Source organism: Camelus dromedarius, chromosome X, assembly GCF_036321535.1.
Source record: "Camelus dromedarius isolate mCamDro1 chromosome X, mCamDro1.pat, whole genome shotgun sequence".
NCBI lineage: Eukaryota > Metazoa > Chordata > Mammalia > Artiodactyla > Camelidae > Camelus > Camelus dromedarius.
Genome location: NC_087472.1, coordinates 113,543,325 through 113,614,217, shown reverse-complemented (window position 1 = coordinate 113,614,217; position 70,893 = coordinate 113,543,325). Strand labels below are relative to the sequence as shown.

The 70,893-nt window shown below is 49.8% G+C and overlaps 1 protein-coding gene and 2 long non-coding RNA genes across 6 annotated transcripts in view; 1 reads left to right on the top strand and 2 right to left on the bottom strand.

Moving 5' to 3' along the window:
* Positions 1-23,961: 23,961 nt before the first annotated feature.
* On the bottom strand, positions 23,962-43,676 carry LOC105103095 (cytokine receptor like factor 2). Of its 2 annotated transcripts, XM_031446049.2 has the most exons (9): positions 43,541-43,676; positions 36,493-36,595; positions 34,808-34,968; positions 33,259-33,392; positions 31,524-31,686; positions 30,492-30,597; positions 27,649-27,733; positions 25,053-25,181; positions 23,962-24,018 (listed from the first exon to the last, which is right to left on the bottom strand). In XM_031446049.2, exons 1-9 carry the CDS (start codon positions 43,623-43,625, stop codon positions 23,971-23,973), a joined length of 1,014 nt encoding a protein of 337 aa, XP_031301909.1. In that variant the 5' UTR covers positions 43,626-43,676; the 3' UTR covers positions 23,962-23,970. The 2 variants fall into 2 exon arrangements, with proteins under 2 accessions (XP_031301909.1, XP_031301908.1); XM_031446048.2 differs by lacking the exon at positions 23,962-24,018 and having other exon boundaries at positions 24,201-25,181.
* Positions 43,677-64,082: 20,406 nt separating this feature from the next.
* LOC105103094 (uncharacterized) overlaps positions 64,083-70,893 on the top strand; it is a 31,643-nt gene continuing 24,832 nt past the window's right edge. Inside the window, exons 1-4 of one of the 3 annotated variants that reach the window (XR_010379299.1) lie at positions 64,087-64,467; positions 65,240-65,351; positions 65,627-65,950; positions 66,332-69,408. This is a non-coding gene — a long non-coding RNA (uncharacterized LOC105103094). Of the gene's footprint in view, positions 64,468-65,239; positions 65,352-65,626; positions 66,131-66,331; positions 69,409-70,893 lie in introns of those variants that run through there. The other 2 variants (XR_010379300.1, XR_010379298.1) reach the window with 2 other exon arrangements.
* LOC135320105 (uncharacterized) overlaps positions 69,558-70,893 on the bottom strand; it is a 1,877-nt gene continuing 541 nt past the window's right edge. The window contains exons 2-3 of the long non-coding RNA XR_010379301.1: positions 69,835-69,988; positions 69,558-69,706 (exon numbers count right to left, since the gene is read on the bottom strand). This is a non-coding gene — a long non-coding RNA (uncharacterized LOC135320105). The remainder of the gene's footprint in view (positions 69,707-69,834; positions 69,989-70,893) is intronic.

Below are 70,893 nucleotides of genomic sequence, written 5' to 3'. Positions count from 1 at the left end.
GTTTGTTCCCCTACGACTGGGTCAGTTTCATGAGAAGGACATCTTGGTTCTGTTGACCCAAAACCGCCCGGGCCCGTGATGAGGACCCAACGCACGTCCACGGAACGGACTGAGCGGGGCTTTCGACGCTCCCGGGCACCCTCTTTGGAGCTGGGAGAAGGTGGCGACCTCTCCCGCCTCCCATGGGGCCCGTGCAGGCGGGGCTCAGGCTCACGCCATAAACAGGCTTTTCCAAGCTGCCTTTGTTTTCGGCGAGGGTGATGTATTAGCCCCGTCCCGGGCCTTGCCTCTTTCAACCTATTAAATTGCATTTGTCCCTAATGGGAGACAGAGCGTCCCCCGGACGGGCGGCGGGGCCCTCTCCGATCTTGTTAGCATCTGCTGGCGGATCGCCGCCTGATGAGGTGCTAATAAGATACAGTGGGGGCAGAAGAGGCCTCTGCCGTTCCTGCATCACGTCTGTGTAATATACGGCCCTAATCTGCGGGACTTTCATGTGGCGCTGTAGAGGAATGCGTGTCGGCCCCCCCAGCCCCCACCGTACCCCGGCCTCTGCCCCCCGCTCCCCCCGGGCCGGAGCCTTTGAACGTCTGCGGCTGATTTCCTGAACACGGAGCACGTCGGGATGGTCCACGCCGCCTTCCCCAGGAAAGGAGGGCCGCCTGGCTGTTTTCGTTTGAAGTTCTTAATACTCTCCCATGTTCCTGATTTTCCTGTCCTTTCTCCCAAGCTTGGATTTAAAGAGAAGCTAGGGAAACTTTCCGACAAGCTCGGGGTTGCGTCTGGGTGCACCAGGGACAGCCACCCCCACCCACATCCCCCAGTGTAGATGGCCATCTCCTCCCTGTGTCCTCAGGTGGGCGTCCCTCTGTGAGTGTCTGGGTCCTCATCTCCTCTTCTTATAAGGACCCCAGTCCTGTGGGATCAGGACCCAACCCTAGTGACCTCATTTTACCTCCATCACCTCCTTAAAGACCCCATCTGCAAACACAGCCCCATTCCGAGGTCCTGGTGGCCAGGACTTCAACATAGGAATTTGCAAGGGGGAGACATAATTCAGCCTAATTGTAAACCACCGTGTATGTAGATAGATGGACAAATGGACGGATAGACAGGTACATAGATGACTGCAAGATAGATACATACACAGAAAATACACAGATAGATGATACAAGAGAAAGATGATAAATAGATAGGCACATAGATACATAGACAGGCAGAAAAATGGATGGATGGATGGATGGAAAGATAGATAAGCAGATAGATAGTCTCTCGTGATTTGACCGGACGTTCTCAGCTTCAGCGCTGCTGACACCGGGGCTGGGTGACCCTCTGACGGGAGGCGCCCTGTACACTGTGGCTGTGAAGCAGTGTCCCTGGTCTCCACCCACCTCTTGACAGGAGCCCCCTTCCTCCACCAGGCATGACAACTGAAAATGTCTTCAGACTCTGCCAAGTGTCCCTGGGAGGGGAGCCCCCCGATCTCAGGACCCCCGTTGTAGAGGAGTTTGTGCTGTGGGTGCGCAAGGCACCCACCCCTGACATCTGCCTGGTGCTGCAAAGCACTTCACCCACAGGCAATGCTTCACAGCCCTGAATGCCCTGCAGCATTTCCAGCCGGAGAAAGGGAAGGACTGGGGTCGTTGTCTCCTCTTCCGGGTCCAAAATGAAGTTCCTGCACCATAAAAACACAACATGGTGGTTGGCCTGTTACCCACAGGGAGACTCAGCCCATCTCTGCTTCCCGATCTCCATCTGGCAAATAGCTCTGCTCTCCCCAACACGATCCGTATGCCCAGGGCGAATTTCCCACTTAACAGATCACCAACCGCCAGGATTTGTAGAAAAGTCGAGTCTGACCATAACCCCATGAAAGAAAGCTTCCTTTTACTAATCACCTTCAACTTCTCTTTTTTTTTTTTTTTAAGGAGAAAAAAAGCTAACCATAGAACACTTTCTTTATTTATTTTCTCCCCTAAACAATAAACTATTTAGCCAATGCAGTCCCTGGCTTCTCACCTTGGTGGTCAAGTCATTAATTACGCAGCCTGGCCAGCTGCTAAAGACTTCTGCTGGCTGGCCTGGCCGGGCGCAAAGCGCAGTAACAGTGCGGGCTTGTCTGGCCTCGGGGAGGGCGGGGGGGGGACCCTAAAAGGGCTACTGTGGCTGCAGGGCGGTGGGAGGGAGGACCGGCGGCCAGCCGTGCATGACTGTGCGCCTTTCTACGCCTCTGGAGGAGGGAGCTGGTGGGGCTCACGGACAGCACGGATTTTGTGCAAACTCATGCTGAGTACGCTCAGCGCCCCGCTGTGACTTCTCCCGGGTGCGGGACTTGGAGCTTCAGGCGCTGGGGCAGGAGGGCCCAGAGCATCCGCGTCACAGGTGCCCGATTGATGCACAGCGGAAATCAGTTAACAGGACTTGCTGCCTCTCCCCCAACTTCGCCTGCCGCCCCCACAATCCATTGGCACGTTTTGGATCTCTCCAGCTGATTGCAACCTACAACCTGGATTCAGAGCAGCCCCCCCAACTGAGGGGGTCAGAGTTTCTTCTTTCTCCCCCATCTCTGGTCTCCCCGAGTGCTCCCACCCAGGACTTTCCATCCTGCAAAACGGGAGTGAGGCCTGCACACACTCCACGCCTGAGAGCTGGCCGCGGGGAGCGCCCCCCACGCCCCTCCCGGTCTGCAACGTAGAACACCAGGCAGCTCCCTGGAGAATGAGGGGAGCACTGCGTTTCTTGAGGGGGCATCAGGTCACCCTCAGTGGCTCAGCAGGGCCTTCGGTCCTAAGGAATAAGGCTCACAGGCTCCCAGAGGCGCATGAATTAGAGCCACTATCATCCTGGGTGAGCCTCGGCGGCCACGCCAGGGACACGGCAGAACGTGGCTGGAGGCTGTGCTTCGTGGCGGAGTTAAAATTCTGGAGCGCCCAGCTTGTGGACTGCGCCCGTCTTTCTTCTCTGCCCCTCCCCCACAGTCACGTGTCCGCCTTGACGTCCCCGAGTTACAAGTTACGTGTCCCTTCAGCCACTGCCACACCTGCCGGAGCATTTGTTGTTTTCGGCTTGACATCGTGTGTGACGGTGCCCGACCCGTGAGAATCTAAGGGCCTCCCTGCGCGGCTTTGCAGACGGGCTATACCGTACCAGAAGGAAGAAAATGTGAGTGTTTTTGACCGTATTCTGAAAGGTAGTTCTATTGACATGAGCGCATTCTTCCCAGGGAAGCATTTAATTTGCTGAAGACTTATCTGTCCCTGAATGCCTCTTCCGTCCCCTCCAAGAATCCTTCGTGACTGCACATTGGACCTATTTTAAACTACACCAGCCACTAAGATCCCATGGAAATTTTTCCTTCCTGGATATAGTTTCTCACGATTTAACAAAAAGAAAAAAAAAAGAAGATTAGAAACAATTGTTTAATGGGGACAGAGTGTCAGTTTGGGGTGACGAAAATGTTCTGGAGATACACGGAGAGGGACGGTTACACAACGAAATGAACGTCCCTGAAGCCGGAGAACTGTGCACTGGGGAGCGAGTAGGAGGCTAAGTTTTATGCTGTATATATTCCACCACAACAAAAGCAGAACGTTACATGCAAAAATTCATTGGGTTCTTTTGCTTTCCATTGACTTTCATGGTGTAGCCCTGGCTATAAAAATGAACAACCCCCCCCCCCCCAATAACGTCTTGCCCTCAGGATGTAATAAAATCCTACTTAAGAATAATATAAACCATCCTTTTTCCTGTGAGAATTTGGCCTGGTGAGGAATTTAGACGGGAGTCGTCAACGCAAGCATTGTTTAGATTGAAAACCTTGACGTCTGTAGCCAACTTTTAGGAATTCAGTGCGTTCTGTTTCGAGTTTTCACAAAGCCCTATTATCTAGAGGTGGGGTAGGGGGGAAGGTCCGGACTCCAGCCCTGGGATCGCCCCCTATGCAAACGCCCACCCAGACCCTGCCCCGGCCCCGCACCTGCTCCCCGCATCACCTTGGTGTGTTTTGGAGACCCCTGGACTGGCTCGGATGCTGTTTCTTCCTTTGCTCAGAAAACAGGAAACTTTCAGAAACACACGGGCTTAAAGGGGGGAAGAAAATAAAACCGTGGAGATTTTAAAATGGCCATCCCGTCATTTTCAGCATACCCATCAACCAGAGAACTCAGAAGTACCAGGAGAGAATCTGCAGCATCGTAACTGGAAATACTTCGGGCGTTAGGAAATTATATACTCGTAAATGCCACCTCTAGAGTTCGACCATTAATGAGTTTCACCTGCATTAGGTAAATCACCGCAGACCTCGCGTTTCAGAGCGTGGGCAACGAAACCTAGAGCCCACCCTCGACTGTTTGGTTAAGCAACACAGAATCACGGGGAGGGGAGGGGAAAAAGGAGGAGATTTTAAATTATCTAAGTACGCAGAAATGAGACTTTGAATTATTTTAAGTGTGCAGAAAGGGCGACGTTTCATTTCACATGGTTTTTAACAGTATTTTTTTTATGAGGCTTAATCCGATTGTAAGTGTCCTGCCCCTTGGAAAACTTCGCCAGTACCTTTTCGCTCGGATTATCGAAAGCCCAAAAGTGCACAGTCAGCAACAGACCCCACTGTGTGCTCCACGTGTGGCCTCCCACGGGCGCCCGGGCCCGTGTGTAGTGACAGCTGTCAATTCTGGTTTTACTTAAACCTGGAAGGAAGACGTCGGGGGTGGCCTGGACGGACCCCCTGCTGAACTTTCTAGACTCTTAGGGAGCTCTTCTTAGCTCTGAGCAGACTGCGGTCCCGATCGGAGGTGCCCGGTTTGAATGACGCTAACAAACCATTTTACACGCTACGGTGTGCCTGCGGCCAGTGGGACCCACCGCCCTGCAAAATCAAACCTCGCCTGACTGCTGCACCCACCTGCCCATCGGAGCTGGTGCTGCTTTTGCCTGGAAGCTCTCCTGGCCAGGGCCGCTGAGGACAGAGGGGAGAGGTCGGTGGGGCACAGGGCACAGTAAGAAGTGTCCGTGTGCTCGGATGCACACGGCCGTGGTCCACATTCTGGGACTGTCTGCAGGACTGGGGGGGTCTTTCCATGTCCTGGGACTGTCTGTGGGAGTGGGGACCCCTCTGAGTCCTCTGGGACTCTCAGCAGGATTGGGGACCCCTCCATGCTCTGGGCCCGCCTATGGGATTGGGGATCCCTCCAGACTGTGGGACTGTCTGCAGGACTGGGAACCTCTCCAATCCTCTGGAACTGTCTGCAGGATTGGGGGGGGGGCCTCCATGCCCTGGGGGGTGTCTGTGGGATCAAGGACCCTTCCACGGTGTGCAGGATTGAGGACCCCTCCACACTGTGGGGCCGCCTGCGGGACTGAGGGCAGGATGACATGCCTCCACCTCTCAAAACTTCATCCCCTTTGAAGCGGAATCCAAGGCTGCACCATTGAGACTTGGACGCTCCCTCCCCGCAGAGCAAAGCGGGTGAGTGAGCTGGAAACTCCCTGCAGCCCTTCCCGGCTGGGGAAGGCTCCCCGAGCCCCGACCCTTTTGTCTCCTCCAGACTCTTTTGAGCAACTTGCCAAATTCCAGCTGCCTGGGATCCGGGGAGAAACCTCCGTCTTCCCTTCATTGAGACTGAGCCGAACCGGGAATGCTCGGCTTGGACGTCTCTGGTCCTGTCCAGGGTCCCCGGACTGTCAGCCACGACAACACTCACGCCCTAACGGGGCTCGGTCTCCAGGGACAGACTGGGTTCATTCGCGGTGATCTGATCACTCTGTGGGGGTCCATCTTTCAACAGACCTTACACTTTTCTTGGAAATTTTTTTTAACCCAAAGAAGGTGGCTTTGAGGAGCCGCAGGGATCTGCTGCCCCCCAGTGGCACTTGCAGAGTGCGGTCCAAGGAAGTGGTCTGACTGGGTAACTCCTCACCTGCATCACCCCGTGGGGATGACCCTGAAAGTCCCTGGGGAAAAAAAGGGGGAGGCATTTCTAGCGGGGTCCAGACGGGTATTCCAGACAAGTCCAAGGACACTCCCGGAGTGTCTGCACGTCTGCAGGTTCTTCCCACGTTGCCGCCTCCCACTAAAGGGTCGCACCTCTTCTAGTCCCTTCACTCGGAGCTTCTGCATCACAGATGAAAAGCAAAGGACCCCTTCCTGCCCCCACCCAAGCCAGCCTTCGGGGATTCACAAGGCTTGTCAGGAGGAAGTTACATTTCCCTGACATCCTGAGGAAGAGCTTCTCGTCTGCAGAGATGACAGCTGTGTGGGTGGGCGGAGGCGAGCGCCCCCTCCGAGAAAGGCTTACAGGGACCCCCGCCCCCTCTGAGAGGGTCGTTTTGTAGATACAGGTCCCCGCTGACCCATCCCGTGTGGGCTCATCTCTGCCTCCGGAGGGAGACACGGCCAGCGTGACCCTCATCCTTGGTAACTTGGGAGAAATCTGTAGGCAGGCTACCTGCCCAGACCGCAGGGGGGTAAACCGTAGACGGGGATGCCTTCGCGCGCGCGTGTGTGTGTGTGTGTGTGTGTCTGTGTCTGTGTCTGTGTCTGTGTCTGTGTCTGTGTCTGTCTGTCTGTGTGTGTGTGGCATCAGTGCTGATGTGAGCGGAAGCTGCAGGCTGACATCCAGGGACCCAGGATGCTTCCTGTCTAGGTGATCAGGCCACGTGGGAAACACTGAAGCCGCAGCTGGAAAAACCAGACTGGCTCTCAGCAACCCTGCCTTTTCCAGAAAGGACGTGGGGAAGTGAATTTACCTGTAAAGGTGGGCAGCGTCTGGCTCCACCCCCACCTCCAACGCCACCACCCATCACAAACAGGCACACCCTGGAAGATTTCCAGGGAGAATGGAAATTGACGGGTGGCCAGTGGGGCTGGGTGGTGGTTTCCAGAGCGGGGAGGGTACAGCTCAGGGGCACAGTGCCTCATGAGCATTCGTGAGGTCCTGAGTTCAATCCCCAGTGCCCCCATTAAAAGTTAAAAAAAAAAAAAGTAAGAATAAATAAACTCAATTACCTCCCCCTACCCAAAAAGAGAAAAAAGAAAAAACAGTTCGCATTTTTTACCCAATGTTGCAAAACCCACCCTGAGTATCTTGCATTCTAAGCATCCTGCAAGTTTCGCGTCTGAAGCTGTCCTCAGGGTTCCACGGGCGTGACCGTGCTTAGGGACTCATAGCGACGCTGGTCCTGGGTCACCTATCGGGGCAGGGGTGTTTGTCAGACCTGCGACTGCCGGACAGCGGGGTGTCCTCGTGGCTATTAGCTGGCCCCCCCTGGGCCTGACCAGCACATCCATGACCCCCGGCAGCATCCAAGTCAAGACCCCCCCGGGGCTGAAAACAGGACCCATTGTCTTGGCACATCGTCTTAAGAAGGCACATTGTCTTAAGAACTCCAGTTCATTGCTTTTTTTTTCCTCTTCTCATAGTCTTTTCTATTATAGGTTATTACGAGGTATTGAATAGAGTTCCCTGTGCTGGACAGTAGGACCCTGCTGTTTATGTGTTTTATATTTAGTGGTGTATATCTGCTAACCCCAAAACTCCCAATGTACCCCTCGGCCTGGGCCCCCTTGTAGCCATAAGTTTATTCCCTGTGTCCGTTCCCCCAGTGCTCGTTCTCTTCAACGACACAAAAGAATGAGTAATGACTGAGCAGGAAAGGGGTTGGGGACACGTGACCCTAAAATGTGTCCCTTTGGCATGGGGACTATTGTGAGCGGACATCACTGGAAAACCGGCGGATGCAAAGAGAGGCTTTCCCTGAACGCACCTGCCCAACGTTCTTCCAAAAGGAAGCCAGCTTTCATCAGTCCCCTCCAGGGAGTGTCACCCACTCTCCTCAGGAGAAGAGGCTAAGTGTCAACGTCACGCCCGGAGGGAAAAAGTCACACAGTCACACCTGCTGTCTGTTCTAAGGGCTGAGTCATTTTACCTAAAAACCACTTAGTCTCCCCTGCAAGGCCCACGCCCCCTCCCCACCCCCATTCCTACCCCGATGAAGATGGTCTGTAAGCTCTCAGATCTGAGTTTTTTGGGTATCACTTTTTTTCCCTCTGATACTCTTGTGCCCCTAATATGAAACTTTCCTAAGTCTGCCTATCTTTAATCTGCCTGTGGTCACTTTATTTCATAGACCCAGCGATCGACCCTAGGAGGGCAGAGGGAAAGTCTTTCCTCCCTGACCACCACAGACCGAGTCTCAAAGTGAACGTCGGCAAGCGTAAAAAATTAAAGCTGCAACCGAATAAAGTGTATTCTCTGAAAACCATAGCATTGTGCCAGAAACCAAAAGCAAAAAGAAAACCCAGAAGCTAGGAAGGAAAAAAAAAAAACAGTCAAATAGATTTAAGGAAAATATTGCAAAGGAGATGATAAAACTTTTAAGAAATAGGGGGGATGCAACCAAAGGTAATGTGTGCTTTTTCAATGCAGCTGGCAAAGTTCATAAACTCTCGGTGAGGCCGACGGAGAGAAAGACGGAGAACACACAGCAAGTATGAGAAACGTCAGTCAGGGGAGACATGGGAATCGCGGTGTACGCATCAGAACGGAAGAAATGAGATTGCCATCGGGAGATAAATTGTTATGTGCCTAGAAAAATGCAGAACAACCCAAAGATGAATGAGTGACTCAGAGTTTATCCAGCAAGTGCCAGACACGGAATCAACATACAAAAGGCACTTGTTTTATCCGCTAACAAGGGGGAGGGGGATTTAAAGCATTAAAGAAAATCTCCTCTTGATGGTGTCACACACTCCAGGACCTCAGGGAAAACTTCCAACTAAAGACGCACAGGAGCAGTTTCCACACTTTCCTGAAAACAGAGCCACCGTCCTTACAGGGTCAGACGCTCTGCGTTTGGAAGAGACCGAAGCTCTGCAATTCCGTCTGGGGACCCCACCCAATCCCAGTTAGCATTTCAATACGTTTTTGTTTTGCTTTGCTTTGTTTTCCCCTGCGGCTGACAAACTCTTTCCAAAGCTGCAGGGAATCCCAAAGGGCTCAGAGTAGCCAGAGGCGGTGGAGGCAGAGGGGCAGGCGGACGGACAGACAAGCAAGGAACGCAGTCTATCAGACGGTCAGATGCCACGTTCGTTATAAAGCTGTGAAATTAAGTTGACGGGCAGGGTCTGGACTGAAACCAGCAGGCCCCAGGGGGTCCGGGACGGGCCCACGGGCACAGGCACTGTGTGGCAGCAGGGGGCGCTGGAAACTCGCTGGCGGCCTGGGAGTAACCAAAGGCGCCCTTCCTCCCGTCACACGCACAGCATGGCCTCCAGGTGGATTGTAAACCTCAGTGTGGGTGCTTGCCGCTCAGGGAAGGGGGGCTTTTCATGCAAGAATGTCAAAGGACAAAACCTCAGGGAAAGACTGCTGCTTGGAGCTCAGCCAGCCGGGCGGTCCCAGGCATCCCGGGGAAGTGGGGAGGAAGCTCATTTCCTGCTGGGATTTTACCCCCAAACCCTTCCAGACGTTCCCATGGTCTTTCTAACGTTTTTTCTTGCTTCCACTTTGAATTGTACCCTCTTAAAATTCTCGGGGGGGGGTGTGTTTATTTTTTGTTTTGTGTGTGTTTACGTTTAATCCTTATTTTTCTAACGTTGTCCTGTCATTGTATTATTGGCACAATTATTTTTGCTTGCCTGGGGGGATTCCCCGACAGAGTTTTAGTGTTCACAGAAATGCACTGATTTAACCCAGCCACCCCCCCCATCGCCACCCCACGCACAGGAGGCAGGAAGCCCGCCACCCTGCACCCCTCCTCAGGCGCAAACGGTCGGTCCATCGACCCCGCCTTCCTTTGGAGGAGAAAACCCGATTCCACAGAAAGGCTTGTTTCTTCCCAAAAGAAACCCACGGTGCATGCGGCCAAACCTACAGTAAAGACCCCTCCACACACGCTTTGCTAAATCGTTGCCTCCTTTGTTTTTCACTCCATGGGGACCCCCTCAGAAGCCAGCGTTGGCAGGAAGATTATTTTAAGCTGAAGTCATTTGAGACTCAACAGATGCTGACGGTGAGGGGGAAGGCAGGGGGCTTCTGGGAGGGTCCCTTATCTGACCCAAAGTGATAACTCTAGAACTAAGTTTGCATAAAGGTTCTCCCAGAACTCAGAACGCCATAAAACCTCCCCCATCCTCAAAAATAAATAAATATTTAAAAATTTTTGAAAACTCCCCCCAGATCCCTTTTCCAGGGAAGTTTCAGCCCCTGGCTTGAAACACCACTCACCCCTGTACAGACAAGCATCGTCACCAACTTTCTTATCTTGTGTCTGTGCTCAGAAAAACCCGCTTATCTTTCCAAAAAGTCTCTTGTTTTCCCCTCAGCGTCTTTCTCTGCAGCCTCCCTTTCACTCAGTAGGACGGTATAGAAACCCCAAAAGTCTAACCACCCTTTCCGCTTACTCAGCAGGGAACCAGAACCCCCAACACCAAGCACGTTGGAGCTGAAGGCCACAGAGAACCAGGGGTCTGTGGACGGGCCCCAAGCTTTCCTTCTGTCAAGTGTCTCTCCTCCTCTGTCTCTTCTAAGGACGCTGTCCTTGGATGTAGGGCCACCTCCTCCAGGAGGACCTCCTCTCAGAATCTTCACGTCATCATGCCTGCAGAGATCCTCCTTTCCAAATAAAGTCTAGTTCCCAGGCTCCTAGTGGATGTGAATTTTGGGAGGATAGATAGACAAGATGGATGTAGTTAGGTAATTAGATACATAGACCGGTAGCTAAATAGACATGGATGACAGACAAGACATATCAGATTGAGGAAAGGCACGCAAATATAGAGATGGAGGTATTCGTATAGATAAACAGTAGATCAATTGATACACATGGTAGATTAGATGAGACACACAAATGACAGATACATAGATGTAGATGGATGGATGGATGGATAGAAGGATGGATGGATGCTTAGATGGATGGAAGGATGGACGGATTGATGGAAGGATGGATGTATGGATGGATGGTTAGATGGATAGAAGGATGGACGGATGATTAGATGGATGGATGGATGGATGGAAGGATGGAAGGATGGATTGATAGAAGATAGACAGACAGATATATAAATAGAGATAAAGATATGTAAATGAAGAGTAGGTTTGCCCTCTTTTAACCATGAAATCTGACCAATACATGCAGCTATTAAAATTATGTTTATGCAAAGAGGGTACAGCTCAGGGGTGGAGCGCATGCCTAGCACGCACAAGGTCCTGGGCTGCACCCTCAGTCCCTCCATTAAAACAAACAAGTAAATAAATAAATTTTTTAAATTACGCTTATGAAGAACACTTCTTAAAATACGGAGAAATGTGTTTTCCATCATGTTTAAAAAAAGGCAGTCTTTTTTTTTCATTTCTCAGTTTTATTAGGTAGAATTGTTACGATCTGACTGCACATATGTAATATATTGCATGTAAATACATATACACAGTATACTGCACATTTTTTTAAAATTTTACATATATGTACTGTTCATTGTTTCTAAGAATGTTTAGAGCTTTAGGTTTTCAAACTTACATCGTTATCAAAGGGAAAAAGCCAACCACAAAATAAGAATTAATTCAAAAAGATACGTACACCACGCTGCTAACAGCAACATTCTTTATAAGTGCCAAGATACAGAAGCATCCTGTGTGCACATCGATAGACGAATGCATAAAGGAGGTGCAGCTTATATGTATGTAATGCAACACAACTCTCCCATAAGAAAGAAGGGTATTTTGCCATTTACGGCCCTTCATTCATTAAAAAGAAAAAAAAAAGCAGATGTGAAAACCATGGCCACAATATCATCTAAAGCATGTGAAAATAATAGTAACATTTTTTAAAACATAGGTAAGAGATTGTTTTCTGACATTTTTCTGAATTTAAACAAGCATATGGTGTTTCTACCATCATCAAAGGAAAAGGTGAAAAAAAAAGGGGGTGGGGAGGGGGGAGATAGAGATTTACTCTACTGGATATCGATATAGAACGCGAGAATGATTTTAAACAGGAAGGATTCGGGGCATGAATAGGCTAAAAACACCAACAGAGCAGAAACATGTTCCTATGTAAACAGGAACTCTGCGTGTGGCAGAGTCAAATTGCTACACAGCAGGGGAAAGGATGGATCCAATCCGTAGAAGGTGGTGGACAATGGGCCATCCATAAAGAAAAAAATAAATAAAAATAAGTCTCTGCAGTAGGCATGATTTTGTCCCCAAGGTCCTTGTGGTTTTGGTGCCACAGCCAGGAACGAGGTTCGCTTGGCAGAATGAGGTTCCTACTATATTGTGTTTACCGTAGAGAGAGGATCCCACCCTCCAGAGTCACTCCAGCCCTGCAGAGCAGAAGAGGCGGGCAGAGCGATTCAAAGCATGAGAAGGACCTCGATTCCACCAGGACCCTGAAAGTCCCTAGAAGTGGATTCTAACCCACCCACCTCTGGAGAGACACACAGCTCTGCCAAAGCCTTGATCTCAGCCGGGTAAACAGATCCTCAGTGGAGAACCCAGCTCAGAAATGAGCTTGTGAGCACCCAGAGATGTGAGATACAAAATGTGTGTTCTCAGTGTTGCCATGTTTGTCATAGTGTGTTATGCAGCATAGCTAACTAAAATAATCCCTAAGTTAGAATTTCCATGCAAACCTATCTAGATGGAATAAACACAGACTTACAAATAAGAAATGATTTAACTTCTAGGGGTTGGGATTGGGGATTGGAAGCTCTATTTAAGCCATCAGGTTAGGGAACGATTTTTTTTGTATTTTTTTAAATTGAACTATAGTCAGTTTACAATGTTGTTTCAATTTCTGGTGTACAGCACAATGCTTGTCATACATGAATATACATATATTCATTTTCATATTTTTTAGCTACTACAAGATATTGAATATATTTCCCTGTGCTGTACAGTATAAACTTGTTTATCTATTTTGTATATACCAGTCAGTATCTGCAAATCTCGAACTCTCAATTTATTCCTTCCCACCCCCTTCCCCCCGGTAACCATAATTTTCTTTTCTATGTCTGTGAGTCTGTTTCTGTTTTGTAAATAAGTTCATTTGTCTTTTTTTTTTAATTCCACATATAAGTGATATCATATGATATTTTTCTTTCTCTTTCTGGATTACTTCACTTAGAACGACCATCTCCAGATCCATCCATGCTGCTGCAAATGGCATTACTTTATTCTTTTTCATGGCCGAGTAGTATTCCTTTGTATAAATATACCACCTCTTCTTTATCCAGTCATCTGTTGATGGACATTTAGGGTGTTTCCATGTCTTGGCTGTTGTAAATAGTGCTTCTGTGAACATTGGGGTGCATGTGTCTTTTTGAAATCAAGGAGAATGATTGTTTAAATGAGACAGCAGACATGCACTCCAGAAACCAACAGTCTTCTACGAACCCAAGTGAGTGAGCTGGTAAAAATACTCTCTTACACGTGAACAAGAAACCAGCCAAGGTAGGGGACCAGTCATCGCCGTTTGAATTTTATGTTTGAAGGAATCCAGAGACGTCTGTGACCAGCCAGAATTCCTAAGACAGGGGGCGAACGCGAGATAGCTAATGACCATAGGTGTATGAGAAACAGGATCTCCGGGGGAGACGTTTACGACCCTTTTCCTCTGAGGGGCTGGGGACGCAAACCCAGGCTCGCAAAGGATGCAGACATTAAAACCCTCGTTCACTTCTGCTCAGACAAGCGTCCCAAATCCCGTGTTTCCAGCAGGATGGGTGGTGACCACCCAGATGTGAGATGCGGGTGGGCAGGGAACGGAGGACCAGTGAAAAAATTCAGTCTGGAGCAAGCCCTCGATCTCGCCGCCCCGGGACGGTAAACAGAGGCCCGGAGGAGGCCGGGTCCGCAGGTAACGCGCTAGGAAATCGCCCGCTTGCTTGTTGTAAAATTTAACTGTTTGCCAGAGTGCGTGCACAATGACCCGGGGCTTTCAGAACGTGAATATGTAAGTGTGTGTGTGTGTGTGTGTGTGTGTGTAACTTGATTTTGCATCGAAGGACTTGGTGAAAAATGTAATTTTGACTTAAGACGGGGAGCCCCTGAATTCGCGGAGCTCAGCACCTCTTAAATTCTCAGTTTTCTTTGGCCGGCACAGAGAGGCACAATGTGCAGCCTTCAAATATGCCTCTTAGGGGATTTTTTTTTAATTGAAGAAAATGTGAAAATGTAGTAGGCAGTGCTGCTAACAAAACACAGACATTTTTACGACGTATTTTTCCAAAATAACCAGAGGCCCCTTGCTGGGTCTGGCAAATGTCTGGATTTTTTTTTTCTTTTCTTTTCTTTTCTTTTTTTTTTTTTTTTTTTTCTTGTTGGCTATTAAAAACCTAATTGTTTGGCCTGTGTCACCGAAGCCCGCCGCACAGACAGCATCACACAGCCCTCGCCCCGTGAGTGATGGCATCGGCCGGATCCCGCCTCCAAAAAGAACATTCCATTAAAACGAGGACCGACTCGTGTTGGGGGATCTCAGGGGGTGTGTGTGTGTTTTTGCAGATTCTGAGCACACAGACATGCCACACAAGGACAGCCCAAGCCGATGACGCAGCCTTTCGGAAACCGCTTTCTGTGGACTCTGGGCTTAAGCTAGTGAATGGATTTAATGAGGAGCTGCTTTCTCGCTGTTGGAGGAACATTTACGCACATGGAGAGAGGGGACCCAGCATGGCCGTGGGGTGTTATCAGCGGGTGAGTGTCCTGGGATGGCTGTAGCGAAAAACCCCAAACTGAGGGGCTTAAACCACAGGCATCCACCCTCCCCCCGTCCTGGAGGCCAGATGTCTGAAGTCAAGGTGCCCCAGGGCCGCACTCCCTCCGGAGGCCCCAGGGGAGGGTCCCTCCTGCCTCTTCCAGCTTCTGGGGGCTCCAGGCGTCCATCCCTGGGCTGGTGGCCGCCTCCCTCCCGTCTCTGCCTCCGTCTCCACGTGGCGTCTCCTCTGTGTCTGCGTCTCTCCTCTTCTGTCTCTTCCAAGAACACTGTCCTTGGATGCTGGGCCACCTCCTCCAGGAGGACCTCCTCTCAGGCCCTTCACTTCATCCCGTCTGCAGAGACCGAGTTTCCAAATGCGGCCCTGTGCTTAGATACTGGGTGGACATGCCCTGTGGGATGGTCTCTCCAAGCACACTACACACTCACCTTGGGGAAAAGCAAGGTTCTTCACATGTTTCTTCGTGGGAGTGCAGGGATCCGTGGCCCGGAGGCTGGCCGTGACCACCAGCATCACCTGGCACCGCCGTCTGGGGCGCTGAGAGGGCAGGTGTCTGCCCGACTTCCTGGCTGGGACCCCAGGGACCGCACAGGGCAGCGCTTCTCCGAGCCTCTACGGGGTGCGGCAGGAAGGAATGTCTGCAGACAGCGGGGGGCAGACAGAGCCCAGAGCAGCCTCCTCAGGCAGCCCAGGAGGCAAGGGGAAGTGGTTGCTGTTCCTTCGACCCCTAGGAGGGCGCAGACCGCAGCCGAGGGACAGGAGTCAGAGGGCAGGGACGCCCAGTGCCCAGGGCAGGGGCGCGGCGTCTGCGGGAACACCAGGTGTGCCCGGCGGCAGGACCGGGGCATGGCCACAGCCGCAGGTGTCCCTGCAGAAGGCGGCCACAGACAGACCCGGACGCGCCCACAGATCCCAGTGTGGACAGGTGCAGAGGAGCCAGGCTCCTCCCTGCTGGACCCAGAGACCCCAAACCCCCGCCGGAGGGCTTTGCCACCTGCTCTGAGCAAAGGGACGGGAAAGAAACGCTCGTGAGATCTTCCCAAATCACCCCCGCACCCCCGAAACCGCGCCCGCTCAGAACTGAAGGGGAGGCGCTGCTGCACCTCTGCCGTCACGCAAAGACCAGCAAGATGAACTTGTGCCCCCGAGAAGCGAACGCCTGAGACTGTGTGCACCCAGAGCGTGGGCTGGGTTATTCGCATCCGCTGTCAGCCGAGGGTGGAGGTGTCGGTTCTCTGAGCCTCCCCCAAAGAAACCGCTGCTCACGAGGCTTCTGGCGCCAAGGGCTGTGGTGTCCACCCCGGCATTTCTCTGGTTGCACGGGGACACCCGGAGCTGCCCCAGCATCAGTGCTCACACTACCGCAGAGCCCGCAGGACATGACTGGCTCAGTTCCCCAGCCTGTCCCCTCTCCTCTCCCCGGAGGCTGGGACGGGGCTGGCTGGGGAGGGGCTGAAAAGTCCCAAGCTTCTAACCACAGGGCTGGCTCCCCTGGCAACCAGCCCCCATCCTGAAGACATCTCCGGGGCCCCCGTAAGTTTGAAAGGGACTTACTATGAATCACAACAGACGCTCCTGCCTTCAACTCCATCCATCAAGACATGCCAAGGGTTTAGGAGCTATGTCCCAGCAACAAGGGACCAAGAATGAACATACATATATAATTTCTCATTCACACACTTCCCACGCCTGCCTCTGGCAGTCAACCATCTGTTCTCTGTAGCTGGTGTTTGGTGGGTGTTTTTTTTTTTTTTTTGCTTGTTTGTTTGTTTGTTTTAGATTCTGCAGTTAAGTGAGCTCATACATTTATTTGTCTTTCTCTGTCTGACTTATTTCGCTGAGCATGATGCCCTCCGAGGTCCATCCGTGTTGCTGCAAATGGCACGATTTCCTTCTCTTTATGGCTGAGTGATAGAACGGAATGTTTTGCATGGACCACGTTCTCTGTATCCGTCGGTGTGTTGGCAGACACTCAGGTTGCCTCCGTGTCTTGGCTACTGTGAATAGTCCTGGACGGAACGTGGGGTGCGTGTGTTTTCTGAGGTCCTGGTTATTCATTCTTTGCATAAATGCCAGAAGAGGGAGATTACTGGATCAGCCGGTGTATTTCTTATTACGTCACAACAGCACACCAGCTTCCACGCCAAGGAGGAGCCAGGCTTGGTCTCAGACTTCCAGCCCCTGGAACTGGGAGAGGATAAACCTTTGCTGTGGAAGCCCGTCTCCCTGCCCCCCGGCCTGGGGTGCTTCCTGCCGCGGCCCCGAGCAGACTCATGCACCAGCTCTTCATCTCACTGATGATTCTGGGGCCCGCCTGTTTCTTGAATCACCCGCCTCTTCTCCAATAAAATCCACACGCAGGCAACTCCCAGGGGAAGGCTTACCCCGTTGATGGGACGAGATTCTGGAAATCTCCATTTACTCCCACCTTTAAAAGCCTCATCTGAAGCAGACAGAAAAGCTGTACTCACCTGGGACACTCAGGCAGGGGAGTCCAGCTGACACCTCCTTTGCTCTGTAACCTCAGGGGTAGGTCACCTGTGGCCTCAGGTCCCCGGGACTCGGAGGGCTGTGTCCCCGGTCAGTGCCAGCCACTTGCTCTGGAGAAGGAGACTTAAGCAGGCAGGTGGCCCAGACTAGCCCTCCTCTGGTTTCCAGGATTCACGAGGCATCTTGCTTTACAGCCGTGGGTTTGCAGAGTGTGTGTGGTGCACACATCGCATCCCCACCACCCACCCGGCCGGGAACTTGTGGGAACACAGGTGCTCAGGCCAGAGCAGCACCTGCCGCGTCGGAACTCGTGGGCGGGTGGACACAAGCCTTCAGGGGGGCTCCAGAGCATGAGATCCCCAATTGGCACCGTAGCAAGTAATGAGAAGAGAAACACCACGTGGCTCCCAACGCCAGAACGCTGTCTGGAGAAAAGGGACGTGGATCAGGTCACTAAGTATTCACTGATGGACACGGCATCCAGGGAGCTGCCTCCCACGGAGCCCTGGCAGGTCTTTTACGTGGTTTCTATGGGCTTTTTGAGGCTTTGCCAGTCCACGTTATGGTAGGAGGAGCTACGTTAATAATGCTTAAGTAAATGATGGCAAAATTTGCTGTGGCTTGCGATGATTCTGTCTGAGTTCCTGAGGTCTTACAAAGTCTAAGTTATGGCAGAAGGTTTCCACACTGTATCGTTCACAGATCCCAGAAAATACGTAGTAATATATGTGATCCCGCTCAGAGAGCTGGAGGGAACTTTAATTCAAAATGATACATGTGCCCCAATGTTCACAGCAGCACTATTTACAACAGTCAAGACATGGAAACAGCCTAAACGCCCATCGACGGATGACTGGATAAAGAAGATGTGGTATATTTATACAGCGGAATACTACTCAGCCATAAAAAAGAATGAAATCATACCATTTGCAGCAACATGGATGGACCTGGAGATCATCATTCTAAGTGAAGTCAGACAGAAAGAGAAATAAAAATACCATGTGGTATCACTTATATGTGGAATCTTAAAAAAAAAAAAAAAGACAAATAGAAACAGACTCACAGACACAGAAAATAAACTCATGGTTACCAAAGGGGAAGGAGGTGGGGAGGGATAAATTGGGAGTTCAGGATTTACAGATACTAACTAATATATATAAAACATATAACCAACAAGGACCTACTGAATAGCATAGGGAACTATATTCAATGCCTTGTAATAACCTATAATGAAAAAGAACCTGAAAAGGAATATATGTATGTATATGTATGACTGAAACATAATGCTGTGCACCAGAAATGGATGCAACATTGCTAACTGACTAGACTTCAAATTTAAAAAGATTTTATATATATATATATATATATATATATATATATATATATAAAACATATTACATAATAGACAGAACGAGTAACAATGCCCAGAAGTATATGTGTTCTGTTGAATGGTTCCATGCAATGGACTGGTTCTTCAAAACATCAGTCAGTTGGATTTATTATTAACTCCACACCCTCCCCAGGACGTAGAGAAATACTTTATTTTATAAGCCTGAAGTCTGTTCATCTGAAACTAGATTTTCCCCTTGGGAATTCTATAGACAAACGATACCCAGGCGGTGACTTCCGCCCACAGGACTTGGAGACAGCTGGTAGCCAGGCTGAATGTGGGTCTGACTCCACTCAGTTTAAAATATTTTGCCAACCCATGCTCCCATCTACCCCATGAGACAGTCCTGTGCCTGTGGACCTCCCTTCTGTTTCATTTATACAGACACCCGGCAAGGGGCTGCAGGTTTTCAGAATAGACAGGGGACGGGGCACAGAGACGTCCCTACACTGCCTGAAGTCACACAGCACAGCACAGCACAGAACACACCGAGCTGCTGAGTCAGTTTCTCCAAAGGTCGGGCCACGCTCAGAGCTGCTGTCCTGTCCTGTGCAGAGACGAGACATCTCCCCTGCGGCCTTCCCCCCAGGAACTTGTGAAAGTTCCACCTGCCTTTCCAGTGGCTCAGGACAGCCGGGCACCTATCAGTGTTCAGCCTGGGTTTTCAGGGGGGTTTGCAGCTAAGCCGGCGACAGTCATTTCCAACGTTGATCATGAGCGATAACCGTGCTGAGGGGAGACGGGGCAGGCGAGGGTAACGTGCACCCAGATAAAGGGGAGATACCATCTGTGACTCACCGCCTTTCTGTGCAACATCCGCCGAGAACTTTCTGCCCTTCATGAGATACGTGCGTGACTTATCACCCGGGACACCCCCCTCCACCCCCCGAGGGGTCAAAGCACGAATAGAATTTCCTGGGAGCTGAGCCGGGGGATGTGTGTGTGTTGGGGAAGGGAGCTGTTCCTGACTTGTGTCCTTGGCATTGATGACCCACCCTCAACGCTGGGTGCGGTGGTTTGTAAACCCTGCGTCAGAAGGAAGGCGGTCTCAAGAGGGGAGATCGGTATTGAAGGAGGGGAGGGAGACCCCCCCAGGAGCCTCTGGCCTGGCTCTGGCACTCAGTGACAACAGGGAGACTGATCTGCTGGTGGGCTGCCCCTGCCCAAGACCCCCGGCCGCAGAGCTCACCCTGGGAAGGACCAGGGCATCTTTAAGAAGCAGAAATCCTGCAGCTTAATGTGGGTCCCAGCCCTGGAACCTGACCTTCTGGATGAAACCAGGCTCAGCGCCCCCGTCCCCACCTCACGACAGCTGCTGGCCAGAAGGGGCCCAGGTCCTCTCAAATCGGAACCCACTGAGAGGCAGGACACAGGGTCCCCTGCAGAGCACGGCCGAGACTGACAGGTCTTCCTGGGGGAAATGCCCGATTCCCACGGGGTCGTGACGCTGAAAGAATGAATGTTCAGCCCCCAAAAGCAGGTCCTCAGTGTGGTCTGGAACAGCAAGACACACCGCCTTTCCCCAAACGGGGTCACCTGTGTCCTTCAAAGTGAGTGCCGGAGTGTCAGCTGGCCGTAAGAAACACCCACAAACTGGGGTCCTGAAAACCAGACGTCGACTCCTTCATAGACCCAAAGGCTCCTGGGGGAGTTGCTTCCTGAGGCCCTCCGGCTTCTGAAGCCTCCTTTGTTTGTTAGAAGCCACTAATTGTGGGTAATTTGTTACTGCAGCCCCAGGACACTCAGATGGGACATTGACAAAGACGGGGTTAGCACTGAACAGTTTGTCTCCTGGACCCACCTCTGTCAGGCTACCCTGAGCTCTTTTGCAGCTCGACCTGAATTTTGGGCTTCTGTGTTCCTCTCTGCAGTGTGCAGTTTTAGCCAGAAATAGCCTCAGTGGGTTTAACCAGAATCCCCACCTTCCATGTCTGATCACTGCATATCTGATCAGGTTCCTCGTTCCAAAACACGTGATGTCCTGGTCGGTTTGGCCAGACCCCTCCCCACTCCTGCTGTTTCTTAATTTTCCATCCACCCACCCCGACCTGCTTCTTATAAAACCCACACTGTATTCAGAATTAAGCTTGGTTCTGCACTGACGTCCCTTTTGGCTACTGCCATGGTCCTGGAGTAAATCTAGTTTTGCTGATTTAACTACTGTCCCGCTCTGTTTTTTTGTTTGTTTGTTTGTTTTGTTTTATTTTGTTTTTCATCGTGCAAGGTATATCTAAATGTACGAGCTGTTGATTTCATTTACCTAACCAAATAACAAAATAATATACAAGTAAAAGACAAAGAGAAAATACATTAATGAAAGGGAAAGGTAGAGAAAATGAAAATGAATATATGTGTGTGTATGCATGACTGGGACACTGTGCTGTGCACCAGAAATTGACACATTGTAACTGACTGCACTTATAATTAAAAAAACAGAGAGGGATAGAAAAGTAAATTTAAGAATGAAAAAAAGCATTGCTAATAAAGCTTGTATTTAACCAGGAAGAACAAAAAGACTTTTATAATTTAAAAAAATCTAAACATGCAGACCATTTAGTTGCATTTAAAGACGATAAGCATAAATCTCTGTTTAAAACATAACGTTTCTCTTTCCATTTACTTTCAAAGCTTCTTACGAAAATGTTAGGACAATATAGATGTATCAAATTAAGCTATGAATGCCAAACGAAGCTATAAAGTGACTTGTGATGTCTTTTTTTAGCATTAACTGGAGTTTTACATTTATTTCTATTTTTCTTCTGAAATAAAATTGGCATACCATGAAATGCACACACGTTCAGTGAGTTGTGGCATGTGCACACACAGGGTGAGAGAAGTTCACCCCAGAAGTTCTCTCATCACCTTTGTGAATGAAAAATGCTGCAGCCATATCAGTGCACAAGGGATGCTGCGGCCATCAAGGCATCAGCTGCCACCACCTTTGCCCACAGTGAGTGGGCGGGACTCAGGGTGCAGAAAAGCAGGCAGCCCGGCCTCTGCAGCCGCCCCCGGTGGGGCCCCCTGAGGGAGCTCAGATGTGGACGAACAGGACCCTGGCCCTGAGAGCTAAGTGCACAACAAAGGAGTGATTTCAGTGAGCCCAGACCTTTGCACCTTCCCGTGCACGGAAAAGCGCCAAATCCCTTACCGTGAGATGTCTGGCTTTCTTGCATTAACAGTCATCTTCTGATGTTCCCACTACCTGGCCTTTGTTGCAAAAACTCCTATACATCCTGGCTTCTCCCTTCCCACTTTGGAACAGCCTCTTAGAGTGATTTGAGAGGCTGTGTCCTGGGCTCGATTCCTCAGGAAGGCCGCCGAATAAAACATAACTCTCGACTTTTAAGTTGTGCCGTTTAGTTCCGTCCACACCTTTCTAGACAACCTCCTGTCTCATCTCCCCAGCCGCTCAGCGCACGGCACTGAGACCACAGAATTTGCCGTCCAGCCGGCCATCCCCAGGGCAGTGCACGCCCATGCATGGGGCAGAACTGGACCAAAGTTCCTTTGTCACTTGGTGAGGTGGGGGGGAAGGTCAGGGGGATATGATGAAGGGGTGCCCCGGGGAAGTAGCACCGAGACCTACTGGCTTCCCCATCTCCCGTGTGTCACCATAGTCCTTGGCTTAAACCTTTGTCCTGCCGACCAAAGCCCAGCTTCGCCTCCTGCCTTGTCAACCACAAGCTTTCCCGCACAGCAGACCTCACCCTGCGGGTCCACCCACACCAGCACCACACCCCGCTCCAGGGCCGGGCTCAGGCAGCGAGCCTCAGTCTCGTAAACAAACGCCTTCATGTATCCGCAAGAGAACTGTGCACAGAAGCGGTGGGACACAGGGAGACGTTCACAGAAAGGCTCAAGAAATGCTGGCATCTGGGGGAGGGTGTAGCTCAGGGGTAGAGCACGTGCTTCGCCTGCACGAGGTCCTGATTCAGTCCCCAGCACCTCCATTAAGTGAAGAAGTAAATAAACCTAACTACTTTCCCCTCAAAAGGAAAAAAAAAAAATTTTAAAGAAGTGATGAAGTCTTGAAGGCCATCCCACGTGGGGGCCGGGGGCGGGGGTGGTCCAGGCTCCCTGTCCCTCATCTCACAGGTGGCTGTTCCAGAACCAAACAGGTGTCACAGGCCAGCAACTCAGGCTGCTCACAAGGGTTCTCACCACGATGGCAAAAATGCATTTATACTGAGGGCTCAGTCACTTTCTGTCTGAATTATTCGTTGCCGTGGGATGCAGTGCGTCCAGGCCAAAGCCACTTTCCTGAAATACGATGCTCTAAAAGCCTCTCACAGCCCAGAAATAAGGTCCTGGGTCCAGCCGTGCAGCCCACCCAGCAATCTGCCTCAAGGAGTTGTGATTTCTGCGGTCCCTGCTCCCCCACTGCCAACTCTGCCCCAGGATCGTTCCCTCCTGGACCTGGAAGTGATGGTGGAGGAAGATAAAGTCCCATCTTGCAGCTTCCTGGGTAAAGGGGGGCCTGGGTCCAGCTGGAAACCTGACCCCCAAGTTGCAAAACCTACATCCTACAGATACAAGACAATTAGCAAGGGCATCTTGAGAAGGTGGGAAGTGGGCGCTGCTGAGCTCTGGAAAAGGGTGAGAGCATTTGTGTGTTTACAACCTCTTCACAGGTCGCCTGCGGTGTGCGATGTGTTCTGGCTTGGTGTTCACTCACTAATGAAAGTGTCTTGTTTCTCTTCTACCTTTGTGCAGGGCTTTTCTGGGGGGTGGGAAGAGATTTTTGTAAATTATAGACCCCCAGCACCACACAAACACACACCCCACCACACACACATCATCCCCACCACACACACATCCCCACCACACACATCATCCCCACCACACACACATCCCACCACACACACATCCCACCACACACACATCCCACCACACACACATCCCACCACACACACATCATCCCCACCACACACACATCCCACCACCACACACACACCCCACCACCACACACACATCCCACCACCACACACACATCCCACCACCACACACATCATCCCCACCACACACATCATCCCCACCACACACACATCCCACCACACACACATCATCCCCACCACACACATCATCCCCACCACACACACATCCCCACCACACACATCATCCCCACCACACACACATCCCACCACCACACACATCATCCCCACCACACACACATCCCACCACACACACACATCCCCACCACACACATCATCCCCACCACACACACATCATCCCCACCACACACACATCCCACCACCACACACACATCCCACCACCACACACACATCCCAGCACACACGCATCCCCACCACCACCACACACACCACACACACATCCTCACTACACACGCACCTACACAGACTCCAAGTGTATCTGATCAAACTTATTTACTGCGTCCTGCAGAGAGCGACGAGATAAACTCAGTGTTAGCCTGAAAAAAAAAAAAAAAACAAGACCTTACTAATCTAGAAATCTAGAAACATCCTGTACAAGCAGCCTGGAGGGATGAAATGAACATTCTGCACTATCTACGTGATCACCAACAACCTGCCTACGCCTCCCAACAGTCTCATGCCAACATGTTCTTTTTCTTTTTATTTCAATACAAAAAATAATAATAATGCACACTCAGTGGGAGGTGGGGGTGGGGTGGGTTGGGATGCTTCAGGGGTCCAAGCAGTTTGTACATTCAAATATCTCCTAGACGCAGAATGATGGCCTGAGTGTGGACTTGGGAATTACCATGGAGTCTGCTCAACAAAATGCCTCAGTGGTTGCAAAAAAGAGTCTTTTCCCTTTCGAAGCGAGAGCTGGCGGTCTGGTTGGAGTTAGGATTCCTTCCCTCTGGGAGTGTGGGGGTGGTGCACCTCACCTGCTGGGAATGTGTGTCTCGTAACAAAAGATCCAGGAACCACTCATGAGTGGAAATGGCCAAAGGGCAGGAGGGTGGGCGTGTATGAAGGAAGGTGGTCGCAGCCCACCTGGCTGTCCTCTCTTACAATTTGCATGAACCCAACAACCAGGACTAGTTGTGAGCTGACAGCAAGTCCCAGTCCGGCTGATTTCTGCCTACAGAGAAGCCGTCTTCAAGCCCTTGAATACCAACATGAGGGTATGAAATCTGACACATGGTGCATTGCTTGGGCGGTTGGGCTGTTGGGTGTCCCCAGACACTAGCACCCTTGGTTTTGGGGAGTCCCCTTCACAGTGGTTTTGGGGAGTCCCCTTCACAGTGGTTTTGAGTCCCCGAGATGTTCTCCCAGGTCTTATCACATCAAAATATATTCTGATGGTGAGTTTTGAGTTTGCACCCCCTCAGAACATCATGTATGCGTTGTCACTCATCACAAAAGTAAAACCCCCAAGAGACACCACCTCGCCGCCCTGGGGGTGCTGACAGGGGAGCTGGCCCATGTCCCCAGCAGCCTCTTCCTCCCCCATCGGCGAGAATACGGGGTTGATCACCGTTGTCTTGGGCATCGCGGCCTCTGTCTTGGCGGGCTGGACCACCACAGCTTCTTCTAGGATGCACTCCTGCTCCCCATCTTCCACCTTGTTCAAGTGGGCCACGTTCTGTGTGTCCCTGATCCACTCCTGCAGGGATGAAACACCGGGAATCACACCCAGCAGCAAGCCCTTCCCCTCGGTGATCCCCACCGGTGTCCCCTGGCCAACATCCTAGCCGTCCTCCACGGGACGCCGCTCAGCCTGCAACAGAAAAGCTCTCATGTTTGGCATCTTGTCACGATGTCCGTCATTTCAGACCTGCCTTTTGTCATCAGCCGCAGAGCACTGGCGTGCGGTCACTCCTCACGTGCCAGGGGTGTGCTCCACCCCCCAGCAGGTGTGTTCTCTGAGATGGGGGTGACTTGTTAGAAGGGGAGTTGTCACTTAGCAGTTCCAAGGGGACCACGGAGATTGCATTTTAAACAAAAGTGCCCTGGGGATTCCTGATGGTGGCCAGGACCACATCTGCAGTGGGGCGGGAGGGGTGCTAACGGGGCTCTCTTCCAAAAGTCCTCCCTCCCCAATGGCACTCCCCTTCCCTTGCTCAGCATCCCCCATGTCTTTCTTGTAGCCCCAAGTATTGAAAAGCTTCAGCTTCTCCTGCCCTAAACTCTACTGCTACTCCATCCCCTCTCTCTTGGAGGGGACAGGGGTGCCTCTCCGGAATGTGGCGCCTGGGTACAAGGCTTATTTTGAGCTGAAAGCAACTGAGAATCAATAGATGCGGGGAAAGTTCTCTGCCTTCCCTTGATCTGCCTAAAAGCAGGGGATAAATGTCCCTTTTGGAAAGGAAATATATACTTGTAAAGGGTCACCGTCTCCCTGCCAGTTCCAGAGACAACTCTTATCACCTGAGAGAACTTAAATCATAAAATGTTACTAAACAACCCTAATTTGTCATGCCTTTCCTGGTCACCTGTTCACATCTTACCTGCCACCCCCAAGCCCTAAACACCTTTTCCTTCACCTAGTCTGTTCTCCATGCTCTGTCACAATTTGTTCAAAGGGCCCATCAGCCCCCAGGGCTAATTACTCCTTTGGAGTCTCCCTTCTTTCCTGGAAGCCCTTCCCCATGCACATACAAAAGAAACCTTTTCTCTTTTTAATCTTGGTGTCCATTTAATTTGCAGGTCTCAGAGACAGGACATAAGAGGGTAGAGGAACTTTTTTTTTTCCATTGTTTTTCCCCCTCCCCTACATCCAAGTCATTTTAAAATTCACTTTGTTCCTGTAGGACGTTGAATGGCATAACCCCCTTTCCAAAATGTCCAAGTGCTAACCCTTACCAGAACCTGTGAATGTACCTTTATTCAGAAATAAGATCTTTGGGGGCGTAATTAGTTAAGAATCTGGAGAGCAGGTTTTCCTGGAGGAGGTGGCCCTACATCCACTGACAGTGACCTTAGAAGAGACAGAAGAGGAGAGACACAGACACAGAGGAGACGCCACGTGGAGACGGAGGCAGAGACAGGAGGGAGGCGGCCACCAGCCCAGAGATGGACGCCTGGAGCCCCCAGAAGCTGGAAGAGGCAGAAGGGACCCTCCCCTGGAGCCTCCAGAGGGAGCCCGGCCCTGGAACACCTTGACCTCAGATGTCTGGTCTCCAGGACTAGGGAGGACAAATCTGTGATGTTTTGAGCCACCCAGTTTGTGACCACCCCAGGGAGCTGGCATAACTTTGATCTCACTGTCCTGCAACATGCACGCCTGGGGTCTGCACCATCTGTTGACCTCCTGGGATGGGGGCTGGCCCCTCTCCCTAATTCCTCCCCAGCCCTCCTTAAGCATTCATCACATGAATGAAACAGCGACCACAAACGTTTGAAAGCGGAAGTGTAGGGTCTGTTTTCAGCCCTGCAGAGGGAACAGATTAAGAACACAACTTCCGGATAAGATCAGAAGTCGATTAGGCTGGAAAATCCCATGAAGGGGGTGGGGGGGGGGGGCGGCGCACTGATCTCAGGGGCTGATTTAAAGAGAAGCCACCAGGTGAGACCGTTGGATGTAGTCTCTCTGACCAGAAGAGAAGACGACCGTGCTTTCAGGTCAGAAAAGGCTCAGGGATCAGACAGAGACAAATGACACATGGTATCCCTCATAAGTGGAATCTGAAAAAGTAACACAAATGAATTTGTTTGCAAAACAGAAACAGACTCACAGACGTGGGAAATAAACGAGTGGTTACCAAAGGGGAAAGATACGGGGGAGGTAAAAATTATGAGTTTGGGACTAATAGATACAAATTACTATACATAAAATGAACAGCAAGGACCTACTTTACAGCCCTGGGAAGTATATTCGATACCTTGTCGTAACCTATAATGGAAAAGAAACGAGAAAGAATATATATGTAACGGAATCACTTTGCTGCAGGCCTGAAACTAACGCAGTACTATAAATCAACCACACTTCGATTTAAAAAAAGAAAAGAAAAGATTCACAGGCATCTAAAGAGGCAACAGGGGTAAAGTGAGTTTTTTAAATGGTGCATCGGAGAGAAATCGGGGCAGGACAAAGCAAGCCTGTTTATGGTGCCCAAGGAGACGACACTTACCTGGAAGTTGCCCTGATGAGACTCAAAGAGCCCGGAGAAGGTGAATTTGGGGTCCGGCACGCTGGGCATGACCACCTTCTTAATTCTGAAACGGACACGGGCAGTCGGGTCAGGCAGGCTGGTGCCCCTGTGCAGGGCTGTTGGCGGACCCCCCACAAGGGTCCACGGGGACAGACCTCCACAAGGGGCCCAGGATGGCGGCAGCTTTTGACCTGAGACTCAGCACCCTGGTGGGACTGTGTCCCCAGTTTCAAAACATGTGAGCCCCCTTCCCACCTCCCCACCTCCCAGTCACCCTTGAAGGAGTCGGAAGCAAACTAAGAAACCGCCTTCCCTGGTGCTAAGTCCTTTTGCTGAGTCATTCTTTACTGAGAAGAGCTTGAACCCAAAGGCTGTGCTCCAGGAAGGTGGTTAGCAGGCTGATAATCTCAGAGGAATGGACAGACCCTCCCAGGGCGCAGCCCAGATTTACGGAGGTGAAGAATGTAGCAGCGCCCTGTAAAACACCCGGATTATTACCACCTTTTCTGTTCCATCCAGCTTTTCTATAAAAAACCCCAAGACTCCAACCCGAAGGTGGATCCACAGTTACGTAAGTCTGCTGTGATTCCCCTTTTGCTGGGCAAAGAGAGAAAGCCGTTCTTTTTGGATTCTCCCAAAGCTGTGTCTCCGAGTCTCAATTTGTCTTTCGAGGTACAGAGGCGGGTTTTGTGGCAACGCTCTGCTCCCAGCATCCACATGAAGCCCCCGTCAGGAGGCTGGGGTTAGGGGGCACACGGCCTGTTTCTGCACAGAACTGATTCCTGCTACATAGAAATCACTATTTCTGTTGATGTTATAGACTAAATTGTGTCATTTCCACCCCCTCAACCCGCCATCAAAATTCATAGGTTGAACCCTAGCCCCTCAAACTGAGTGTATCTCGAGGTTGGGCCTTTCAGGAGGTAATTAAGCTGAAATGAGGTCCTAGGGGGGAGTGTGGAGGCAATCAGGACACACCACCCCAAAATACGCCACTAGGGGATAATGATTATTTGGAAGTGAAGATACTTGAGAAACAGCAGACACAGAACAAGCTCTAGCCTTTCCCCCATCTGCCTAAAACCAGAGCCTCAATTTCCCTCTTTAAGAAAAGAGTAAAATAAAATCCCCTTTGCAAAGGTGCCCTCCATCCTGCACCAGGAAAGGGAGAATGAGGCATGTCACTGATGAGTCCACATTGACCACATTTATCTGCCCGGGGTTTCCTCCACACATTTCTTAGTCACTTTCCCACAATTTACCTGCCTGAAGTTCCCAAATCCTTCTTCCTTTGTCTAGGGACTTCTGCACAATTTGTTAAAATGGTACAGAAGCCCCTGGGATTAACTGTCTTGTTAGGTGTTCCCTTCCTTTGTGTGAATCCCCCGTACACATAAAAATGTTACGTCAGTAAAGAAACATATGCTTTTTCTTCTGTTCGTCTGTCTTTGGTCAGTTTAATTCACAGGCCCCCAGGGAAAGAACCTAAGAGTTTCTCATCTAATAGATTCTAACTCAATGTGATTGGTGTCCTTATAAGAAGAGGAGATGAGGACCCAGACACACACAGAGGGACACCCACGTGAGGACACAAGGAGGAGACGGCCATCTACACACCAAGGAGAGAAGGCTCAGGAGACACCGGCCCTGCTCACACCTTGACCTCAGATTTCCAGCCTCCAGGACTGGGAGAAAGTAAGTGTCTATTGTTTGAGATCCTCAGATTTTGGTTCTTTGTTATCTCAGCCTCAAGGAAATAATTCAGTTGATTTCACCATTCATCATGAACATGCACTTCTTTGAAGCCAGGACAAGTGTTCATTTTTGCTTTTTTTTCCCCAAGAAGCATACCCCTCAGTTTTCCTCGGGGGTGATTTCAACTTTGTATCAAAAACACCAAACACGTCACCTGTCAACACCGATACCTGACTGCCTCATCGGCTCCCTAGCAGAGAACCACACTGGTGGCATCTGTTTGAGCTGATCAAAGAGAGAAGATTTTAGACTGAAGAAATAGTGAACGGTTTGCAAAAATGTGGGAAGTAACCCCATGCTGTGTCCAACTGCGATGGAACATCCTTGAAGTTGTCTATGTCAGCCTAGCTCAGACCCAGCCTGAGCGCCCCAGACTGGTGGTCCATCTTTCCAGCTGTTGCCATGGAAACCTCGTCGTAAGAGACCAAGACGGCACCCACAACCCTGGGCATCCGTCCCTTCAAACGTCGCCAAGAGCCAAACGCCTGGGTGTGAGGGAGTTTAGATAAACAGCAAACAGGAAACAGCGGCTGTTAAATTATCACGCAGAAGGCTGGTGAAGTGAACTATTTAATACCGTATTTTTGAACAGCTGTCCATGGTCTCTAAGGATATTGTTTTGCTATATGTGTAACTGGATTTACAAACCACACAAGATTTTCTTGTCCAAGTTTTCTCACATTAGCCACCAAATTGTCTAATTTAATACATCTCAGTAAAAATGTAAAGGTGTTTTAAGCACCTGTCATTCTAACATGACAGGAGGGCCCAGCTCAATAGGGTGTGTCTTTGAGGCAAGGGAATGTGGTTCTAGGAAAAAAAAATTCATACATTCTACTGAATCCATGAAAATATTTCTCAATAAATTCTGAAGGTATCTCTGCACCTTTGGCATTATTTTCCTCTCAATTTTCTTGTCATATACCATTGGCAAAGGGTGCATGGCAGGGAAACTGATATTTGGTTAAACAGCCACATCAGACAATTTTTTTTCACATTTCATGGGCATATTGGAATCAAAGTCCTCTACCCACGTGTCTGAGGATTCCCGGTGGGGTCGTTCTTACCTCTGTAGTTTCCATATAGACAGGAGGAGAAGGGACACCGTCAGGAGTGTGACCAAGCCAGCAATTAAAACGAAACTGGGGAAAAGCTTGTTTTCCTGGCATGAATCTAAAGGAAAACAGAATGAGTGCTATAAGTGTTCAACCGGTAACCACATCACCGTCTAACCCCCCACCCCTGCAGTTTTCTTTTTTCCCTTTATAAATGTTAGGGTTGACACATCTTGATTTTGGTGTGAAATATCCTGGAAAGACACATGGTGTCTTCAGGCAGGCAAACATCAGGCAGGAGGGAGTGTAGAGTAAACTCACTGCCCCAGGGTATGTGGACTGTCAGAGACGTTGGAGGGTATCGGGGCTTGCTTTTGGCTGGCTGGCTGTCTATCTATCTATCTATCTATCTATCTATCATCTATCTATCTTTTCATTCTATCCATCCATACATACATACATACATACATCCAACCATACATACATACATACATACATACATACATACATACATACATACAAATATCTATCTATCTATCTATCACCTATTATCCATCCATCCATCCATCTATGTATCTATCTATCTGTCACCCTATGACTTATCATCCATCCATTCGTCTTCTCTATCACCACCTATCATCCATCCATGTCTATCCATCCATCTCTGTCACTTACCTATCATCTATCTGTATCTTTCATCTATCACCATCAATCTTCATCTGTCCATCTATCTATCAGCTATTTATCAATAACTATCATCTATCTATCTATCATCTGTTTATCTATAGATCTGTCTGTGCATGTATACCTATGTCCATGTAACAACATTCATAACTAACACTCATTATTCTTGCTGTAATAGAAATAAAAGAGGAAATTAGTCCAATGATGAAAGAAACCAGAGGAATCAGCTGAATCACTTCCCCACTGACCTGTGGGGAAGGACTGGGGGTCACCCACGTTTCCCGGTGCCCCATTCCACCCTCCCTCCAAGGTGGGGCTCTGAACCTTTATTGTGCAGCCGTGCTGCAGAACGAGCATTACCTCTTAGCTGACCCCTCTGCTGGTGAACCACTGCTGACCAGTCACTTGGGTACGTGTCAGAGCCGTAGCTGGACTCCAGTGTCTTTATTCTGGCCCGGATGAAATAACACTTTTCAGCATCCAAATTGTCAATGGTAACATTGCAGGTCATTGCCTCCTTGGACTGGAGGAAGAAACAGACATGATGATCCACAACTTGACCCAAGACATTTTTTTATCTTCACACCAGGGACTCACACAGGATTCCTCCCTGCAGGATTTCACACTTTTGTCTCACTTCCTCTGTCTGCCTGGATCTTTATCTTTGAAACAACAACAAAAATTGAGGCAGCAACACCTCTACATGTCCCTCCAAAAAACAAACAAACAAAAAAATCCTTTATAACAAATACAATTACAGATGCTTTCAAAGAGTTAGTAAGTTCTTCCTTTAAAAAAAAACGTTAATTTTTAATTGAAGTAGAGTTGCTGTGCAGTATTATATTGTTACAGGTGTATAAGAGTGATTCACAGATTTTAAAGATTATAGTCATTCATAGGTATTATAGAATATTAATCATTTTTTTAATGAATATAAAAGTAATGCATGCTTACTTTTGAGATTTTGGAAAATACACACACACACACACACACACACACACAAAAGCCAAATAAGACACTTAAAACCCTTCTTTATTTTAATTCCAAAATATTATCATTATTAACAAATTGATATCATTCCTTTCATCTGCGGTGCATTCATGGAATACAGTATTTAATGCACACATTGCTTCTTATGACTAATTATTTTCTGAAACACATTTTGATGGCCCTTAAGCATTTTGTTATGAACATCACATCATTTCTTTGACTAGCCTCTTGCTGTGTGGCATGTAAGTGGTCCCCAAGGCTCTGCATTTATTTTAGGTAAGGCTTCCATAGACGCCTTTGTGCCTACAACCTCTTCCACGTTTCAAATTAGTTCCTTAGGATCGATTTCTACAAAGAGAATCAATCGGTCAGAACCAGGTCTGGGAATAAGGTCTTAACATTCGCCGACGCTCAGCAAAATTAAACAATTATCGTATTTTAGGTTTTGCTGTTTAGGCCAACTCCAGAATGCCTCTGTTTTAATTTCTCTGGTTTTTTTTGTTGACCAGATTCTATTCTTCTGGGTCCAGCCATGTGCATGGTTTTCTCTTTTCTGATCCGTCCCCTCCCCTCCTGCTTTTGTTACATACGAGTGCCTCACGATGGTATCTTACCCGCATTTTTTTACCCTTATTTCAGTATCTCACTGCCACAGTTTCCAAATCTTAGGGTGCATCACACCGGGAACGCCTCACCCCGGCTTGTCCCTGATCATCCTCCTTTCGGGCACTTGTTTTACCAGAATTCTTCTGTCTCTTTTCTTCCTCCTCCTTGGATCCATTATGAAGTCTCCACTCCAAACAATACGCAAATCACTCACCCATATGCGTTCCCGTGGCCAGAACAGGTACATTTTGCCCTGAACCATCCTACTCCCTAAGGTGCACTGCCCTCAGCTGTCTTGGAGATGGTCTCCTGGGAAATTCAATCGGGTGCGATGGGTTTGGAGGTGCAGGAGAGCAAATGTGACAGAGAGAAATCGGAACTGAAATGTCCTCTTCTGGCTTTGTCATTAGCTCATGGCCAGCTCTCCTCGTGTCACTGCCCCGAGCCCCACTTACTCATGTTTGGCCTGAGACGGTGCCAAGGAGACGCCCACCCTCACCTGCCACTCGGTGTCAAAGGTGCTCTTATACTGGATTTCATAGAGGAGATCTTTGTACAGCAGGTCAGGACACACCACCGTCACTGCTTCCTGGTGCCACTGGAAGCTCAGGTCTCTTGGGGACCTGGGTTTCACTAAGAAGGAGAAACAGCAGAATGACCACCGCTTCTGCAAAGATCAGTGTTGCACATCTCTAAACGTACAGTGGTAAGTTGGCTTGGATTCGCTTTCCTCTGCCTGTTTCAATCCTTCCTCTAGTACCCATGAGATCCGGGGTCTCATTGTCCTTATTGCATTTACAGTGGAAGTTTTAACCAGGACTCCAAGGACCTGGAGGTGTCTCATGGAAGGAGCTCCCTGAGAAACTTCCGTGTATCTGATATGGGATGGATCACGTCCCCAGCAGAAAAAGTTACGTTGAAGTCCTGGCCCCTAGGACCTCAGAGTGTGACCATACTTGGAAACAGAATCATGACAGATGTAACTGTTCAAGGTACGATGAGGTTGTACTGGAGCAGCACGAACCCAAATCCCATATGACTGGTGTCCTCATTGTCCACCTGGTGATGGGGACAGAGGTGGAGGTGATGCACCTACAAGCCAAGGACAGCCCGCAGCCTCCAGAAGCCGGGATGGAGGATGGAACAGTCTCCCACAGAGTCTTCAGAAGGAGCCAGCCCTACCGACATCTTGATTTCAGACGTCCAGCCTTCTAAACGATAGGGGAATTTGAGTTCCGGTTGTTTTATGCAACCCATTTTGTGGCCCTTTGTTACAGCAGCCCCAGCAAACTAAAACCAAGAGGGACCACAGAAGACATTGCAAGAGACTGCTTCCCGCTCAGCCAGTCCTTTAGAAAATGGACAGGTGTGGGTTGCGCAGTGCCCTCCAACAAACTGTCTTCCAGTCCTAATCTCTCACCACTGCGAATGGGATTTTATTTGGAAATAGGGTCTTTACAGATGCAATCAAGATAAAATGAGACTGTCCTGGAGGAGGCTGGCTCTACATCCAATAACAAGTCTTTAGAAGGGTCAGAAGAAGAAAGACAGACACAGAGGAGAAGCCACGTGGAGACAGAGGCAGAGATTAGAACCCAAGGAGGACCAAGGATTACCATCACCTCCCAGGAACCGAGAGAGATGCTTGGAGCAGAATTTCCCTCAGAACCTCCAGAAGGCACCAACCCTGCACATTCCTTGATTTTGGACTTCTGGTTTTCAGAACTGGGAGACAATAAGGTACTCAGTTCCTGGTGAATGTTTATGGCAGCCCTAGGAAATTTCTTCAATGTCTATGATTTTATCAGTAGAGGGTTCATGGCTTTCATATTGGATTCTGAAATGGACGTCTGACATCCTATCACTCAAAAAAAAAAGAAAAGAAAAGGAAAGATAAAGAAAGAAAAGAACTACTACATTATAGAAATCTAGACTGAAAAATGAATATTTGGAGCAAGACTTTTACTACGTTTGCTCCGTGTCTCCCAACCCAAGATGGACACATCTCCCAATCCAAGGTGACCCTCGAAAGGCACTTAAGCACGTACGGTAAGTGCTGGTCCATAGACTGTTGGTGAGAAGGGAGTATGTTCCATTCCGGATGGAAAAATGTAGAACTTCATCGTTTCCTAGAAGGAGGCACCCGCTGGTATAACCTTGTTGAAAAATATAGTTGGAACATTGTCTGTACATCTCATTGCTCCTTAATCTGTGATTTAAAAAAAACAGAACCATTCAGCCGTGTAGCATCCCTAAAAATAACACCTTAAGGGCCATCCCTTTGTTCCACGTCTCAGCCTCAGACTCTGTTTGGGTACCCTTGTTGGTCATTTCAATGATCCCCCTCTGCTTACAACTACAGCAAGACCTGTCAAAACAGGAAAGTATCCCCTCCCTCAAATATTTAAACCCCTTGAATGACTCCCATAGGGGGTTGAATTGTGCCCCCCCCCCAAATGCATCCCCAGAATCTGGGAATGGGACCATATTTGGAAATAAGATTTGTACATATGTAATTAAGAGAAGGATCTTGAGCAAACATCATCCTGGATTAGAGTGGGTCCTTAATTCAATGAAGACATCCTTCTAAGAGACAGGAAAGGATACACAGAGACATAGAGGAAACATGGTCATGTGAAGATGAAGGCTAAGATGGGAAGGGTGTGACCACCAGCCCAGGGACACCTGGAGCTCCCAGAACCTGGAAGAAGCAGGAAGGACCCTCCCCTGGAGCCTCAGGTGAGCTCAGCCCTGCCCACACCTTGATCTCAGACATCTGGTCTTCGGGACTAGGAGAAGATGAATTTTTGTTGTTCTAACCTGCCCAGTTTGTGGTACTTTGTTTTGGCTGCCCCCAGGAGACTAACTGACCAGCAGAGTAACCAATTCCTTTATTTGAGGAAGTGCTTGTAATAGGAAGATGCCAAGATTGGGCATCTCTCTGAGGCTTCTGTGAAATATTAAGAAGAAACACAGTACCCAGCCTGAGACCACAGTATGCTCCATCCTTCACACGTCAGACCCAAGCAGTGATGAAATCAAGAATTATCTCCTTCATAACTGAAGGAACTGATGCTCAGAAAGCTCAAGGGACTTGTCTGTGGGGCCACCTGTATCATCCAGCAGTTTTTTTTTTCCTGTGAGTCTTAATTTCCAAATAAATTTGTCTTAAAATTTCCCTTTTCTGTACACTTTCCCATTTATCTCATGCATTATCAAATGGCCAAGACTCAACCCCACATCAAACACCTCCTCTTTGCAGAATTGGGACTAAATTCACTTGAAAAACCCTTCCTCCCACAGGTATACTCCTATCAGCGAATGTGTCAGGCAAGGCAAATCTGTCTCCCATAAAAGGGAGACACATTTTGGAAGGCGGCCCCTGGTCACCAGGTGGGAAAAGTCTCAGCCAGGGCTGGGTAACAGGTGGCATCTCTCCAGTAAAAGGTAGGGGCTGAGACATTGCAGATGGCACTGAGGGAACAAAGCCATGTGTGAATGTTCTGAAGAATCTAGGTGGTTTCGAGTGTGAGTCACTCATCACTCGGTTAGAAGGATTGGCAGCTGTGGTTGTGGTTGTGGTAGGGCTAAGGGCTAAACAGGACACACACATCCACACCTGCACATTCAGATTCTTCACACTTTCACCTTTTGGCCCTCCCAATTGTTGACGTCTTCCAAGGGGAGCTATTTTAGCAAAAGGGGTGGTTTTTCCCTTCCTGGGGGCACGTACTTGTAGAAGAAGGTCAGATTCGTCCCAGGGTGCTCACTCGCATTCCATGTAACCTGCACGGTCTCAAAATTAAAGTTGATGATATGAAGCTGTAGTGGTTCTCCTGGGCGGAAAGAGACAAAGAGCAGAGATTTTTGAGGCAATGCTGGAAAGAAATTGAAATTTGTGAAAATGATGTCAGCACCCACGTTGTGAGATTGATAGAGTTCTTCAAAGGGACGGAGACAACCAAGATTGTAATGGTCAGTCAGAAAACTCAATCACTTGGAGAGACAGCAGTCAGCTGCAAGATTACAGCTGACTTTCTTTCTTTCTCTTCTTTTTTTTTTTTTCTTTCTTTATTTTTCTTTCTTTTTTTTTTTAATAGCTGACTTTCTTCTCACATTCGCAAGAGGTGAGAAGCCACAAGCAGCCATTCATGTGAGGAGTAGACAGTGAGTGCCAACTGTGTGTTGTCCAGTGGTGCCATGTTCTGTGGACAGATGGAGAGGCGTTGGACACTGTCCCCCACCCACCAAGCTCACGGTCCTACTCAGAACACCACACAAGACAATGAGAAGAAGCTCAGGAGAAGGAGGTCCTTCAGCATTTGCTTCTAAAGTACCTTAGGCTTCACCCCTGTCAGAATGGCCATCACCCAAAAGACCACAAGCAACAAGTTCTCACGAGGCCGTGGAGAAAAGGGAGCCCTCATGCACCACTGGTGGGAATGGAAGGTGGTGCAGCCACTGGGGAAGACAGTATGGAGGTTCCTCCAAAAACTGAAAATAGAACTACCATACAATCCAGCAATCCCACTCCTAGGCATGTATCTGGAGGGAACTCTAACTGGAATAGACACATGCAGCCCAATGTTCATAGCAGCACTATTTACAACAGCCAAGATGTGGAATCAACCTAAACGTCCATCCACAGATGACTGGATAAAGAAAATGTGGTATATTTATACAAAGGAATACTACTCAGCCATGAAAAAGAATGAATTAATGCCATTTGCTGCAACGTGGATGGACCTGGAGATGATCATGCTAAGTGAAGTAAGTCAGACAGTGAAAGACAAATACCATATGGTATCACTTATATGTGGAATCTAAAAAATACAACAAACTAGTGAATATAACAAAAATGAAGCAGACTCACAGATGCAGAGAACAAGCCAGTGGTAACCAGTGGGGACAGGGAAGGGAGAGGGGCAAGATTGGGGGAGGGGATTAAGAGGAACAAACTATTAGGTATAAAATAAATAAGCTACAAGGACATATTGTGCAGCACAGGAAAATAGAGCCAATATTGAATAATAGCTATACACAGAGTATAATCTCTAAAAAAAAATTGTGAGTCACTATGCTGTATACGTGAAACTAAATATATTATAAATCAACTCTATCTCAGTTTAAAATAATAAAATATTTAAAAAAGAAAACGTGTACATTTTTCCTTCCCACCCATTTGAAATATACATAGATCCTTTTAAAAGTTAATTCGCTTTTGCAAGAGTTGGGACCTAGAAATCACTTTCTCAAGGGAACCAACTCTTTGAACTGAGTATATCAAGGGACACTGTGCCCCATCTCCACTTCCTGCGAGCAGGTAAGTGTCTGGCTCCATGCTATAAAAGTGCTTCCTGTCGTGAAGACAGGAGACATTAATGTTTCCATTGGATAAAGCCAATTAGCTGGCCCAGGTGGTCACTCCTGTTGGAAGGCGAGTTTAAGAAGAATTATGCATGATAAATGGTGTTGGGGGGTCCTCCCATCCGAGGGCTACTTAGCGTTAACCTTGAGAAGGTGCGTGTAGGGGATGGTGTCCACCTAGCTCTATAAAAGGACATCTGTCTTGGCCATCCCTTCATGAATGGCGTGTGAATTATAACGCATTCTGGTTCCATGCTTATCCAGTAACAAAATCGGTTTTCTCTCATCTCTACATTGGAGGGAAGAATTCTACGTTGGCGAGAGATTTTGGTTTTGTTTAAATTTCCACCACCAACATGAGAGACACCCCCACCTGTCCAGGAATCACTCGCCCCACCCCGCCTCCACCGGCCGTCGGTGATGAACATTCCTCGTGGGGCCATTTCCACTGGAAGAAGCCGTCTGGCTCTCATGAGCTCACCATCCCCAGCTCTGCATGTCAGCTCCTGAACGGAAACAACTCGGGGCCACCAGAAAACCTGTTGGCACTTAGAAAGCACGCATTCATTTTACTGACTATTATGAGCTTATTTGGAAATTTGGGGAGGCAAAGGCATAAATTGGAAAGTGTACTGGGACAGCCTTGGTGACAAAAGGTGTCCTGCCGAGAGAGAGACAGAGAGAGAGATGGACAGAGGGAGGGAGGGGGGTCTCTGAGTACTGACTTCCACACTCCATCAATACTGCACTCGTATTAAAAACCCCACCTTCATGGAGACCGCCACACCCACCCCAGGAGCACGGTGGGGAACACCTGTGCCGTCAAGAACAGAACCAACTCATAGAGACAAATTCTGCGGGATTCCACTCACACGAAGTTCCTGGCATCGTCAGATTCCACGACAGGCAGTACGATGGTGGGTCCGGGGCCTGGGGAGGGGCTGGGGAGTCAGCGTTTCATGGGGACACAGTCTCAGTTTGGGAAGATGGGCAAGTTCTGGAGATGATGGTGGGGACAGTGGCACAACAATGTGAATGGACTTAATGCCACTGAAATGGACCCTTAGAAATGGTTAAGATGGCAAGTTTTATGGGCTGTGTGTTTTATCATAATTTAAAAAAAAAAGAAGCAATGTTATTTTGCTTTATAAAAAAATTTGTATTTAAACACATAATTTTGTGAGACGTCTCAAAGTAAAGCTGTTGTTCATGATCTGGACTTGAGATGGGTGTGTGTTAAGAAATGATTGAAATGGATTTCACTGTCTTGTTTTGATTTCTGATCATGCAGGCATTCTGATCTGGGGACATCCGAGCAAAATTCTAAAAATTATCTCTTGGATAAAGAGAATGGGGTCCATGCACCCTGGGGAATATTACTCACCCAGGAAAAGGAGTGAAGCTCTGACACAGGCTACAATGTGGATGGACCTTGAACACAGGATGCTCCATGACAGAAGCCGATACAGAAGGGCACACAGGGTGTGATTCCATTTACAGGAAACGCCCAGAACAGGCAAATACACAGACAGAAAGTGGGTTCATAGTGCCAAGGGACTGGGAGATGGGGAGGGGAAGTGACAGCTCATGGGGATGGGGGTCTCTGTTTGAGGGGATGAGGACATCCTAAAATTGACTGTGGTGCTGGTTGCACAGATCTGTGAATAGACTAAAAACCACTGAACTGTGAAATTATAAATTATGGTAAAATGTGCTACAAAGAGGACTATAGTCAATATTTTATAGTAACTATAAATGGAGCATCACCATTAAAAATGATGAATCACTGTATTGTACACCTGTAACATATAATATTATACATCAACTAAACTTCAATGAAAAAAACACATTGAATTGTGAGCTTTAAATGGGTGAGTGGTACGCAAATTATATCCCAGTAGAGCTGTTACCCAAACACCCATCCCGCCTTCCTCCTTTCTTGTGTAGCTTCGCCTCCGTGGCTTCTCCTCACTTCTGACGGGGACCTTCTCTAACCCTGATGAGCAGGGACCCCCCCATGGGGGAGGGTCTTGCAAACGAGGTCACTGTCGTCAACGCCGCTGTCTCTCCCGGATCCAGATGGATGTGAAACCGCGTGGTGCATTCGACAAGCTGCCTTGGTTCTGTCACACACACACACAAACACACACACAAACACACACACACACACACACACACACGTGCCCTTTTCTTTTCTTTCTTTTTTTTTTTTTTTTTTCACTTTTCCTCAGAAAACCACCAAAGCTGCGGGCAATCCGGAGATGAACAGCTGTGCAGACCGTGGGCCTCCAGTGAGCAGTTGCGTCCTTTAAATACCGAGCATTCCCTTCGCAGTTTAGAACCCGCTTCCCGGTTTTTTAGAAACTTTACAGAAAAGGTGGTGGATGAACCATGAGAATGTGTTCTCAGGAACGCGGGCATCCTGAGGGACTCTGTGCCCGAGCACTCGTGGAAATTTCCAGAGTGGTGGGGGAGGGGGGCGAGTAAGGGCAAAGCAGCTCAGGGGGGAAATCGGGGGTGCCCACATTCGATCATTTCACGTGCACGCCTGGGGTCGCTTCCCCTCCGCCCGAGATAAGGCAGGCTAAGTGGTTTCGGCAGTGACACCGACGTAGGGCCTGCGGTGCCAATCACATTGGAAAGCCTTCGCATCGGGTTCTTTATCTGCCCCGAAGGAGAGGCAGGGGCTGGGGAACCGCTGACGTAAGATCCCCACATACAGGGGGGGTCCCCAGTGAAATGGGGTGCGGGGACATCGGGGTGGGCGGGGACGCAGGAAGAGGGACCCTGCCCAGCGACTGCTGCCCTGAGCTCTCGGGATGTGACCCCCGCCCCTTGCCCGGCTTCTGGGGGCTCTCGGCCCCGAGCTCACGGCCACTGACCCCACGGGCTGCAAATCCAGGTTCCCAGAGCTCAGAATAGTCCCCTCTGGTTAAACTCCTTCCTTCCTTCCTTCCTTGTTTTCTGTGCCTCTCCTCCTCTGTCTCTTCTAAGGACACTGTCCTTGGCTACAGGGCCACCTCCTCCAGGAAGACCTCCTCTCAGGTCCTTCACTTCATCACGTCTGCAGAGACCTTGTTTCCAAATACGGTCCCATTCTGAGGTTCCCAGAGTCAGGCCTTAAAGATGTCCTCTTGGGAGACACCATTCAGCCTTAAACAGGAGGGCGCCCGACACACAAGAGTATCTGGATAAGGCTCCTGGGCATGTACCCTCCTGGGGCAGGGCTACCTACATCTTGCTGGTGTCAGTGGGGGGCTGGGTGTGCTCGGGCCTCCTCCGTGTGCAGGGGGTACACTTGCCCCCTGGGGCCTCCGCAAGGTGCATCACACGTCAGCAACACGACAGGCGAGGTGAAGTCCAGGGTCGCCAGGCCTGAATCCCTGTGCACTTGGGGTAAACATCTGGGCTCCGGGTTATTACAGGGCGTCAGGAACTGCATGGTGTGTCCCTCGCCACCCCCTTTCTACAGCTTCAAGCTCTCATCTCCCATCCATCTGTCTTCATCCTCGATTGTCCCGGTTTCCCCGATTCTGCCCTGACCCCACTTCTGGTCTGCCTGCCGCCCTGGTCTCCGTGCCTCCCATGCCATAAGCAGGATTTCCAGCCCCCACGGCCGCTGGTCAGCGAAGGGTCTGTGGGCTGACTGAAGACTGACGGCTCCTTGGTCTGTGTGGCAGGCAGGGGTACAGGCTCCCTCCCCCCCGCATCACCCCTGAACCTTTAATGAGCCCCTGTCTGCTCACTCGCTCGCTCAAACACACATACACACTCCCGCTCTTTCCAGCCCCTCCTTATTTCTGCACCAGTTCACATGGATTCATGGGGGCATTTTGGGCAAACACGCACCGGCATCACGCCCCGCCGGAAACACATGGTGACCTCGGACGGACAGATGATCTGGAAGCCCAGTGGAGCCAGGAAGTCTCCATGTGTTGGTTAGAAATGGCTCGACTGGGTGGAACTGGTCCCTGCCCATCTCGGGGACCTCGGGTGGGGAGGGGGACGCTTTCCTAAGCCTGTGCCTGGCGGGACCACAGTTCCCACTAACACCTCACAGGCTTCCACACCTGTAGTGACCGCGGGTGACAGGAGAGCTCGCAAACCACAAAGGCCCTTCGCGAAGAAAGCAGGCTGTGCATTTTCTGAGACGTTCCTAGGAAGGTTCTGAGTGAGGATGAGAACCTGCTTGGGTGGGACCCTCCTTCCATCCACGCACAGCCCCTCACACCCACTTCAGCCCACGATGTGCTTCGAGTGGCTCAGAATCCAGAACTGGTCTATGCTGCACTTTCCTCATTAAAACTCTGCATTGAGCGGGGTGAGACATCAGGAGGGAGAAACAGATCTCAGGGCACCTCCTTGAGTCCGCGGCCACGGGGACCCCCAGCACAGATGAATCCCTCCTCCCTCTGCTGCTGGATTTGACCACATGGAATCAGACCAAAGGGCATTGCACACAGCTTGGGAATTACGACGGGGACACCCCAGGGGACACCCCGCATGCAGGGTCCCTCACCTTCCTCGCTGTGTCTGCTGGAAATCCCAGTTTGCAACGCCAAGTCTGCAGCACAGAGGGTCTCTGGGGACCCTTTCAAGCCAGGTAGGCAAGAGGTGGGCTCAGACTGGGAATGTCAAGTATGGGGTGATGCGTGGGGGCAGCTCAGAAGCTAAACAGCACGGACATGCCATCACCAGCTCCCATCTGGGCTGCCCTGGAGCTGGAAAGTCAAATCAGAGCTGCCTGATTTGTGCAAGGCCGCCCCACCATCCCCGCGGGGATGGGGTCCCTCCCGGCTGCCTCATCCCACTGGTGCCTTTTGACAAAGCTTGTAACATGATCATGCAGCCTGCCAACAATTTTCTGGAAAAGCCCCAGGAACCAGGCTCTGAGGACAGAGAAAGGAGATGCTAATTATCATTCTCAGAAGGCAGAGCCAGCCGGACAGACAGTCCCACAGCCCATGGAAGGGAAGCCCTCGTCTTTCTCAGAGGCACCCTGGTGACATGATCTCATCTCGAGAAACTAAATTTTCATTTAAACAAAAGCCTTCCACATTTTTTGGAGGCAGACACAGCGATGAAGCCGCCAAGATTCTCAATTCGACAGACAAGGGCTCTTTTAAAGTTTTTTCCCATTCGTGCCTCATCATGAATTCAATGAAGAACGCGCCCTTTGCATCAGGCAAACTCAGGTTTGCAGAGACCCAGAGCAAGCAGAACAGTTGCAAAAGGCACCCAAAAGAAAGAAAGAAAGAAAGAAAGAAAGAAAGAAAGAAAGAAAGAAAGAAAGAAAGAAAGAAAGAAAGAAAGAAAGAAAGAAAGAAAGGGAAAAGAAAAAAGAGAAAAAAGCAAGGTATTAAAAAGATGGACATTTCACACAGACAGTGGCCACCTGTGCCAGCGTGACTTACCCGTCGGCTCCGGTTCCCCTGAAGCCACCCAGTGTCCCAGCAGGAAGACGGCTGAGCCAGCCCAGGCCAGAAAGACACGCCTCATGCTGGGAGGAAGGAGGAGGCAGAGAGCAGAAGGTCGGCACCTCGGGGGGGACTTCGGTTCATGACTAATGTGCGAAGGTCACCCCGCTTTTAAAAGGCGGAATAGAAACTAGGGAAATGACTACAGGAAACAGTCATGCTTTATTTTAAAAGATGACTCTTGTCAAAAAAAAAAAAAAAACATGATCACTTTCGCAGCCCCGCCAGTTACTTTTCGCAGCCTCGCCAGGCAAGCCTCACCTGAAACTTGATCAGATATGCATGTTTCTAAGTCCGGGATCCTTGCCCTTTGATGGGTCCTGAGAAACTTGTGTGGAGAGTGAGGTCTGGGGGGGTTCCTGCAGCCGTCATCTTGCTGAGGTCACCTGGACATGCAAGGTGGGGCGGTCACCCAGAGGCGAGGAGATCTGGTCCCCCTCCTGCTAGCCTCAAGCCAAGCAGAGCGGAGCATGGTATCCCTAAGGGACACAGTTTGGGAATCTGCAGAATCCCAGTGGAGACTCGTTATGTCCCAGACATTACCAGGGAGATTTGTAGGCGAGCTTTGTCCCAAAGCACGAATCCTGGGTTGAGTATTAGTGGCCAACGGAAGTCCCCCATGTCTGCCTCCTAATGTGCTCCCGGGAGTGGGCGACTCTCCTGAAAAATAACACCCACTGCGATAATTATACGCATCAAATCATGTCAAACCTACAGAGCACTTCCACACATGCCCACTAACGGAATCTGAGAGCAAACGGGAGACGGCCAGAGCAAACCCGAACTGTTCCACTTTAGAGTTTCAAAACCACATTTCCCAGAAGCTGAGAGCGAGCTGATTGACTTCAAATCGATTATTTCAGTGCAAGCTGAGATGTGGGTCCTCCCGTCCCCAGAACAGAGATGCTTCCACCGTGAGCATCCTTCTGGAGGTCAGATGTCCAACACTGCTCTCTCTGGGGTAGGATCCAGGTGTGCGCTGGGCTGGCTCCTCCTGCAGGCTCCAGGGGACAATCTATCTTCTTGCCTTTCCAGCTTCTAGATGTGTCCACATTCCGTAGCTCATGGTCCCACATCACACCAACCTCTGCTTCTCTGACTTGGAAACTTCCGCCTCCCTCCTACAAATAAGGGCCCTGTGGCCACCTGGATAATTCACAGTAATCTCCCCACCTCCAGGTCCGTAATCACATCTGCAGAAGCCCTTTTGTCCTGGAAGGTAACACACTTGTAGTTTCCAGGGATTAGGACGTGGACATCTTTGGGGACATTATTCTGTCTACCACGGGGCGGTTGGGACGTGCACACCCTAGTGTGATAGATTGAGAGATACGTACCTATACATGTGTACACTGACGTCAGACAGGTGGTAGATAGGTAAGCAGATAGGTAGCTGTAGACGTATACAGATAGATGACGGTGACATAGAAACAGACACACAGACGCAGACAGAGAGCTTTCTCATCCTAGGTCAGGGCTTCCCAGCCTCACACTCGTGACACTGGGGCTGGAACGACTCTCGGATGGGGGGCGCCCTGTGCATGGTAGGGTGTGGAGCTGTGTCCCTGGTCTCCACCCACCACACGCCAGGTGCATCCTCCCCCAGTAGCCATGACAACCAAAGGTCTCCAGGCATCACTGAGCACCCCGTCGGAGGGGGGGCCAGTGATTCCCTCAGCTCTCCGCCAGCCCACCCTTCTCCCCGCTGCCCAGAGAAGCTGCATCTTCCAGCTCTCTTCCAGGGCAGAGCTTGCCCCGAAGGAGCTGCTCGTTTCAGAAATTGTACATAAGAAGGGAGACACCCAGGAGGACAACTCGGGGAGACATGGCTGGGGAGGCCAGCTGCAGGTGAGAGAAGACAGCTCAGCCTCCTGTGATCCTTCTGCGGCTTGAGCGGTGATCTCGTGAGAGCAGTGTTTCACCGGAGCAGAAATTCGTGGTTCCCGAAAATGGGTGATCACAGCTCCTCGGGTCAACGAAAGGAAGCAGGGTGTTTGCCCTTGGGGAAGACCAAAGCAGCGTGGAGAAAAATTTTGAATCCCTAACGTTCTCTAGGTGTTCATCATAAACAGCTCCAAAAAAAAAAAAGGCTTCATGGCTCTCAGATGCCAAAAAATGCTCCGAGGGGAGTGACCCAGTGGGAGAAGCGTGGTGGGTGGGGTTGGACCATCTCGGTGACCCGCCACGTAAGCTCTGAGGTTCTCCATGGGCATCAGCTTGGGGGAAGCCAGCCCTCCCCTCCGTCCGGACTCTGCAATGGAGACAGATTCCACGTGGACCCTGAAGGTCGTGGCCACGTCTCATGGAGATGACACACAACCGTCCATGCTCCCTCCTGCCCTCTGTCCTCTCCCCACAAAACCACAAAGCGCTATTGTGCTGTGTGTGTGCGCTACCCTGTCAGACGTGCACGGTGAGTCAGCAAGCAGGAAAGTCAAAAGGATGGAGGTGGTTACGTGGGCGCCAGCGCAGCCAGAGACGTCAGTGGCCCCGCGCGCTCCTCCGGGTCTCCTCTGTCTGCGCACCTGCATGCGGGTGTGATCCTGGTTATCTACACGTGGGCAGCAGGTCGCCCCGAAACGTAGAGGCATCCATGAACAGTAGCCTGCTTTGTCTTCTGATTCTGAGGGTTGATGGGATTCAGATGCATTTGTTGCTGGCTAGGACCTTTGGCCACGGGACATTTGCTCAACTGGAAATGTTCTAGAAGACTGTCTCACACACCTGGCCACTGGGCTAAATATTAGCTGACAGCTTGACTGGGACCTTCAGGGAGTGGATGATCAGATTGGATGGAATGTCCCAGAGGGGCCCGTCATTTCTGCCACCAGCAAGTCACTGGCCAGCCCAGAGACTCAAGACTCAAGCCCCTTGGGAGGAGTTATAAAGAATTGATCTCCCCCACAAGAGCGATCTCTGCTCGATAAGGTGGAGCGTGCTTTCCAGAAGAGACACTTCCTTCTTGCGTGAAGTCAAGGTGAGATAGGCTCACGGCAATGGCAGTGCCTTTAGAGGAGTTTACGTTCCTCCAGACTTTAAACATCTAGCTTCTTTCGTGCTCAATTGTGTCAGAACGTACAGGGTGACACCATCTCTTATCTGTACTCTGAACCTCTGGGCTGTTTTCTAAATCCGTCCAGCGCCGCTGGATGTAATCGGGACAAGGCACCGTGGCCGCCAGGTGCCGTGAGCCGTGCGGTTTGCTGTCAGTCATGTCAGGAAAGCCAGCCAGAGTCCACTCTCCTGGTGGGCACTGACACATAACAGAAGGATGCCCCCCCCCCCGGCAGAGGGCCAGCCCTTGAAGCGATGATCAGAGGACAGGGGAATTTTTAGGGCGCCCAACCTCATTTTGTTTGTTCTGGCAGAGATTTGAAGACGGGTACCCATGCTGATCAGAACCTTCTACATGGAGGGAGAATTGGCTTCAGAGGGTGCACGGGTGGACCCCGGGGCCGTAGGTGTCTTGACCTGGGAGAAGGGAGCCTTGTCCACATGTGGCTACGCTAACAGTGGTGCCTGTCCGCTGGGTCCTGTGAGGACCGGCCAGCAGAGACCAGCGGCGGAGAGCGTGGCTCTGTGGACAATGCTGACGTCACAAGCCAAAGAAAACACAACTTCTTAACTGCGTGACCAGAGGGTTACATCGGTCTGCATTGGCTGAGTGCCATTCACTTAATCAACAACGGAGTCTTAAAAGGAAGTCGTGGAAGAGCTAGAACACTTTTGTCCCATGTCCCTGCTTCCTGTCTCCCCCGATTCCATGCCACCCACCCCTAGGCCTAGATCACCCAGCCTTGCTTTGCACAGAAGTGCCAGGAAGGAGCAGAATGGGTGATCAATGACATGCGCCACATTGGGACAACCAGACCTGTTCTCCTGGACTTCTCCTAGGCCCATGGAATGCAGTTTGGCTAAGGAGAAAGATCTTCATCCCTGACAACGTCTCATAAATGGAAGGACACGTTCAACACTGGCTATGGGGAGGCCCAAATTAATAAATAAATAAAAGGTGTGATGATGATTCACTTAGTAGGGCTGTGGTAGTAGGAGTCTTCACCTCCAGGGAGCATGGTGTCCACCCTGAGTCCGACACACAGAAAATATAGTCCCGAAAGTGGACAGAAGGAACAAATGGATGAATGAATGAATGAATATATAGATGGACAGATATACAGATGGATGATGGATGGGTGGATAGGTGGATGAGTGAATGGACGGGTGGGTGGATAGGTGGATGGATAGATGGGTGGATGGACGGATGATTGATGGATGGATGGATGGATGAGTGAACAGATGGGTGGATGGATGATGGATGGATGGATGCATGAGTGGATGGATGGGTGAATGGATGAATAAATGAAAAGATGGAATCCTGGAAGAATCATTCAGTCTCAGTTTTGGAAGATCCCTGAAAGGTGTTATTATGGGTTAAATTTCCCCCCTAAGTAGGTACTGAATTCCTAACTCCCAACCCCCAATTACTACAACCTTATTTGGAAACAGAGTCTTTGCAGATAAATGAGTTAAGATGAGATCCTCTGAACAGGCCCTAATCTAATATGACCCATGTCCTCCAAGAACGGAAACTTGGACGTGTCGACAAACACATTAGAGGGAAGACCATGGAGAGACACAGGGAGAAGACGGCCTCTACCAGCTGAGGAACCCCTGAGGCTCTCAGAACCAGGAGAGAGGACACGGAAAAGTTTTATCTTCACGGCCCTCAAGAGGAACCAACCCTGCCAACACTTTGATTTTGGACTTCTGGCCTCCAGAGCTGTCAGACAATGAATTTCCGTGGCTTTAAGTTGCCCTGTCTGTGGTACTTTGTTACAGCCGCCCCAGGAAATTCAGACAGAGGCCATCCTACGTCTTGGATGGGCAAGAAACTTGCTACAGACAGAACAGCCCACCTCATGTCCTAATGGCTGCAATGGACAGAAGGACCCTCCGTTCCCCGCCCCTGGCCTGTCCTCTGATCACACAGAAAACCCATCTCCGTGTGAGCCCCATTCAGATAACTGAGGGTGGTGAAGGCAATCTTGATTTTCAGGTTAAATGAACCTCATTCTTTCATGAGCTCCCAGACCCTTGGGCACCTGTTCTCCTCTTGTGGAGGAGCCTTCAGAGTCAAGATGGTGGGCCACCCTCCATAGACTCCATTCACATGGCTGAACAGAGGTAAAGGCAGGGAATAAATCTATTAGTGGGAGGGGGCCTCAAGGGGCACCCACTACTGGTGTACATAGTTTTATAGGATCCTGGATTAAGAAAGAAGATTGACTCTTATGAGGAAGGAAAGATCCAAGTGGAGGAAGATGAAACTGTAGGGGAAGGAAGAAAAAAAATTTGTTGGCCTCTGTCCTCTTAGGTTCTGTCCCTGGGGTCCTGCAAATTAAACTCACAGCAGCTAGAGTAATAGGAAAGAAGAAAGCAGAGTTTACACATGCAGTACGTGTACATGTGGGAGAAACTCAGCAATGAGTAGTGCCTCCAAGGGATGGTTAGAATTTGGGGTTAATGTACCTAACTTAGTGGGTGATGGAGAAGGGGAGAAACGGCCCTTATGGGAAAACAAATGTCTTTTGCAAAGGTTAGTGGGTTTTTAGGAGAACAAACAGGAGTTAAGAAAATGTGTGATAATGTTTGTCTACACAGATGTAACTGATCCTTCCACCTGCTTCACAGACATAAAATCCCCTGCAGAAGGGATTTGTTGGGGGAAGTTTTATTGCCTTCTCCCTTCAGGGGGAGATCCATGCTGAAGAGGAATTTATAAAACCTTATTTCTCAGAAATTGCTGCTTTGGATCAGATAAGGGAAGCTCCAAGAAGACGTCTTTTTTTTTTTTTTTTTTCCTGCTTCTGTTGAATCTCAAATGTCTTAAAATAATCTTGACGCCAATGTAGCGCATATCGAGGCGGCATATTCAGACCCCCTTCACCGTCCTGGGCTGAGGCACCTTCAGGAAATGTGGGAGCCCCTTGGCATGAGCTGGCCAAGAGAAAGAGGGACTCTGGATGTGGAGGGGTGACTGATGAGGTCCAGGACCTTTTGTCTGGGATTCAGTCAAGATCTGGGGTTCTAAGCTTTGCACAGGATATGGGGAAATTCTCCAGGGATGGCGAGCAGCCACTGCTGCTGGCTAAGACGGAGGGGCTGATCTTCAGGACTGTGCCACCTGGGGTCTCAGTTCCTTCTTAGCCCCTCAATCCCTCTGTCTTGGGCTCAGAGACCACACTACATCTCTGAGGTGTGGGCACAGATGGGGATCCTGAGCACGAGGGTGTCATCAGGGCCGTGCCTGCCCTTGGGACCCTTTGAAGGCTCTTCCTGGGCCACCAACCCCTCTTGTGTTGACAGAGTTGTGCCGAAGAGGGGACAAGGCCTGCACCTGAGGTCCTAGGCATCGCCGACCCCACGCACCAAACCTGTAGGACCTGCCATGTGTCCCCAGAGGACTGAGTCCTTGATGGTGTGGTATTGGTTGAACTAGACAGTCTGAGAGGACCTGGACCCAGCCTGGGTCCTTGGAAAGGGATTTTTACCTTCTCAGGTATGGAGACCTCTAAAAATGATAACTTTGTCCAGGAAAAGGAGTGAAGCTCTGACACAGGCTACCGCATGGATGGACCCTGAACACAGGATGCTCCGTGAGAGAAGCAGACACAGAAGGACACACAGGGTGTGATTCCAGTTACAGGAAATGCCCAGAACAGGCCGATCCACAGACACAGAAGGTGGGTAACTGGGGCCAGGGGGAGGGAGGAGTGACTGCCCATGGGGACAGGGTGTCCTTCAGAAAATGTTTTGAACATTGTGACAGTTGAACACTGTGACAGTTGAACATTGTGAATGTGCTAAATGCCATTGGATTGCACATGTTTAAAAGGTGATTTTTCACTTAGTCATAAAAAAGAATGAAATAATGCCATTTGCAGCCACATGGGTGGACCTGGGGATGGTCATGCTAAGTGAAGTCAGACAGAAGCAAATACCATATAATATCATTTATTTGTGGAATCTAAAAAAAGTCACAAATGAACTTATTTACGAAACAGAAAGCAACACACAGACATAGAAAACAAACTTGTGATTGATTACCAAAGGGGAAAATGGGGGAGGGATAAATTAGGAGTTTGGGATGAGCAGGGACACACTACTGCGCATAAAAGACATAAACAACAGGGTCCTACTGTGCAGCACTTTGCTGTACACCTGACACACTGTAAATCAACTATTCTTCAACTTAAAAAGATTATAAGCCTAAACGAAAACAATAAATAAAACAGTTTGCAATCCAAAAAAAAAAAAAGAAGGGACTTTTTGCTTGAGAATTCCACTTTAATAATTTTTTTAAAAAACATAACAAGCCTACAAAAAAAAAGTGCCCTCATCTTAAAGGAACCGCTGGGTGAATTTTCTCAGGAGGACACGCCCTGGTAGGCAGAACCCAGGGGAAGGACTCGAGTACCGCCAGCTCCCCGGGGGCCCGGCCCCCGCCCCCGCCCCTATTTCCATCCCACTTCGCAATCCACCACCCCCTCCCTTTCGCCAAGTGCATGACTCTTTCCAAAAGCTCAGTCCCAGATGAGACTGTGAAACTCTCAACAAACACCATTAAAAACGAGCATCATTAAATATTTCGGAGAACGTTCCTTTCCCGTCCCGTCCCCGGCTCCCAACTCTTTCCAGTCACAATCCATTCCTGGTCCTGTCAGTCAAAGGAGGAACTCTCACTGGTCATCTGGAGACACAGGAGAGACAAGGGCGGGAGATTCATGGTCAGAAGAGGAAGCGGGGTGGAGGAGACCTGCACAAGTGGCTTTTTCTCCTTTAAATTTAGACTTTATTTTTGGAGCACTTTTAGGTTGACAGCAAGCTTGAGTGGAAAGTACAGACAGTTCCGATCTGCGCCCTGTCCCCCCCTTGAGAGTTCCCCTAATTATTAACAGCTTGGTCCAGGCTGCTGCATCTGTGACAGCCCATGACGTGGTGTTCATGCATGGCCGGTAATGCAAGGATGGTTATCAGCATGTGACGAACAAGATGTTATTCATGTGTGGACACGTTGTTATTAACTGTTGAGATGTTATTAATATACAGATACATTATATTTTTTGCCAAAGGGGGAGGTAATTAGATTTACTTACTTATTTTTAGAGGAGGTACTGGGGATTGAACCCAGGACCTTGTGTACACTAAGCATGTGCTCTGACACTTGAGCTATAGCCTCCCCACCTTGGATACATTATTATTAACTAAACAGCTTCATCGGAATTTGCAGCAGGGCTCACTCTTGGTGTTGTGGATTCCATGGGTTTGGACGAATGTATAATGGCACGAATCCACCACGATGCTATAGTGCCGAGTCGTTTCACTGCCCTAAAACCACTCTGTGCTCCATCCGTTCACCCCGCCCTCTCCCCTAACCCCTGACAAGCACTGATAATTTTACAGTCTCCAGAGTTTTTCCTTTTCCAGAATGTCACAGAGTTGGAATCACACAGGAGGCAGCCTTTTCAGACTGGCTTCTTTCACTTAATAAGATGCCTTTAAGTTTCCTCCAGGTCTTTTCATGGCTTGATAACACATTCCTTTTCAGGGCTGAATAGTATTCCACTGCCTGGATGGAAACAAGTGGGATTTTTTTGTTGTTGTTTTTTGCTTTTGTTTTATTTAGAGACTTTTTTTTTTTAATTTTTGATGTACAATATTATTTAAGTTTCTGGGGTACAATACAATGATTCACAATTTTTAAAGGTTATTCTCCATTTATAGTTATTATAAAATATTGGCTGTATTCCCCATGCTGTACAATCTGCCCTGGTAGTTTATTTACTTTATACATAGTAGTTTGTGTCTCTTAACCCCCCGCCTGTATTCTGCCCCCTTCCCTTTCCCTCTCCCCACTGGTCCCGCTAGCTTGTTCTCTGTATCTGTGAGTCTGATTCTTTTTTGTTATGTTTACTACTTTGTCATATTTTTTAGATTCCACATATAAAATGACAACATACAGTATTTGTCTTTCTCTGTCTGACTTATTTCACTTATCAGAATGCCCTCCAAGTCCATCCATGTCATTGCAAATGTCTAGTTTTTTAAAAGACCAACTATTAAATGTCCCTGGACCCATCTGAGCCTCTCTCACACCCCTATCCCATGGGACCATCGAGTCCCGAGCAGAAAGGGGCTTGGCCGACAAGGATGGCGGCTACACTGCGCACTCAGCTTGAGTCTGCATTGCAACGAGTAAGCACAAAACACCAAGACACCCCCCCTGCCCCCAGTATAGACATGGCTTTCTCTGCCCGCCCCTGGGGGCCCCCAGGGGTCCAGCCTGAGGCCTCCCCAAGCTGGAAGACCCTGGGGGGTTGCACCAGCGCCCCTTAGGCTGAGATTCTGGGCTCAAAAGCTCTTCTCTGGAACCCACGTGGGGTTTCTATCACTCACTTTCCAGTGAGTGTGGACAGGCTCCCCAGATCTGCGTCCTGTGCTGCGGGATGTAGCTATGTTTCTAGGGAGACAGATTCACCCAGAAAATGGGACAGGAAGCAAATTGATGAAGACCCTCTTGAGAGTTAAAAAAAAAATTACTTCACAGGACTAGAGTCAGACAATAATAATAATAATAATGTTCTATCCATCAGCTGGTTTAAGGATGTGTGAAGAAAGCAGCGAACTTTACCCCCAGAGAGCAGCAAATATTCTGTTTCTTTTTTTTTTTTTTTAATCCTTTAATTATGCTCCAAGCGGGAAACAGTCCACTTTTTCAGAAAGAGTTCTAATTTGGGGGCAGGGTGTAGCTCAGTGGCAGAGTGTGTGCGTAGCGTGTATGAGGTCTTGGGCTCCATCCCTAACACTTCCGTTAAAAATAATGATACTAAATAAATGGAACAAGGATCGCCCAGCAATGCAGCTTGACCAACCAGGACCTCGAAGCTGAAATCAGCTCTGCCCCCCTGACAGTGGCACCCAGTCTGGAGAGTCAACCGTGGAAGAAAAACTATAAGGCAGGTCCCATGAGCTGAGCGCACACCCTCTCCAGGAAGCAAGCTGCGCCAATATTTGTTCCTGTTCAATAGCCACTTTTCATCTTACCTTGTTCTGCATTAGGGTCAATAAATATGAACATCACTCAAAAAAAATTAAATAAATAAACCTAATTACCTTCCCCCTGAAAATATATTTTTTTAATTTTTTAAAAAGAAATAGTTCTTTAAAAAAAAGAAAAGAAATAGTTCTAATTTTTGTTCAGCTTCTCAACTAAAAATTGTAGAGGTTGTCAACTAGATGAGAAAATTCATCTTCAGTTTACAAATGAATGGTACGCATCTATTTCTAATTTTACATGACAGAAACCAAAACCATAGTTGACACAAGAGGGTAGCACTTTAAAATGTGGGTTTTCCTCCCCTCCTCCAAAAAATGTGTTTGTTTCTATTTTCCCTTCAATAAGCACTCTCCGATTTACAGGCGGTTTTGTTTGTGAGCTAACTAGCCACACACAGCTACTGAGAACTTGAAGGTGTGACTAGAGCACCTGAGAAACTCAATTCACCATTTTATTTACATTTAAATACAGAAGTAGTGTAATATTTTTTTTTTCTTTTTTGAACACAGCCTCATTGTTTTGGTACATTTCATTTCCATCGTCCATTACTTATGTTATTGCTGTGGTACAAGTCAGGTATACGTTCTGTTCCTGACATCATACTGATAATTTTTTTTAACATTGTTTTATGTACAAATGCTGACATTCTGCATAGACGGATTTAAATAAAATGGATTAGTAAAACAAAAAAGAAGGAGGAGGAGATGGAGAAGAAGGAAATTGACCCAGAAGTATCCATCGATGAGCCTTCTGGGCTCCGAGCCAGTGTGAGAACAAGGCTGCCTGTGTCCTGTGTCGGGGGCTAGCTCTGGGGTCAAGGAGTTGAGAAGAATGTCAGTCAGGAAATGTGGGTCCCTTGGGGGACCCAGTCTGCCCTCCTGGGAGACTCCCCAAACCCCAGGGGATCCTTCTTTGAGTTTCCTTTACTTTCCCTCAACCAATTTCACACACCTAGGAAATAACCAGGCAGTCATTTACACTTGAGTAAGAATTTAACCCACTCCAAAGTGAGCACTTTCAGAAACAGCTCTTCCGATGGCATATAAAACTGTGTTCACCTTGAGGATGCTTCCGTATCAGTGAGCAGGTAGAGTCAGACCAGGGTTTCTCAGCCTGGCATTTAGGGCTGGGTCATGGGGGCTGTCTTGTGCACTGTAAGGTGCTGAGTAGCACCTCTGATCATTACCCACTGGATTCTATCAGCACGGCCCACCCAGTGTGACAACCAGAAGTGTCTCCAGACTTCACCAAGTGTCCTGGGGTCAAAGGTCAGGGGGTTGCAGCATTGCCTTTGGTTACTAACCACTGGCATAAAAAGATGAATAGATAAGTAAAAGGAAAATAGATAGATAGATAGATAGATAGATAGATAGATAGATAGATAGGATGGATGGATGGATAGATAGATAGATACATAGATAAGATAGGTAGATAGGTAGGTATGTAGGTAGATAGATAGATATGTAGATGTGTGGTTGGGTGGATTGAAAGTTAGGTAGGTAGGTAGATAGATAGATAGACAGATAGATAATATATACATAGATGAGAGATACTCATAATAAATAGATAAGAGATATTCATAATAAATAGGTGACAAACATTCATCATACACAGATAGACAGACAGACAGAATCTTCCATGCTAGGTCAGGGTCTCTGAACCTCAGCCCTACTGACACTGGGGCTGGATGACTCTCTGTTGGGGGGCATCCTGTGCACTGTGGGGTGTGGAGCTGCATCTCTGCTCTCCCCATGCCATGTGTCAGGAGAGCATCCACACTTGTGATAACCAAAAAGATCCCCCAACAGTGACAAGTGTCCTCTGATCTGAGGGGTAAGGCTCTGGACTACATGGACACAGGGCAGGACAGACATGGGGGGATCAAGGGCCGGTGGCTACAGAAGCATCTTGATGGTAGTTGTGGTTGGCATCCACATTGAATTGACTTTAAGTAGATGGATCACCATTTATGACGTGGGTGGGCCTCGTCCAATCAGGTGAAGGGCTCAATTGCCCAATAAAATGAGGTTTCCACATTTTATGAAAGCAATTCTGTCTCAAGAGGACAAAATAGAAATCCTGCCTGAGTTTACAGCCTGTCAGCCTGCCTTGCACATTTTAGACTCATCAGCCCCCACAATTGCCAGAACCAACTCACTACAATAAATTTCTTCATAAATAAAATACACATGTGAATCTATATGCACCATCTATACATAGACAGTTGATTGTCTAGTCATGAACTCTGTGATAATCTGAGAATTCTCCTCCTTGCTAAAACAGATTCTAGGAGCTCCAGGTGTCCCTGGGCTGGTGGCTGCCTCCCTCCCGTCTCTGCTTCCGTCTCCACGTGGCATCTCCTCTGTGTCTGCGTCTCTCCTCTTCTGTCTCTTCTAAGGACACTGTCCTTGGATGCAGGGCCACCTCCTCCAGGAGGACCTCATTTTACCTTAATGAATAACAGCTACAAAGGTCCTATTTCCAAAAGAGATGACCTTCACAGGTCCCGAGTGGATATGAATTTGGAGGGGCACTATTCAGCCCAGGACAGGTGGTACCCAAACAGTAAGTGCCCACCACATTGGGGCACCACCGGGAGCTGGTTGGGTCTGAGGATGGGACCCCAGAAGATTCTCGCACCTGCCCACAGGATGCAGTGCAGAGCCACCTGGTGTCAGCAGGTCCACACCCGTCCCAGCACACGGAGGGGAGGGGCATTGACCTCTGTTGAGGTTTAAAATATCCCATTGAGTCAAAAGCATATTTTCTAACTTAATTTCAAACTCCTAATTTATTCCTCCCCAGCCTCTCCTTTTTGGTAACCATAGTTTGGGATTAACAGAAACAAACTACTATATATAAAATAGATAAACAATACAGACCCGCTGTACAGCACAGGGAACTCTACTCCATTTATTGTAAAACCTATAATGGAAAAGAATCATAAAATACATATATGTATGTATGTATATAACTGAATCACTTTGCTGTATACCTCAAACTAACATTATAAATCAACTACACTTCCATAAAAAAAAAATTTTTTTAAGTATGTTTTCTTTCCTCTTAGGATTGAGCAATTCCATTCCTAAGTATGGACGCAAAATAATTGAAATTAGGGGCTTGAACGAATGGAGATCTGCTTCCCGTGTTGGTCACAGCATGATTCACAACAGCCGAGAGCCAGAGACAACCCAGGTGTCCGTCTACGGATGGACATCTGAGCAACGTGTGGTCCATCCATGCAGGGGGTTATTACTGAGTCCTAAGAAGGAAGGGAATTCTGACACACATGGGTAAACCCTGAGGACATGATGCTCAGGGACAGAAGCCAAACACAAAAGAACAAATCCTGTGTGATCCCCCTCATACAAGGTCCCTAGAAGAGTCAGATCCATAGAGACAGACAGTAGATGGTGGGGCCAGGGGCTGCAAGACGAGGGTGGGGAGTGAGTGTTTAACAGGGACAGAGGTTCAGTTTGGGAAGATGACAAAGCTCTGGAGACGGATGGTGGGGATGTTTGCACAACAATGTGAATGCCCTTAGTGCCCGTGATTCATTGCACTTAGAAATGACAGAGGGCGAGGGTAGAGCTCAGTGGTGGAGGGCAGTTAGCATGCACAAGGTCCTGGGTTCAATCCCCAGTACCTCCACTAAAAAGAAAAATAAGTAAATAAATGTAATTACCCACCCCTCAAAAGAAGAAAATTAAAAAAAAAAAAGATGGAGGTGGTCGATTTTATGTTGTGCATTTTATCACCATTAAAAATAAATTTTATTAAAAGACATGTTCTCCCTCTGAAATATAAAAAGAGTTTTATTTTAGGGGAGGACCCCAAATTGGAAGGAAGGACCAGACGTAGGAACAGCCACCCGCCCCTAAACTCTCAGACGTCCCTAAAGCATCAGAGAAGTGCCTCCTCATGGCCATGGGTCACACACTGAGCAAAGCTGGTCCTTATTTGGCATCGAGCCTCGTCTGGTATGACGTTTAGCCATGATGTGTTTCCACTCCCACTTTCTGTGGGCCCTACTTCCCCTTTGTGGACGATGCCTGTGGAATGAGCCTTTGGAGATCGGCTGCAGGGACATAGGCGGGGTGGCAGGGGGATGCCTTTGTGGGCGTTTGTGGGATGTGTCACCTGCTCTGTAGTCACAGCCACATCGTCTCCCCGGCGTCACCGCCGGCCTTCCCACCAGCGTGTCTTCTTGAAACAGTCCCACCACCCACAGTCCTGACTCACCGACACATGTCAGGAGGGCCAGGGGTCAGCAGTACGCACACATGGTATGTTTCGGGGCCCAGGGCGCCGGAAGCCCGGAGCTGGAGCAGGCACACCGTGCCAAGCAGCCTGTCCATCAAAGTCCCCGGCTGGTGGCATATTTAGGAATCTGTTGCCTTTTTCGAAATGCGTCCCTTGCTCTGCTCCAAATTCACACTTGCTTTCATACGCAATGCTCACTACTTTCCTTAAAGGTACCCCCCTGCCCTGACTGTCGACACGGCACTGGGACCTGCCCCCACAGGTGAACGGCTGACCCTCTAAAAGGCATGAAAAATGTACATTGCTTTTCCCACCAAAATCGCACCTTTTCTTTACTCTTGCTTTAATCACGACGTGAGTGTTTCCTTCTCCCCGCGACAGTGGCCGGGACGCCCATAATGCTCCTCTAAAGCACTCGGGCACGTTCCGAGCAGCTCCGGAGGTGTTTTGGCCGTCTGCCTTCATCCCCACTTAAGTGGTAACGAAAAAGAAAGAAGGGGAAAAAAAACCCTGTAAGGCCTTTTTCCAAAAGACCCCGAGGCACAGGTCGGAACACACTTCGAGCTTCATTTATAGAAGTGATTTGCAGTTACAGCCCATGGTGCGGGAACTCTAGAATGAGCCCCAGTCTCCTGGCACCGAAATTCTTGACCCTGAAAATTGATATTTTGCCCCAAGAAACGGCCCTCCCGGGAACCGCCGCTGAAGCTGACTCACTGAAACAGGCCTTTGTAACCTTCAGAACCACAGGCAGCCCTTAATCTACTGGCTCACAGAGGGCTTTCCGGAGCCCCGGGCGGCGCTGCTGGTCTGGAGGGGGAGCGAGCGGGCGGGCGGCAGGCCGCCCAGCGCTCGGTCCCGGGCGCCTGCGGGGTCCGGGCGGCCGCCAGCCTCTCGGAGCGGGCGGCCCAGGTGCATGTGAGCAGGGGGGCGCCGTTAAACGCCCGGGGCAGTAGCCAGACCTAAGCACCTACAAAGGTTGCAGAAAGTACCTCGGGATCAAGGGATTCCTTGATTCCTTAAGCCGGAGACCTGCGGGATTCCCCTAACCTCCGGAGCTGTGCGATCCCGCCCTGAGACTGGGGCAGGAAACTTGACGTTTGCATGTCCAGACCATGCCCTAGCCAGGATGCAGCCAGGCGGCGGGCAGTTGCAGAGCAACTACGCTGATCGCTGCTGCTCCCGTACTTCTGCCCCCGCACCCGAAGCCCCTGGAGTCCCAACACCCACACCCCGGGGGCTTCAGGTCCCTGGGCTGCCCGCTCACTGGTCTGTTTCATGTCCATGGAAAGACTCCGGGTGGAAAAAGAAATTAAGTTTGCGGCCGCTGTTGAGGTGTGTTCATCCTGAGAACCCTGTGTGTGTATGTCTGGCAAAGGGAGACACAAGTTTTCCTGGTTATGCCTCCACTGGTTATTTTTTCAGTGGGCAAACCAAACAGTCCCTGACTTTCTCCATCAATATTTTGTCTGCATCAACAAAATGCGTACAGGATGCAGTGGAGGACACCCTGAATTCAGAGGAACGTCCGTGTCCCCGGGAAAGGACCATCAAATGCTATAAAGCAGCACGCGAACCACCGGGGACCACGAAACAGCGAAGAAAGTATGCTGCAAGCACTGTGTCTAGGACACAGAATCCACCCTCTGCTTTGGTTTACGAGAAATAGAATTGGGGCAGGAAATAGAAGACAGACAATTCAAAGCTAATTTGGGATCAGGGTGAGTGAAGCCGAGGTTCTCAAACTGGGACGTGCGTTTGAATCACGCGGAGGGGAGGGTCCGGGGAAGATGCAGACGGAGTGGGGGCAGTGGGACGAGACTCTGCACTTCCAACCTGCCCCCAGGTGATGCGGTGCTGCTGGCGCCAGGACTCCTCCATCCCCCACCCCATGGAAAGGGAGGTCATCACAGTTTATGGGATGGAGGGATAAAAACGAACGAAGGCACAGATCGAATGCCGGTCTCTAAATTGAGTTTAGACTTCACCACCTTGTGGAAAATACGCTTTTATTTTCCATCCACAGCGGCCGTCTGTAGCCACCCCCCACTGCCCCATACCACAGCCGCGAGGCTCTCGGACAAAGTGGAAACATAACTTTTGACCGAGGAGCGGCTTTTTCGAGCAGAGACCCATGTGCCTGAGACGTAGCGGGGAGTAGAGGGCCACTGTGACTGCTGGGGAGGTGAAACCGGGTGGCTGACCACAGGGCTTCGCTGACCCCCAGCCCCCTTCTGCATAAGGATCTCCTTCCTGTCCCGGGAGTTGTCAGGGAGCCTCGGGGACTGTGCACCAGGGACGGACATTCGGGGTGAGTGGGGGTCTCTGGGGTGAGGGATGGACATTTGGGGTGAGTGGGGGTCTCTGGGATAAGTGACAGAAATTTGGGGTGATCCTGGTGGTCTTAGTGATGGAAATTTAGGGTGAATGGGAGCCTCTGGGGTGAGTGACACATTTTGGGATGAGTGGGAGATCTCTGGGATGAGGGATGGAAATCTGGGGTGAACGGGGTCTCTGGGGTGACTGTGGGCACCGCTGAGCTCCCGAGACAGGTGGTCAGGCAGGCTTCCTGACCCCGGGAGAGGAAGTGCCCAGCGGATAGAAGGCACGGTTTCTCTTTCCCCACAGCGGGCTCCTTAAAAATCCAAGGAGAGACCCCAGTATCTCTTCCTTCATTCCTGCCAGTTTCTGCTAATTGCTTTTAGTGTCAGGGCCGAGCTCTGGGGGTGGGGAAGGAGCCTGTGGCAGAAAACACTGACCACCAGCGCCAGATGCAGACAGCGGCGGCAGAGCCCGCTACAAAAGCCGCTTCTCGACCACCCATCTCAGCAGACAGCTCCCCACAAGGACCCCTCAAGGTGAGCGTCCCAATTCAGGGGACCCGCCACCCGCTAACAAGTCCAGTAATCCTGAAGCAGCCTGTGACAGGCCTGGGTGCGAAAGTACAAAGCACCGAAAACAAGGTTTCCTCTCTAGAAAATTCTAGCTGCACAAAGTTCATCCTTGCTTTTTGTCCTGTGACAAGATTCAAACCCAAGAAACAAAAGGGGAGAAACAGCTAACCCCACCACATCAAAGCTGAGCGATAAGGCTGAGTGATAATGCGCTCTGGGTGTGGGGCCGGGTGGGAGGGTGCAGCGGGGGGGACAGATGGCAGGGCAGCCAGAGCCAGGGCCCGCTGGGACCCCTGCGCGCGGCCTCCGGGGACTTCCCGCCTCCCGGCGGGGGGTGCTTTCTGGAAAGTGCACGGAGCCCCCGGCATCTCGGGTGCATCTGGCTTGTCTCCATGGGTTAAAACTTTTCCAGGAACAGGGCGCAGCCGTGGGGCCACGGAGGGAGTTTCCACAGCCTCTCTGACAATGGCGATAAGCCCGGGAGATAAGGATGCTGATCTCTGATTTAAATGAGAAAACAAAACAAAACCAAACAAAAACTGTTACCGAGTGGGTTCTGTAACCACCAGGAAAAAGAAAAAAGTCTGCACGTATTCCTGCCACTGGCTCAGACAAACTCTGGTGTGGCCGGCGTGGACCGTGTGGATGGCGTGGACCGTGGAGATGGTGGGCAAGTGCCCGGTGTGGAAGGAAACGCAAAGGCCGAAGGAGGCCTGCTTGGTGGGGCCAAGTGGCCTCTCCTGGGCTCCAGGTTTAGCCTGAGCTTCCCTCTGTACAGCCAGGTTGTCACACACGCCGGCCTCTTCCGGGGCAGGAAGTGGGGGTCTGGCTGAGGTTGGAAACCCGAGGACAGAACAATCAACAGTTTCTCTCCTGTGTGTGCCTCACACGGCATCCCCAGGAAGAAGAGTTTGCACAAGATCCCCATGGGCAGCGTAGCTCTCGCACAATGAGGGGGAGGCACCCGAGATATCCAGGTCCCAAACTGCTTGGTGCCGTGGCACCCACGCTGGGCACAACCCCTGCTTTGCCAAGGCTGTGTTTCCCAGTCCTGTGATGCTGCCACTGGGCTCCAGTCGGAGGCGCCTTTCACTGCCAGCAGCTCCTCCGAGCCCAGCGCTCCCAGACCAGATTTGCAGAGGGAGCTACCGACCCCTAGTGACCAAAACTTCCAAATCAAGGCAAGACCCCAAGGCAGGATGCCGGCCCTACTTCCTTGCCTGCAGCTTAAAGAAATTCCAGCACAGACGGACTCTCCCAAGTTCCATCCAGCAGGACCTGCTGGCCAGGGGCTTTCCTGCAGCTCAGGACTTGCTGAGTCAGAGGGTGGAGGGAGCACCAGGATGTCCCCTCTGGCCAAGGTCACCTGTTGTGGGTAGAATCGTGTCCCCCAAATGATAGGTCCAATTCCTAACCCTGGCACCTGGGAACGGGACCTTATTTGGAAATGGGGACTTTGCAGGTGGGATGGAGTGAAGGGCCTGAGAGGAGGTCCTCCTGGAGGAGGTGGCCCTGCATCCAAGGACAGTGACTTCAGAAGAGACAGAAGAGGAGACACACAGACACAGAGGAGAAGCCACGTGGAGACGGAGGCCGAGACGGGAGGGAGGAGGCCACCAGCCCAGGGATGGACGCCTGGAGCCCCCAGCAGCTGGAAGAGGCAGGAGGGACCCTCCCCAGAGCCTCCGGAGGGAGCGCGGCCCTGGGAGAGCTTGACCTCAGACATCTGGCCTCCAGGACGGGGGAGGGTGGATGCCTGTGGTTTTAAGTCCCTGGTTTGTGGTCATTTGTTATGGCCGCCCCAGGACTCACCTACAATCATGCCACAACGTGGCAGAGAAAGAAATGATCAGGAATTCCCCTGGAAACAGCTGAAATCCCCAAACTGAGTCGGTGGCTTTGCTTTCCAGGGCCTCTCGCCCACAAGCACAAGGCATAGCCAGGAGGGGGCAGTGGAGTCCCCGGGACGAGAACGCTTTGGCTGTTGGGGTTTTGCCCTGAGACACAGCTATTTGGGTAAATAAGAAAATGCGCCAAAGACCAGTGGACTGGACACCCCGTGATCCACAGGCAGTTCAAAGACACAAAAATTATGTAAAGAGAAAGACCCCAGAGAGGCATGTATTCCCCCCTCAACCTGAACCCCCAAAGCATTTGGAGAGGTCTGGGGTGGGGTCACCAGTTTCTCCCTACCAACTCGGAGGGATCCGGCACTCATCTGGCCAGACCTCCAACATCTACTGTTTCTCGGGGCCAAGAGCACCCTAAATATGAACAGTGCAAGTCGGCGGGGGGGGGGACTTTGCTGAGAGGCTCTGGGATCAGGTGGGCAGAGCTCCCGCCAAGAGGGGCCCACGGTGCCCGGTGGTGCTGCCCAGAGGGTCTGCCCCCAAGGTCATCCTTAAGCCCTGAGCCCTCACTCCAAGGAGACCACCGTCGGTCCCCGGTGGGAGGGTACGGTTGGAAATTAATTCCCAGTAAGAGTCCAGTGGTCAGTGTCCCCTTGAGGACATGCGGGTTGAACAATTCAGGGGTGAGATACAAGTATTTCAAAAGATGCAAACAAAAAACTCTATTTTCATTGCCCCCCAAGTTAGAGAAACCTCTAGCAGCAAAGAGAAAGTTGGGCAAGAAAGACCGGGGTGGGGGGCCGCCTGGGGGCTGAGCCGTGCAGCCTCGAATGGAGGGGTGCAGAGGGGACCCCGGGCTTTGCTGTGGGTCTGAGATGCAAGGGAGAGCAGTGTCTCCCAGGGATTCTGAAGACGTGTCTCTGCCTGAATTTCTCTCTTCTGATAAGGACGTTGGTCAGATTGGGCGAAGGACCCACCACTCTAACGTCTTCATCAGAATAGGTAACACTTGCAAAATCTCTGTTTCCAAATGTGTTCGTAGTCACAGGTACCAGGGGGGTAGATTTCAGTGTATCTTTGTCATGGGGGTGACAGTTAAACCCACAACAGGGGACCTCGGCCAGAGCACCTCTGACACCGTCCGGCCACCAAAGCGTCCTCGGTCCCTCCTTCACCCTCTGCCTCAGCAAGTCCTGAGCCTCAGCAAAGCCCTGGCCCGAAGGTCCCACGGGCGGAGCTCTTCCAGCTGCAGGCGGGAGAGGGAGGCCGGCCTCCCGTCTCGGGGGCCTGCCTCGATCTGGAAGTTTCGGTCACTAGAGGTCAGTAGCTCCCTCTGCAAACGCGGCCGCGGGGCGCTGGGCGGCAAAGAGAAACTGAAACTTGAAGCGGGCGGCTTGGTGGGAAGACGGGAGGCCCCGGGGTGCAGAGGGCCGGCTGAGCACCTCCCAACCCCGCCCCGAGGGTCCCCAGGCACAGGAGGACATTCAGCAGAGGGGCGCCGGAGGCCGGGAGGAGTCAGCGCAGGGGCTGCAGGAAAGCACGCTGACAGCTCGGCGTGCACCCGGAGCACCTGTCCTCTCCCCCCCAGGACGGCCTCCTGGACCCGGGTGACAGTCAGCCCAAAGCTGCCATGTGCTTCTCTGTCTCCCAGGACACGGGAAGGTGGAGACAGACGTAGCGGACAGTCCCGCCCTGAACGCAAGGAGATCACATTGTCCACTCGGTGTCTCAGACGCAGTGAGTCCCCACGGGTTCTGTTTCAGGATTTCTCACCATGTTTCCCCAGCGTTCTTCATCTTGGGCTGGGCCGGGGAGGCTGTCCTCTGCAACCCACCTTTCTTCTCCCCAAACGATGCTCTATGTTCATTTGCCTGTCTTCCCAGAGTTGGGTTTTCTCTGAAATAGGGCAGAATGGAGGGGAAGAGCCTCTCCCTTTTGCAGAATGGGTCTTACTTATGTCTCCTGACCTTAAACTTTATACATACATATTTTTTCAGATTCTTTCCCAAAATAGGTTATTACAAGACATTGAATAGAGTTCCCTGTGCTGTACAATAGGTCCTTGAGTTTATTTATTTTATATATAGTCGTGTGTATCTGCTCACCCCAAATTCTAATTTGTCCCTCCCCCCACCTTTCCCCTTTGGTAACCATCAGTTTTTTGTCTATGTCTGTGAATATATTTCTGTTTTGTAAATAAGGTCATTTGTACCATTTTTTTTTTAGATTCCACATTAAGTGATATCATATGATATTTATCTTTCTCTCTCTGACTTACTTCACTTAGAATGACAATCTCCAGGTCCATCCATGTTGCTGCCAATGGCATTATTTCATCCTTTTTAACGGCTGAGTAGTATTCCATCGTGTAAATACACCACATCTTCTTTATCCAGTCATCTGTCAATGGACAGACTTAGGTTGCTTCCATGTCTTGGCTACTGTAAATAGTGCTGCTGTGAACATTGAGTACATCTTGACCTTAAATGTTTGCAATTCTTTTCATTAGGAAGTAAATCAGAACATCCCAAAAGCAGAGACTACCCGCTCATCACTAACCCGGCTTCAGGAACGTGCAGACTTTACCTGTCTCCCCACTGAACCTCGGTTCTACCTGGAAGGTGAGACTTTACAGGAGAAGAAATAAAATGGTAGGGTAAGTCCCAAGGAGAGGTCTTTGCTGAAGGAACAGGCATGGTGTCCACAATCTACTTGGCTTCCTAAATAATGGACACAAAAGTGACACTGATGAAGATGTTCTGGACACTTCCACCCCACCTTGACCCGCCAGGACTGAGGAGGATTGTGCCAGAAGTGGGTGCCCCTCAGGAACCCTGGTGTCTCGGATCCCTGGGGCCTCACCTGCGTCTCCTGCACCTGTGTCCCTGTCACCCAGGACTCTTCTGCGCCCTCGTGGGCTGACAGCCCAGAGACGCCTCCTCCTCTGCCTGGAAAATGCACCCAAGACGGACAATACATCAGGTTCCACGGAGCAGACAGACTCCCCTCCTTCTGCCCTCAGTCCGTGGAGCCCAGGTGACTTCGGTGTTACACCTGCTTCCAAGCCCAGCAGCCAAGAAGTCCCAGGTCATCTCCAGCACCTTGAAGATCTGCCTTGGAGTGTCCTGGGGCGGCTGTGACGAAGTGCCCCAAACTGGGGGCTTAGAACCACAGGCATCCATCCTTCCCCAGAGCTGGAGACCAGACTTCTGAGGTCAAGGTGTCCCAGGGCCGCACTCCCTCCAAAGGCTCCAGGGGAGGGTCCTCCCTGCCTCTTCCAGCTTCTGGGGGCTCCAGGCGTCCATCCCTGGGCTGGTGGCCGCCTCCCTCCCATCTCTGCCTCCGTCTCCACGTGGCGTCTTCTCTGTATCTGTGTCTCTCCTCTTCTGTCTCTTCTGAGGTCACTGTCCTTGGAAGTAGGGCCACCTCCTCCAGGAGGACCTCCTCTCAGACCCTGCACTCTATCCCATCTGCAGAGACCCTGTTTCCATATATGGCCCCATTCTGAGGTTCCAGTGGACATAAATCAGAGGACACTTGTCAGCCTCCTCCAGGGAATTCCTGTGCCTTTTTTTCATTTATATTTCTTTCTGTTTTACAGAAGTATAGTGAATTCCAATGTGTCCTGTGTCTTTAACCAGGACACCCCAGGGACCTCCTTGGGCTGGCTCACTGAGTGATCCCAAAGCAGCCCAGAAGCCGGGTCACTGCATCCGCGAAGAGAGAGTGCCCATTAGCATCATGCAGCCAGGTCCTGTTTCAGTGTGGTGGCCACATTCTCCAAATTCGTTGTCAGCAGACAGACCACGGAAGAACGTCTTCCTGGAATTTCTGCTTCAAGATGGTCCACAGCTGAGTGAAGTAAGACAGACAGAGACACATATAGGGTATCACTTGTACGTGGAATCTAAAACAAATTTTTTTTCAAATGATGCAAGTTCTATTTACAAACCAAAAATGAACTCAGAGACATAATGAACTAACTATGGTTATTAAAGGGGAAAGGAGGCGGGACGGATAAGTCAGGAGTCTGGGATGGGCAGATACACATGACTGTATATAAAATAGATAAACAGGAAGGTCCTACTGTAAGCACAGGGAACTATATCTTGTAACAACCTAAATGGAAAAAATATGAAAAGACAATATTTATATATGTCTATGCGAAAAAAAAAAATATGTTCCTTCTTCTGCCTGAGGGTCCAGGTATGTCAAATTCCAGAGATTCCGCACCCATGGGACCACACGGGTGTGGCCTCACCCGTGCGTCGGACAGTCAGGTGTTTTGCTATTAAAGACTCCCTCCCTCAGGCTGCAGCCTGGAAGTGGAGGTCGCGGAATCCGTCTGCACCCCTTGTGGTTTTCAGTCTGCCCCCCTCACCTCATTCCAAGATCGCACCTTGACAGGGATGCTGGGCCCGGCAGAGCCGGACACAGGCTTGTCGTCGAAGCCATGCTCACGTCCCAGATGCACCATGAGGCCAAACAAACGGAAACGCTGGAGTTTGCAGCCGAGAAAGGTTTATGGCAGGACCCCGCCAGGGGAAGGGGTGGCCCCAAACTCCCCATGGTTTGAGGGGAGACATTTCTAATAGGCAAAATGTGGGGTGGGGGCTGCAGGGGTGTGACTTGTCTTCTGATGGGCCGGTGGGGAGGCACCAGGACGGGGCTCCAGGAATCCTGGGCTCAGCCTGAAGGCGCCATCCTCCACCTGGGCGGGGGCCTCAGTTCCTTCAGGAGAACTCGGACGCATTGTTCTGGATGTGCCTCCCCAAGGCTGCACTCTTGTTTCTTGAAGGTTGTTCCCTCGTTCTCTGCATCCCCGCCCTTCCCTGATTAGCTACTGTTTTGACTCTGTCCTTTGGAGCTCAGGGAAGGCCCAGGAGGCTGAAGGAAGTCTGTCCCACTAACAAGAAACGGGAAGTGGGGGGAAGGGACAGTCCTGCTTGGTTTTACCCTGAAGGGCAGAGTCAGGGGAGTTGACTCAGGTGACAGGTCTGAACGCCTGGGAGGAGGTGGGGTGGAGGGACGGGCCAGGACCCAGGGCAGCCTGAGATCACGGGGTCCCCAGGGAGGAAGAGGGTCTTGTAGACACCCACACACAACGGCTTCTTCAAGAACCACAGCGGGGCTGAGACAGGAGGGAAGGGGCGGGGCAGAGCCTTGAAAGGAGTGACACAGGAATCAGCACCAAGCTGGCACAGAAGTCAACTCCCAGCGGACCCGGAGGCGCAGGGTGGCGGGCGCTTCGCCCTCGTGTAGACCTTGAGCGAGGCTACGCTCCTTGTAACGCATCAGCAGGGCCAGTGGCGCTCCCACGGGCGCCGTGCCTGTCCCAGGCTGACCCTGAGAGGTCGGAGAGTGGGCGGTGGTCCAGTCCCTGGGGATCCCCGCCCCTTCCCCAAAGCAGCTGGAACAATCCGCCTACTTGTCAGCATGTGAGATAACAGGGCCCATAAAAACCAACAGCCCACAGCTCGTGGCCTTTCTCTTGCCTTGTGAGACGGCCGCACTCTGTCTGCGGAGCGTGTTTCTGCTTTTCCTTTAAAGTGAGCGCCCAGCCCAGCACCTCGCGGCCTCTCCGGCCACCTGAGACGGCCGCACTCAGTCTAGGGCGCGTGCATCTCTCTGAATAAATCCGCTTTTACTCAAGTGTGGCTCGCTCTTGAATTCTTTCCTGCACGGAGCGAAGGACCCACACTTGGCGGGGCGCATCCCAGGGACCTACCTGGCACCTGGGACACGGCCATCCTCTCCTGCCCCAGATGTTTCCTGCATCAGTGGGGCCTTCAACTAGGAGTCTCGCTCTGCTGTGTAAATTTTCTGAGGATGAAAGTCTGTCCCACTTCTGACTTCCAAGAAAGCCAGCTCCTGGAGACGTTGCAGGGGGAAGGGACCCTCCTACACTGTGCATGCGAAGGCAGACTGCTGCAGCCGCTACGGAGAACAGCCTGGTGATTCCTCAAAAAACTAAAAATAGGACCAGGAGGAGACGGCGTGGAGTCCCGGCGGGTCAGGCAAAAAAGCTAAAGAGAACCGAAAAAGTTCCCAAGCCTCCTGCCAAGCCGAGCAAAGTAGCGGAGGACACGGAGGAGGAAGAAAGAGAGACCACGTCCCAGGCCCGATCTGCAAGGGCCAGTGGGAAAATAAGGAACAAATTCTCATCTTTTCTTCCAGAGAAGTGAATTTCAGAACAAGACATTTAAAGCAAGATTTGAGAATGTTGATATCTCCTTCTTTTTTTTTTTCCCCTTTTTCAGTTTTATTGGGTAGAATTGTTACTGTTCAACTGCACACACACATTACACTGCATGTAAATACATGTGCACGATGTACTGCACATGTTTTTTTACTTTACATATGTGTGCTGTGCATTGTCTCTGAGAACAATTTAGAGCTTCAGCTTTTTAAACTTACATAGTTGTCAAAGGAATCAAGCCAGCCCCAAAATAAGAATCAAAAGAATGCAGTCATCCAGTCATAAATCGGCTGACATATATTCAAGAAATCAGTCATCAGAGTTATAAATAATGACTAATTCAGTTGTGTCCTTATTTATTTTATTTATTTACTTATTTTAGATTCCACATATAAGAGATCTCATATGATCTTTTTCTTTCTCTTTCTGACTTATTTCACTTACAATGATCATCTCCAGGTCCATCCATGTTGCTGCAAATGACATTATTTTATTCTTTTTCATGGCTGAGTAATATTCCATTGTATAAATACACCACATCTTCTTTATCTAGTCATCTGTTGATGGATGTTTGGAATCTTTCCATGTCTTGGCTGTTGTAAATAGTGCTTCTGTGAACCCTGGGGTGTAGGTGTCTTTTTTAATTTTATTTTTCTCTGGGTATATGCTGAGGAGTGGGGTTGCTGCATCCCATGGTAAGTCTATGTTTAGTTTTTTTAAGGAACCTCCATACTGTCCTCCATAGTGGCTTGTTGAGGCCTCCTCCCAAAGCAGACACTAAAATGGATCGGAAAGATAAGTTATTTGTTGATTAACGAGGTTTGTGAAATGAAAAAACTGAAATAAATGTATTGATGTTGAAGCTAAGAAAAAACAAGGTCTCTGTATGTGGCTTTCAAACTCACCTCATGGACCATCTGCTAAACTCCTTGTTCAAAATATTCACACCCTAGAGGAGCTACTGATGACTGGAAACTGAAAAAAAAGGTTTTCAGTCCTACTGTACAGCACAGGGAACTATATTCCAATGTCTTGTAATAACCTCTAAAGGAAAAGAATCTGAAATAAAATAAATATATATATAGCTGAATCATTGTTCTGTACACCTGAAATTAGCACAATGTTGTTAATCCACTCTACTGCAATTTAAAATGATAAAAGAAATAAAAATAGAAGAAAAATTTTAAAAACAAAATGCTAGGAAAGAAATAAGGAAGGAAGGAAGACAGAAGAGAAAGACAGGAAGGAAGGAAGGAAGGAAGGAAGGAAGGAAGGAAGGAAGGAAGGAAGAAAGAAAGAAAGAAAGAAAGAAAGAAAGAAAGAAAGAAAGAAAGAAAGAAAGAAAGAAAGAAAGAAAGAAAGAAAGAAAGAAAGAAAGAAAGAAAGAAAGAAAGAAAGAAAGAAAGAAAGAAAGAAAGAAAGAAAGAAAGAAAGAAAGAAAGAAAGAAAGAAAGAAAGAAAGAAAGAAAGAAAGAAAGAAAGAAAGAAAGAAAGAAAGAGAAGGAAGGAAGGAAGGAAGGAAGGAAGGAAGGAAGGAAGGAAAGAAGGAAGGAAGGAAGGAAGGAAGGAAGGAAGGAAGGAAGGAAGGAAGGAAGGAAGGAAGAAAGTAAAGAAAGAAAAGAAAGAAAAGAAAGAAAGAAACCAAACCCAGCCCAGCCCAGGCTTCGCGTTGCCGGAAGGTGCCCCCTCCAGACGCTGAGCTGAGACAGGATGGGGCCCCGACCGTCCCCCCGGGAAGTGCAGAGGCTGGCTCAGTCAGGAAGTTGAGAAATTCTGGCTGACGCCGTTTGGAAATATGTCTCAAAGCATATGCTTCCATTTCTGGGGAAAGAGATGTTGCAACTTGCCGGCCTACACCCTCCCCGGAAAGCTCGCTGAGGTCCTGCCTCTGAGAGGCGGCCGGCCCCCACCTCTGTCTCTCTCTGGAAGAGCAGCTGTCTCTGCCCCCCTCTTTCTTCTGGGAC

What these genes read in the sequence shown, in the direction of transcription:
- LOC105103095 (XM_031446048.2), bottom strand. Translation starts at nt 43,625, where the DNA reads ATGAGGCGTGTCTTTCTGGCCTGGGCTGGCTCAGCCGTCTTCCTGCTG. An exon ending in AATCTGACCTTCTTCTACAA is followed by an intron (nt 34,969 to 36,492) that starts GTACGTGCCCCC and finishes TTTAAATCACAG; the next exon opens with ATTAAGGAGCAATGAGATGT. An exon ending in TCTATATGGAAACTACAGAG is followed by an intron (nt 27,734 to 30,491) that starts GTAAGAACGACC and finishes TGTCCGTTTCAG; the next exon opens with AATTAAGAAGGTGGTCATGC.